Raw genomic sequence first — 72,089 nt, forward strand, 5'->3', positions numbered from 1 at the left:
GACTTCACCTTGCTTCAGGTCCTGAGGCTTCCCTTGAATGGCTGAGGAAATCTTCTGCTAAGTCAGGTGGTGGCATGACATGATTTTTTTATTTTCCTGACTTGGTGTCACATAGATCTGTTCTTATTCTTAGTTTCTTTGGTCTGCCATTTCCTCACCAGTAAGATGCAGGCCAGCATGTGTACCATTTAGGGGTGATGTCGACATTATGTGTGATTCTGATATAAACAGTTAAATCTAGGAAGTATTCAATAAATGCAGCTTTTAATATCTTTCTTTCTTTCTTTCTTTCTTTCTTTCTTTCTTTCTTTCTTTCTTCCTTAAAACTGGGAAAGTAGGAGTTAAACACTTTAAAGGATAATGGAGAGAACAGTGTTCTGGTAAAGGGAACGACGTATGGAAAGTCATGATGGGCTCCAGAAGTAGGAAGCTTATGATGAGGGTGATGATATATGGAAGCTAGAGAAAAGCACAGAATGAATTGTGAAGGACCTGGTAAGCAGGGTTTATTGGTTTGGTTGTTAATCAGGGTCATGAACAAGGTGGCTTATTTTTAAAGGGTCACTGCTGCATTAATATAGAAGCAGAGGGAGGAAAATCAGTGACAAGGGTATAGCCCAGGAAAGAGATGAGACGGACTGAACATGGGGGAAGTGAGGGGCAAAGAGGAGGTAAGAGTTGAGGATGTTGCCCAGGTTGCTACCTTGGACTCCAGAGAGATGGTGACAACTGTCACTAAGATGGGGAGCACAGGAAAAAGAACAGGTTTATGGGGGAAGATGATGAGCTCAGATTCAAAACATTACATCTAAAAGATTTTAATGTCTTTATTTTCGATGAAAACCTTTGGCTTTCATCTCTTTACTCTTACATTCATTCATTCATTTATTTGTTTATTCATTTATTCATCATTTATGGAGCTCTTTGTATGTTACAGGCAGTATAACTATACTCATTTTTTATAGCTGTGTAAAAAACTATCCTCTAAATTTCATAGCTTGAAACAACAAACATTTATTATCTAATACTTCCTATGGGCCAGGAATTCAAAGAATTATTTCAGTGGTTTTGGCTCAGGATCCCTACGGAGGTTGCTACGAGACATGGACTAGAGTTACAATCATCTGAAGGCTTGACTGGTGCTGTTGGACCTGTTTCCAATATGAAATAGTCACATGGCTATTGGCAAGAGGCATTGGTTCTTGCCAAATGGGCCTCTATATAGCGCTCTCATGAGGCAAACATTGGCTTCCCCCGGAAGAAATGATCACTCAGAGAGAGAAAGTCAACAGATTTAGTTCTTCAAATAAAATATTGTCAGTTCCACCTTATTCTAAGAAACAAACACTACATCAAGCCCACACTCAAAGGAAACGTATTACATAAAAGCACGAATACCAGGGGGTAGGGTTATTGGGAACCATCTTGCAGCTACAACAGTGCCTTAGCATGAGCTCCGGGGATAAAGTGATGAGCTAAAGAGCCATCTAACATTTAGTCTAGCAGGAGAGACAGATATACATCAAATTATTATGCACATAAAATATAACAGCCTAGTAGGATAAGACAATGAAAGAAAAGATATAGTAAGTTATGAGAGGTATGTAATTGGAGCACTCAACTCAAGAGGGGATGGAGGGACAGGAATTCATTTGTGGGGAAGTGACACTTTTGTTAAAGAATGTGTAATAGTTAATGTTAGATCAAAAGATGATGGTTGCCACAAAATGTTAAGCATAGTGTTATGGTATGACCCAGTAATTCCACTCCTAGGTATATACCCAAGAGATGAAAACATACATCCCATGTGAATGTATGTATGCATGTGAATGCTCATAGTAGCATTATTCATGATAGCCAAAAAGGGGAAACACTCAGATGTTCATCAACTGATGAGTGGAAAAACAAAATGTGGTATATCCATGTGATGAAACGTTACTTGACAATAAGAAAGAACAAAATGCTGATACATGATACAACATGGATGGACCTTAAAAACATTATGATAAGTAAAAGAAGTTAGACACAAAGACCACAGATTGTATGATTCCATCTGTATGAAACATCCACAATAGGAGACAGAATAGAACCACAAAGTAAATCAGTGATTGCCTAAGGCTGGAGGTGGAGAGAGGTTGGGGGGAAATGGGAAGCAACTCTTAGTGGGCAGGGGATTTCTTTTTGGGGTGATAAACTTGTTGTAAAATAGGGATCCCTGGGTGGTTCAGTGGGTTAAGCATCTGCCTTTGGCTCAGATCATGATCCCAGGGTCCTGGGACCCAGCCCCACATTGGGCTCCCTGCTCAGTGGGGAGTCTGCTTCTCCCTCTGCCTCCCCCACCCTGTGCTTATGCTCGCTCTCTCTTTTGCTCTCTCTCTCTCTCTCTCAAATAAATAAATAAAATCTTCAAAAAAAAGTTGTAAAATACATTGTGACGATGTTTGCACAACCCCATGACTATATTAGAAACCACTGAATTGTACACTTTAAATGGGTGAATCTATGATATATGAATTATTTTTCAATAAAGATGTTTAAAAAGAAAGGAGGGGGGTCCAAAAAGGCACTACAGCAGAGAGAATAACAAGTAGTGGAAGAAAACAGTAGGTGGGAGAAACTCAGTGTGTCTGGAGCATGGAAAGGAAGGGGAGAGGTATCAGATGAGTCAGGGATCAGACCCTATAAGGACTTAGTGACTCAAGAAAGGATATTGGTTTTTATCATTAGGGCAGTGGGAAGCCACCGAAAACTTTTAAGCAGGGAGTCACATGATCATATTAAAGATTTTCAAATTTTATATAAGTGCTTAATAAATTAAAGCTAATATTTACATTGTGAATAGATAAACAGGGCAGGCAGAGGTATTGAAAGCCTATTTTTTCATCATTCTCCCCTGGGGAACGCATGTCCCAAAGCTTTAGAGTAGTGCTTGAGCCCTTTGTCATTATGAGCCCTATGTCATTATAAAGCTTGTTCTCACGTGCTTTTCATCCAGTCCTCGCTTCTTAAATGGCTCCATATCGCTCAACGTGGGGGACAGGTAGCTGTGGCCACCCTCCGGTGCTGACCCCATGTTCCCACGTTGCAGAGTCCCTCGGATCCAGGGCTTCGTTGAGCTCTTTATCCTCCTCCAGATGGCAGAGTGAAAGAAATATCTGGTAAAATGTTAATTCCACCTCATTTAGGTGTGGTGCAGTTGAGGCCTCTACAGGAAAAGCTGATTTCAAGTTCTGGCACAATGATTAGCTGATTCACAAAAGATGTGAGTCTCCGTTTCTTCCCTGCACATCTGTCCTGTCTGCTTTTAATTTGGAAGCACCAGTTTTAATTTAGCGGCAGGACTGTAAACTCCATTTCTGTGAACACAGAATGACATACTTTGTGGAACGGGGGCCCCTCGCCAAGATCTGACTCTTAAGTAATTGATGGCTAGTGACTCGCTGAGAAACGCTCCAGTGCGAACACTTTCCATGGCAAAAACCCTGTCATATCAGCTGGATTGCAACTGAGCCTTCTGGGCCACTGCCCGTCTAAATACAGGCCATGTCTTTAACCATGGCCTCTGGAGCCCAAAGGGAGCCTCCAGTTCATTCTAAACATCGAAGCTCTATCCAACCCATTGCTTCCCTGAGTCCCTCGCACTTTTTTAGAAGCTGTGGCCCGATGCACAGATTTCCTCATCTTTGGAAGTCAACCGTATCCGGAAGGAGGCTTCAGTGTTAGGGGTTGTTTTGTTCTGGTGAAAAGGACACTCTTTTCATCACATTTGAAAACCAATTTTTAAAAATCTCACTCATATCCAATATTTTGTGTGTGTGACAGAGAAAAAACAGGCCTGGAGTTACATCACCCCTGTGGTTTAAGAAATCTTTTTCACAATATGTACACTGTTTTAGGGCTGGGATTTTTGGAAAGGGAGGAAAGGGATATAGAGAAAGGGACAGAGAAACAAGACAGAAACATAAATCGCCCTCCAAGTGACATGGAATGGATAAGCAAAGGGAATAAAATGGGCAAAACTTCCCTGAGTTTGGAACCCTCTAAACAGAGAGATAGCTGGTACAAAACTCAATGCTGCTTGGTTTTTTTTTTAATTAAAAAACTTTATTTAAATCCAACTTTCTTAGATCACCATTAAATACCTACCGCTTACCATGGCATCAAATAGATTTAAATACCTATTTCTGAACACATAAGTGAAGAAATGAGTACTAGGTCAGTGCTTGCCATGTGCCCAGCACTGTTGTGGGTCACAAGGCTGGGGAGCCGTAGCTAATGAGCCTTATGTCTGCAGTCAGGTGTAGGATAATGGTAAGGGGCCAGGCCTTGGAGTTGGCTGGTCCTAAGTCTGAGTTTAAGTCCTCTGCCACTTACTAGCTGTGTGGACTTGGAGAAAATTATTGGAGCTGCCTAATTCTGAGTTTCCTGAAATTGAAGTAGGGACAATAATAGGACCATCTCATGTGGTTGCTGGGAGGATTAACTGAGGTAAAGGGTAGAAGGTACTTACAAAAATGCCGGGAACATAGGAAATGCTCAGTAATAGTCATATATTACCCAGCTATTATATAGTTTGGAAATGGCACATGGCAGCCTCACACAATAATTCTTGCCTTGGCTCTCCCCAAAATGTTCTTGAATTGCTACCTTTGTTTCACATGCAGTTGGTTGCCAACTCCTTTCCAAAGCCATAGTGAGATGGGTCGTGCACACTCCCATTGGTTTTACTTAAGTGTGAAGAGCCGCATTGTCCTGAAACTAATGAGGGGTTTTGTGAAAATCGTTCCTCCATGGAGGACAGTGGCACTCAGCTCCAGAACAAATAAGAGAACATCCCAGATGGTTTACAAAGTGTTTCAGGTTTCGCCAAACATGTTTTCCTCTAATTTTAAATTCCCTGTGTATTCGAAGTGAAATGTAATCAACAAGTCCCAGGTGAAGTAAGTTTGGGGGGAAGGAAGTGCAGAGAGAATATGGGAGAATGCCAACATCAGCAATGAGAGAGAATGCAGTATCTCAGGGGTGTGAGGACATGTGTGCACCAACAGAGCAGGTCTGGACTAAGAGGAGGGGAGAACACTCCTGACCCCCTTCTCCCAATCATCACTCACATATCACTTCACCACTCCATGGTTACTGAGCCCTCACCAACCCCACACGGTAGTAGGTGCTATAGGTCAAATGTGATCCTTGTTCTATTTGAGTCAGGCTGGAGGTCGACAAACTTCCTTTGTAAAGGCCCAGGCCATATATGTTTTCGGCTTTGTGGGATGCATGGTCGGTGTCGCAATTTCTGAACTCAGCTACTGTGGCTTGAAACGACCCATAGATAATACATAAACAAAAGAGCAGGGTTGTGTTGTCCTAATGAAACTTTATCAAACAATTAACAACGAGAACAAAAACCATTAGGGCCAAATTTGCCCTGTGGGCCATAGTAAGCTGATCCCTGGACTAGCTAATTTGAGATAGACTCTCAAGGACTGGATCACTCAGGGCTCACCAATGAAGAGGTTGGCCCAACTAAAGAGCAATTCAGTGGCAATATATTAAGGGGCCTACAGGAGTACCTTTCAGGAGGAAGTGGATTCAAATACCAGTCCCATCAATTATCAGCTGTGTGATTTAAGACAAGTTACTGACTAAGTCTCTATAAGCCTTGGTTTGCTCATCTGTAACATGGATATAATAATATTACTAATCTTATGTAATATTATAATAGCATTATTAGTAAACATTATTAATTTATATTATTTAATCTTGGCATCAAACGAGGTGTGCTGTATAAAGATTCCACGCAATGTCTGGCATCTAGTAAAAGCTGCTATCTGCCGTGGATACAGCACAGATTTCTGGTCCTTGAGGCCTGTTCTGTCACTTAGTCATCTAGACCAGGGCTCAGCAACCTTTCTCTGTAAAGGGCTAATAATAAATATTTAAGGCTTTGCAGGCCACATACAGTTTCTATCACATATTGTTTTTGTTCTTGTTTTAATTTTATAATTAATTAAAAAATGTAAAAATCATTCTATCCTTCTTGGCTTATACATTGTACAAAACCAGGCTGTGGGCCACATTTGGCCTGAGGGCCATAGTTTGGTGACCTCTGCTCTAGACCACAGCTGTCCAACAGAAATAGACCACGAGCCATATTTGTGAGGCACATATGTCATTTTAAATTTTCCAGTAGCCACATTAGAAAAAGTAAAAAAAAAACACAAAAAAGGAAATTTAATAATACATTTTGTTTGTCCCATTTAAAATATCATTTCAATAAGTAATTAAAAACTATCAATATGATATTTTGCTTTTTTTCCCTTTTTTCTTTTTGTACTAAGTCTTTGGAATCTGTGTGTACGTCACATTGACAGGATATCTCAGGTGCTCAGAAGTCCATGTGGCTGGTGACTCCTGGGTTGTCGCAGGCAGCCCTGGATCTCAATAATTCTTTCCAAAATGAGCATGTACTAGTATTTGCCTTTTAGAGTCACCAGGAATATTTAATGAGATAATACATGGAAGGCACGGAGAGCACTGCCTGGCACAGGGTGATCTTTAAATGCCAGCTGATCATGGCTAATAAGAATCATTGTGCATTGCAATCATGGTAATGATTATAAGGGGGGAAAGTCTGTATCTATTTCTTCCTTCTGAAAAAAAAAATGTCAATCCTGGTGAACAGAGACCTTTCTTTCATAGGACCCTTCTCCCCAGGTTTGTCTTTCATTTCTTCCAGGGGCCCAAAAAGATTCTGGCTGTTCCTCTGAAATGGTAGCTTTCCTGAGACTCAGGCCATAGGCAAGAGACTTGGGCATCAAACATGGAGCTTAAGGAATGCGCCACAGACCACAATTTCTCTGGGATGCTGTGATAGTGAGCATGGTCCAGTCTTTCTGAACATATGCTCCTAGGCCAGCGCTCCAGGCGAGCGCCCTGGCTCCATCTAATAACATGTGGTGTGTGTCTCTGTTTCCCCTCTATCCTATACCATTTCTTATTCTAATTCCCTTTTCGCCATGTCGATGCTCTGCCAGCATTCCCTACAAGTTGGCCTGAGGGGCAGACCCATAGGTTTTTAGGGAGAGGTTTTTCGAGAAGCTTGGGAAGTCTTGCATTTGAGCCAGACACTCTGGGGCTGCTGCTCTTGCCCCTGAAAAGCTGAGAATTGCTGAACATCTTCATCAAATCTGATGCTTGTATAGTCAAAATCAGGGCAATCCAGCTCATGCTTCTCATGTTAGGATGTACATCTGACTCTTAGTGGGAAAGGATCTCCTTATACCAAAGAGTGACCCAGGTTTCTGGGAAAAACCAAATCAGACAGATGGGGGAGAATGTTCCTAGACTTAATACAGCAAAAATTCTTTCTGCTTGAGGTCGTCTAGTATAACTTCCTTGAAGAGGTGGTTTTTATATTGAACAACTCCAGGTCAGGGGTGGAATGACATCACCCACTCATGAAACCCAATCCTCTGCAAAAAGTCCCTCACTTAGCATTTTAAAGAATAAGATCTTTGGAACCTAATCCTTGCTCTGCCACTAACCAGCTGTGTGACCTTGAGCTAATTACTTAACCTCTCTGAGCCTCAGTTTCCTTATCTTTAAATGTGGATAACCATATCCGGGATTGGTTTACAACCATATAATGGATTGTGGGTGGGATTCAATTAGCTGCCGTTAATTATGGGGCAGATTTAATTAGCTCAGAGCATGGCAATATAATAGACACAAATAAAGTGGTAATTAATTATTACTCTCTTTTCTCAGGTGAGGTGACTGGCTACTTTGACCAAACTACTTTCTTTTCTCTCCAATGCTGTGCCTAGGGCTCCCTCCTACACCCAGCAAAGTTCAAAACGCTGCCTGGTGATTACAGGCTCACTGGCCCAGAGTCTTCACCCAGGGTGAATGGTAAATAGAGACAAATATCCCAAGAAGCTTGGCGGGGAAGTAGTGGAGAAAACCAAATGCATCCTCCTTTGTCATATGACTTGTTTTCTGAACAGCAGAGCCCCTCCCCTTCCCTCCCTGCATGCCCCAAGTAAACCCCCAGGTCTCTGACAGAGGCATTCACAAGTTTAGGTACCAAAGTTCGCAACTGCTCTCATGAAATACCTTAGCACTTAAGCAGGTGTGGTAGTACTGATCTCCAAGAAACAAGAGGATTTCTGAACCTCTCTGAGATTCACTGATACTGTTATTTGAAACTGAACTACTCGGGGAAAGGAATGTACACATTGACTTCCTTTGTGACATTCATACATTTGGTCTACTCTTGATACAAAAGATTGCAGCTGATTTATATGAATGCAAATTTTACCTCACCAATCCTCTTACTCTATCAAAAAGGGCAGAATTTGTTACAATTATCATTACTTTCATTACTATTAAAAATGAGAGTAAAAGCTTCATATTAATGAACTGATGTATTGCCTTCCATGCTATATCAAGACTTTTATAAAGGCAAGCTCAGAGAGGTATGGTTAAGCATCCATCTTGTGATTTTGGCTCAGGTCATGATTTCATGGGTTGTGGGATAGTGCCCTGTGTCAGGCTCCACACTCAGTGGGGAGTCTGCTTGAGATTTTCCCTCTCTCTCCTATTCCCCGACTCTTCCCCCACTCTCTCACATGTTATCTCTCTCTAAAAAAAATAAACAAATACATCTTTAAAAAAAAAAAGACAAGCCCATATATGTTTGAGCCAATAGGAAGCCAACCTTTGAATTAACAAGTACTTTCAGTAGAATTTGAGGAATATAATACTGTTCAGACACCTCTCTATTTCTAAAACCCCTTTACTCTAGTCAAAGGGTTGTCAATTTTTTACTGTAAAATACCAGATAGTAATTATTTTAGGCTTGGCAGGTTATCTGGTCATCATCGTGAAGACAAAGCTGTCTTAGATGACACATAAACTAATGGGCGTGGTTGTGTTCCAATAAAACTTTATTTATAAAAACACGGAACAGGCTGGATCTGGCATGTGGGGCCATAGCTGGCTGACCCCTGTTCTAGTCAAACAAACAAATCATGAAAAAATAAAATCTCTGAAAATGTCTCAACAAACTTATTCCCATTATTTCAATGTAAGGTAAACTCATAATAATAATAATGTGGGAAGAGCACTGACTTAGATGTGAAAAGATTACATAGCCCTCCTATGAATGAGCTGCTATTTCATTTTTTTTTCAGGTAACATCAATATGAATGTTCCAAAATCAGAGTGGGAGAAATTGGGAAGGCTATAATTGAACTGAATAAAAAACAGAAAGTGGCGTTAGTTTATTTATCTAATTAATCCATTCAATACAAATTTATTGGAAATCTATGGTATGACAGACATTAAAAAAAAAAAGTACTTTTAGTCATCAGTAACCAGACGATAAGAGAGGTTTTGGTTTTGTTTTGGTCTTGTTCATTTTAAGACATTTCCAATACTCCTAAAATCATATTATGAAAAAAATTCTCTGTCCTGTTTAGGCAAAAAACATAATAGCAATTCTAATCCTGGCTTTCCATAATGAGAGCCCTGAAGTATACATGGGGATAATTAAAACCAAAAAAAAATTAAAAATAATAAAAAAAGCTGGTTATATTAGTGTTGTAACTTGGGCACTGACACCATATGACATAATTGGTGCTCGCCTCCAAGCTTCATCTGAATCCAGCATTCTAAAGCCCTTTCGTAACAGCCAAGAACATCTGCTCTAAGAGGAGCTCTACACCCAGGCAGGCAGGAAGAATAGTACAGAAGGGTGTGTTTTCCTTAAAGTGCAATAATATGTAACGAAAGCATCAAATATCTACAGTCGCGATAATAATGATATAAACACAGGCTAAAAGATTGGAGGAATAAAGATACATCAATTAAAAAAACTTACAGGAGAAGCCCCATTAGCTTTTGGGTACAGGTTCAGTTACTTTTCTTTCTTTTTTTTTTTTAATGATTTTTTATTATATTATGTTAGTCACCATACAGTACATTTACTTTTCTAAGGTTGGAGTTGAACATATTTGAAAGGAATGAAGATGGTCTTAGTGATGTTTTTATGATTATTTCTTTTCCTTCAAGACTTTCTCACTTCAAGCAAGAATTATTTATTAACAAGTGGAAATCATTACTCTGGGATTTTATTCATCACAACATTATACGGAAAAAAAAAAAAAAAGTCTCCCAAAGCTGACTGAATGTCATGATGTGCTTTCCCCACTTTTTCTAAATTGAGCTCATCTATAAATTTTTAGAAATAGCATCTTTAAAACCCACCAACAAATTCTCCATGGCAGAGAATGCCCTTCTTATTCTGACACAACTGTTTGAAGATTTTTCTACACCCTTCCCATCGAGAGAGAGAGAGAGACAGAGAGAGAGAGAGAGAAAGAGAGAAAAGAAAACGGTGAGAAAACACTCTGAAACACGGAATTAGTTTACCCACAACTTCTTCAAAATTGCATTTGTTTGTGGATTCATATGGTCTCTAGAGGATGGAGCAAGAAGTATTTCATCAAAGTGTTGAAGCCGTTCTGAATGAGGTTGATATACTGCATATGTGTGTCTGAATGTGCCAGGTCAATCACTGTGTGCCTGGCTCCCTCTCCAAGGTTAATGAGACAAACTGAACTCTTGGGGAGGGGGCTGCCTCTTTAGCACTAGTCAACACGGCCAATTTTTAATGTTGAAAAGTTCAGAAGATGTAAGTGGGTTTGCAGTGCCTGGATTCTCTCAATGGAAGGGCTTATCAGTGGAAGTTAAAATGGCAGCTGAAAGTTCCAATTTCCTTCCTTTTTTTTCCCCAGCGTTATTTTGTAAGGACTGTGCAAGGATGCTGAGGGACGAGTCACAGCAACATAAAAAGTGTTTACTATCTCGAAGACAAATGCGTTAGGTCTTGGCTTATGCATCACATTTACTAGTGCATACCTTCCCAAATTTCAAACATGTTCCTCTCACTTTAACAATTTTTGTCAAATTCCAGTATCACTTGACTATTATTTACTTAATATTTTTCTTTAAAATGCTTATTTTTCCCCCACCTAGATAAAGTTGCATAGAAATAAAACTTTATATTACTGCTACTAACGGAAAAACATTACCACTTGCCATTAAGGAGTTTACCACAAAAACACACGAGCAAAGAAAACTAAACCATGCTATTAAATTCTAGCTAAATACATTTGCCTGTTCAAAGCTCCATGCCTCAACTCTCTCTTTAAGGGAGATTAGCAAGTGTTAAAGAAACCCTGAGACATGCTAGCACCTACGAGTTGCTTCTTGTAGGAATCAGAAAGAGTGCCTGAGAATTGAGAAAGGATTAACTGTCTTACTATGTTGTTCAACATCGCTTAATGTCCATTTCCTAAAGCAAACCCCTGAACACCTCTAGGCATGGCTCTCATCTCATCAGCTATGCATCCCACAATTTGGGAATCTTGTTAGCAGTCTCAATGCTTTTAAACACCTTTTTTAGATTTCAGAAAGTGATTCCGTATATGATGTTCTATTTAGTTTTCACCATAACTCAGGTGATATAGACAGAACCATAATTATGACTTTTATTCTATTGGAAACAGAAGTACAAAACACGATATTTTCAGTTTCACATAACAAGTCAGTGGCAAAGCCCTCTCTAGAAATTGGAATTTATTTTCTTGAAAAATACATTTTGAAGGTTACTGATAAAGTCTCCATTATATCTTTTACAATGAATTGTGGAGCTCCTATCAAGTTCTGATTTTTTTTTAAATCACCTTTTCCCCTCAAACAAAAGATATTTTAAAACAAACTCACTTATTGACTCAACAGTCAATCTGCTGTGTTCATCAATGCAAAGGTTGTGATGGCCCTCCAAATTCTTCCTATATCAGCATTTTACACAGAATTGGAAATAGAAAAATGAGCAGCTATTAACCTTCGGGAGCAGCAGCATTTAGGCCTCTGGACTCCTCCCTGAGTCTAGTGGTTTTCAAAGCCAACTTTCGCAAATGGTGGTATTTCTCATCCATGTACCACAGAAAACTAGCTTTTGCCACCGGGAGAGACTGAAATGTATGGGTCTTGGATATCCAGTATACATTACAGGGCAATCATCTGGTTGCAGGGTTGGATTTTATGAAATTCCCTGAGGTCTCCAAGCTTTGATTCACATTATGTCTCTACTGCAAGAGCAATTCAACCATTTGGAGCCTGGTTGGTTTTTATTTACTGGAACAAGTGCTGAACAAACTGATCGATCACCAATCCAATTTGGTTATCTTGTATTACTGAAATAATTCTGCCAAGTAAAATAACCAGTCCTAGTTATGATGATGGTAGAATTGGAGTGCTTACAGAGAAGAGGAGATGAACCGTTAACTTGATCAGCTGTATAAACAAAGTTTCTGACCAGTGGAAAATGTTAGTCAATATCCAAGGCAAGGGAAGGGCTTTAGATGAAAAATCAGAGAGGCTGCTAATTGAATATAACATGTCTCTAGACCCAGAGGGGAAAATAGACAGAAGGCTCCTTCTCACGGTTAGTTTAAGGATCAGTAAAAGCCTTTGAGTTTGATGTGGCATCAGGCTGAAACACGATGGAGGGCATGCATCAGGGTGAGGTATTTTCTCATCTGCCTGTCCAGCTCCTGAAATTGTGTTGATTCGGAGTCTGAGTCATTATGTTAGGAAGATGTGTTCCTCATTGCTGGAGCCATATCAGATTTAGCAACAAAAGTACAAAATGTAATAAACATGTAATAAACATCTTTCTGAATCCTGTTATTTTAGAGATGTCCAAAAATTGTGAAGACTTGAGTAGTTCTAACAAAGTTATTCACATTATATACACCAATCTAATTCAGTTGGGAAATTCTACAAATCTGAATGATTCTACAGAATGCTATGTACAATTTCAGAGTAAGTTCTGTTGTTATGAAACTACCAGGTTTATTTGACAATACACATTTAGCTTATATATGGGTTACTATATACATTTATAACAAATTATTTATAGGCAAGACTGTAATGTCTTTGAGAGTAGGGGCTCTGTCTCCCTCTTCTTTCTGTCACCAAACCTCACACAGTCCCATCACATGATAGTCAATTTAATGAATTTGTATTTAATGAATTTGTATGTAATGAATGGTATGGTGGATTACATATTAGCTGACAAATCTTTCCTTAGCCCTCTTATCCAAAGAACAAAATTAAGGGATGAATTAGATGTAAAATAGTGGTCTCACAGTAGGTGTGAAGATTAGTCTGATGGGAAAGTTACTACAATCAATCAGTTCCAAGTTGAGCCCATGAATTAGCCTTGAGCCCACGTAGTTCAAACTTGGCATTGTGTTATTCAAGTTTTTTAAAAAACTCAATTTTGCAGCTAAGATTTAATTCAAAGAAGTTCTATTATTTACTCCAAGAGTCTGAATATGTGATGAAACATCTACAAAAATTAAAAACTTAAATTAAGAAAAATAAAAATAATAAATTCAAAAATATTTTTTAATTAAAAATATTTTTGACCATCAATAGCACACATGTATGACAACTATCCCCCAAATCCTTCTCTCCTGCCTTTTCTTTTCCAAGCATTCTTACAGACACACAGTCAATGTAGCTCTTCTGTCCCTTAACCCACTCTTACTCTTTATGATATAGTTTAAATTAGTTCCTTCTTTCATTTTACTAACTAGCTGCTCAATGACAGAAAAAGATTCTGGAAGCTAACATGGCAATAATAATCCTTTCCTGCTCAGAAAAAGTGGGGAAAAGGCAAAATTGTGTCTCTTGCATAAATAATTTTTGTCCTTATAACACAAGTAATATGCCTAATTGCATCCTGGGGGTTTCTGGGACCCAAAATCACATGAATAGCCATGCAGCCTGAAACTTAATGATGTTCTGGTTTCAGCAAATCATGACGGGCACACATGTGCATACCACTACGTCACTGAGTCACAGCTTTCTGTTTTGACATAGGAAGTAGCAGAGACAGGAGGATTGGCAGTAGGAAAAAGACCTCAAGAATGGACAATGGAAATGGGGAGCTCTCTCTGGACCACAGAGCCCTTTCCTGAATCTCCCAAAAGAGCTCACATAAGGCTAGAGCAGACTTGCTTTTGGCATATGCCTTCCCGTCCTATGTTTATCTCATTCTAGGTTTGGGATTTTAACACATCCACTCTGGCTCATTCCCTAGAACTGAAACAACAACAACAACAACAACAACAACAACAACAACAACAACAAAAAACCCAAGAACAGAAATTACTAAAGCTCTTGCTGTAAGATATTTAAACATTATTACTCTCCATTCTCATTTTTCAGCTTAAAATCCCCATTTGCTATATGATCTTCAAGACTGATGAAACAAAGCAAGCTGCAACATTATTTTAGCTTTCCCTGACTCTTGATTTCTTCTGACAATAAATCTGGGTGCTGTGAGTTCTGCTTTGTGTTCACTCTGGCTGGGTGCCGATGATGCCGATCTATCTAGAATCAGTTCCTTTAAGAAAAGTGGTTCTTAACCAGGGGTGGTTTTGCCCATCCAGAGGACATGTGTCAACACCTGAAAACACTTTTGCTTGTTATGACTGGGAGGCAATGTTACTGGCATCTGGTGGGTAAAAGCTCAGGAGGCTGAGCATCCTGTGATGCCCAGGACTGTCCCCCTGCCCCCCAACAAAGAAGGATCCTACCTCGAATGTCAATAGTGACGATAGGTACAGAAATCCTGCTTTAATGATACTTGATTCAGTAACATCATGCATGTACTTTCTGGGCTCTGGGTGCCGCCATGCATTCTTTATGGGCAGATACAGGTTCCATTTTCAGCAATTATAGAGGGGTTACCTCTAATAAGCAGGTTCTTCTCATCTGTTATTAGTGCCTGAAATTTCTACCATTTGTCATTCCTTTCATATAGGAAACCCTTTATAAAATTTCAGTAGGCCACTCATTTATTCACAGATGATGTATTTATTAAATTCTTACCTTGTGCTGGTCAGTGCTATTCAGGAGGGATCACCTATCTTAATGTGACCTCATTTGCCTCATTAGCTATTACAAAAACAACCATTTCTGAAGTTAAACAACTTAGAGCATCCTACCTAGAGTTGCCCATATGAAAAGCAGCTCCATTCCGAGTACAGGCACAGAACAGGGAATATCTGCCCTTTAGGTTAGTGTTATCCTAAGATTTGGGGAAGCAGAATCATACCTTGAGCTCTGAGCTTTAGAAGGTGCCCCCTGGATCTTGTCCATTGGGCCAAGGGAATGTGTCCATCTGAAGCCTATGCCATGTCTCCTTCTAGAACATACTCTGGATATCGAGGACCGTGGAATTATCTGTCCAAGTGACTCTGAACCCACCCTTAGTATGAATAGGCTTGTTCTAGCCGGTTCACTTGTAGGAACAAATGTACAGACATATGCATCACAAGGCCCGAGCAGGGGCAGCTGTTGGGGTAATGGACTCAGACCAGGGTATCTATAATGGACATGAGGCCCCTCACAGTGTGGGACAGCACTGGGTGTGTGAAGACAAGAGAGGAAAATGGGAGACCAGGCATCAAGGGTCAAGTCTTGCTTTTCCATGGTCTGATGCTAATTCTAAGGAGTCCAAGAATGCTAAGCTAGAACATAGATGTTATAAAGATCTATGTGTCAAATTGGGAGGGGAAAGGATTTTATTCGATAGTTAGCTGTGGTTATAACTTATATATTTGGTCATATGGTACATGGATCTTCATTTTAACACTTGCTGCAAGTCAAGGATAGACTTGATTTGAGGGGGAAAAAAGCACTATCTATTTTCTCTGTGCAGAATTCCTCAGGATTCAGGGCATACCTCTGTCAGGCGGAATCACTAAGACTGCTCTAGAAACCTCAGTTTCAGCTGCTCCCCCAAAAGACTGCCAATCTTTTGTGGGCTTCATTTTATGCAGCCTCAATGACAGGTCAGCCCATCTTAAACATACTGGCATCTTCGTGTGATGGGGCAACAGATAAACAAGTAGAAAATTTTGTTTCCATAATTACTTTGCTGAGTCAGAGCTAACAGAAAGAAAGAACCAGAGGACAGGTAAAATCCTTGTACCTGACAGAAGAATAGGGGGAGGAGAGAGGTCCAGAGAAAAGATGCTACTTTGAGAAGGGTATGCTCTGAACAGCTAGGGTGACAAAGCTGGACACTTAACGAAAGGGGACAAGAAGTAGGGAGAAGGGTTTGAAGGAAGGATGGGCACCAAAAGCAAAGAAAAAAGAGGGGGAAAAAAGGAAAAAAGCCAAACTACCTTTCTTTCCCTCCCATTCTGTGCATTGTTTCAGAGGGTTGTAAAAAGAGAACATTTAACTTCCGGTTCCATTTAGCAGCACTTTTGACATTGTGCAGGCTCCTGAACGTCATGTCTGAGAAATGGGGTCCTCCTCCTTGTCCCAATTCTCTCCCGAGATCCTGAAAAAGGGGTAGAACATAGGAGGACACTTTGCTTGCATCCTATATGGCAAAAATCCCCAGGACATCTCTCCTGTCTTCCCTTGCAGGAAGAGGCACTGACTTAGTTCCAAGGAGAGGGTTACAAACCCTAGTTCCCACAGACCCTGCTCTTTGTCAGTCGGGTGGAAGGACCTGGCCAGAGGACCAAGGGAGGAGAGGCCAGCGTGAGGGCCTCTGTTTAAAATGAACAAAGGCCTAGTTTTCAGATAGTTGGGGACCTCTTCTCTAGGAGCAAGACAACGCCCAGAGGCTGGCAATTACTGGAGCGGTCTTGAACCACACGCACTCCATGGAGTCTCTCACTAGGGCTCCCAGCCCCCAGCAAGGTCCTGAGAGCCAATACCACAGCCAGCCAAAGGCAAGACTTGGCTGCCTGTGTGATTAATTGCCTTTGTTTCCTCACAAAGGGAGTGCACCCACTACAATTGGGCAGTAGGAGGGGAGGGGAGTGACCTCCACAGGGAGGTTCCCCTTCCTCCCTCAAGTCCAGGGTGTGCCTGGGAAGGAGCTTCTGTGCTTAGCTCCAAAAAAAAGGTATCTTTCCAAGAGAAAATTATACAGCTCAGAAAGTTAGTCATTAATGTAATGGTCTGAATCTACAATGAGAAAAAGATTGAAGCTGACATGATTTTTATCTTTGATATTATAGCTTTTGAAGTTGAGAAGTAATTACGTATGTTAATATTACATCCATTCGATATTCAGTGATTTTTTTTTTTTTTTACAACTCTTTCTTAATTAATCTTCCCTTTTCCCCCCTCTCTGCTCACAGTGCTGGCAAACAGTCTTGAAATTGATCAGGGCTGATGCAAAAAGAACACAGTGAGGAATCAGAAAGACCTAGGTTTGGATTTAGACCGATGTTTGACTTTAGGCATTCAGTAAATAAATGATACAAATAATAACAGGTGCCTTTGGAAAATGCGATGTTGTACCAGGCACTGTGTGAAGGTTTCATACACACATTATTTCATGGACTCCTCGCAAAACCTTATGGGATATGAATTATTCTTATGTCTATTTTGGAGATGAGGAAGCAGGTTTGTCAGTGTAGAGGCTGAGATCCTGGCTGCAGGTGCTTGTGCAGGGCAGACATGCCTCTGAGGATACCGTCACCTTTCTGCCCGGTACTTAGGGAGCTGGTGGTGAAGACAGAGGTGGGTGGGGGTGTGGTGAACAGGGGGTGGAAAGAGTAACTTTCACTGCCTCGAATCATACTCCATCACACACCTTCTCTCTTAACAGGCTAGGGCTGTCGCATATTCCAGGCTTCTTCCCTACCTATAACCCCCCAAGGACCGAGTAACCGAAAGCATCAGAAAAGCAATAACGAATCTCTCTCTGCTCTTCCCTCCTCAGCAGAGGCCAGGAGTCCCAGAGTGCTGGAGAGAATTACAAAAGCAAGGAAGCCGCAGCCACTGCCCTTCAGCTTAAAATACAGACGCATTAAAGAGACACCATGTGCAAGTCACAAAGAACCAGGCCACTGTCCTTACTGTTTCAATTCTGCAGCTGACCTGGGGCCCCCGAGATGCTGGTGGCTGAATCTCACATTCCTGGAGGATCTTTGAGTGTCTGCCTTTTGATATTTGACAATAAGAACAGAGTTACGAATCACATGTATATGTGATTATGTGTATATGTGATTATGAATCACGTGTATATGTGATTCCCAGTACAGGGTCCAGAAGTAATTTAAGATCGTCATTATCCCTGTCATTGTTATTGGGTCTTGAAGAGGATTTGGATAAATGGAGAAAAGGAACTTCAGGGAGGTGGAGCAGAGGAAGTAAAGGCTTATAAGCGTAAGTATTTGTTATAGGATACCTATGGCAACTGCCTGATTCAATTATTTAGTTAATTTATCATTTCATCCAATGAATGTTTATTGAACACCTACTATACTCCAGACCCTGTGCTAAGCTATGAACAGGGAGATACAACAAGAGTCCACACTCAAAAGGCATAATAATCCTGGGAAGATAGACATTACATAAATTCAACAAACAAATTAATGTGTGGTTACAAATTGTGAGTGATAAGTTCCATGAAGGGACATAACGGGTTTATGAGAAAATAACAAGGGAGCAATTTATAATGGGTGTGCATTCAGGTAGGTCAAGGATGACATTCCTGAGCAGAAGTCTCAGGAGCTGAAACCTGAAGGGAGGACGGCAAGAGTCAGTGAGGTGATGAATTGGGGGAAGAGTGTTTGAGGCCCAGGGAACAGCCTGTGCAAAGCTGCTAGGTCAGGAAAGTCAGGCCACTGGAGGGTGGGGAAGGGACAGGAGGACCTCTGCTTGACCCTAAGCAGGCTCAGGCACCAAACAAAGTCTATCACCTTATCCTTACCTTTCTTAGTTCGGCTTCTCACCCCTAGCACCCCCTTATGTCACACACCATGGCTCTGTGAATTTGGTCTTCTCTTCCCTGCAGACAACAAGCACTTAAAAGGCTTACCGTCTTTCACATACTTAGGGGGCCAGACAGAACACAAACGCCCTAAGACAGATGTTGATTTCTCTACTCACTTTGTATGTATAATTGCAAACTGCAAAAAAGCACAGTGCAGGGGGAGTTCCCTTCAGATTTCTGCAGACCCATTGCTGGTTCTGACTGACTTGGCCTCTCACTGGAGAAGGCTTATCTGCATTTGGTATTGATCTTTAATTGCCAGCACTTGTCATTACTGCCTCTTGCTCTCCTTTCGGTGGCGTATTAGAAGGAAGCAGACATGTCCGGTGGATAAGGGAGGCAAATAATTAAAATGTTTCCATACGTTCTCAACAGCCCATACAAAGGCAATAGTCACTTTCCAAATCATCTATTTGTAAACCTGGATTTTCTTTATAAACAATTCGGAGACAATCTCTCTCCCTCTTTCTCTCTTGCTTTTTGGAAAATGCTTTAAATGATTAGATAACTCCCAAATCCTTCCAATCAATGGGTAGAGGGTCAGACGCCTAAGTGACAGAGTCTCTTGTGAATAGTCAAGAGAGGAGTTGTAGCACGTGGTAGAGTGGTGAAGCGTGGCTGTTTTACTTTGCAGGAGCTGGGTGAGGAGTGGCACAATGGGGAGGCCCTGCAGTGGATGGGGAACCATTAGAACCCCAAACAACAGCAGCAGCATGACATGTAAATTTTGACCATTCAAATACGCCTTTAGCATTTTTATTTTTATTACACAAGAAAAGCTTGAATATATATAATTTTAAAAGATTTGGATGACCCAGGAGTAGTCAGAGTAAAATGTGAAATTATCTCCCTTCCTGCTCCACTCCCATGATGCCCACTCCTCGCCTGGGAGAATCATGGTCAGTGCCTATTTATGCATGTTCATACCTATGTATGTACATATACATGTATGTCATGAATACAAATGTCCCTTTTTCAGTTGAAATAGCTGGGAGAGTTTACCAGGTCCATGGAGATTTATCACACACTTTGTAACAGCAACCTAGAATAGAGGTGTACCCACAATACTGAGTACATTACTGGGATCAGACCCGGGCAGAGACAAGGACAGAACCACGGGAGGGGGCAGGACTTTGTCAGCAAGTGACAAGAATTTGTGTTTTTTATATCTATTTCTATCTTTATTAGACCCAGCTACATTAGAATAATAACAGCTCTATTTTAGTCAGTAAGCTAAGAGCCTTGCATGTGCTATTCTTTAAACTTTTACAATCACCCTACAAAGTGGGGACTATTATTATTCCCATCTCGTAGATGGTGAAACTGAGGTTTGTTTCAGAAATTAAGGAACCTCCCAGAAGTCGTGCAGCTAGTAAGCGATGGGGACCTTAGTCTCAGGTAAGTCTTTCTAACTCTGATGTCCAAGCCTTCACCATTACACTTTATCCCTACTCTATAATCATATCCAGGTCATGGGAGCTTTGGTCAAAAAAGTGGCTTTTCATTTTGGTCCCAAAAGACGATTTCAAGAAGGTGATCCATGTCTGTCTAGAGCCACAAACCTGACTGGTTTATTCCCTTGCCCGCAATGCCCACAGTCCTTTGCTTTCTGCAAACCCTGAGTACTAGCACAGCTAGCCTGATGGCCCCCTGACCCTGGTGACTCCGCAGGGAGGTGTCCAGCTGGCTAGCAAGCACCAGGCTGGCAACTTCCTCGTTGGAAAAGGTGATCTGAGATGAGGCAGTGGCGGTCAGCATGCAGACGAGGAGGTAACTTGCCCGCCAAATGCAGTTATTGGAAACTGCACTCATTAGAATACTGTAATTGGTTCCCGCAGGGCATTTGAGGTTAGTGACACAGAGGAGACAAAAGAGGAGGGGCTGAAAGGGAGTGTACTATATGGATTTTGTTTTCTCTTTTAGCTTTTCTCCTCCAGGAGGAAGTTTCAACCAGCTTGCCTCGCAGTCAGGCTCCGGGAGGGCAGACATGAAGTCTGCACTCACCGTCCCTTGCCTTGCTCCCCTTCCCTCTTGCTCTCACCCACCCTTCATCAGGAGCCTGCCTGTGGGCCTCATCCCACCTCCCTGCCAGAGAAGAAAGCGACTGATTAGCAAATTGACAGAAAGCTGTTGGAACTTGATGTGACACCCCTCACGGACTGAATGAGGCAAATATGATTTTTCAAAGAACCTCGCGTAAAGAGTAGTGCTTAAGCCCTAAGTCGGAGGGACCAAATGGGGGGATCTGCGGGTCTCAGTGAGATGGCAAGTCATCGTCTAGATAATGGATAACACTTTCTGCCACCCACACATAAAGCTGGACATTGCTGTCAGGGTGCCAGAATGTTCCCACTTACTTGTTGGGGGTAAAGAAAGGAGGGGAGGTGTCTCCCTACCCTGAGGATTGGATTTTTTTTTTGAATAGCCGTACTACTCGCAGGTCAACATAAAAGGTGATCTCCTGATACTAAATTTAGCACTCCCAGGATATCCAACCCTGTCTTTCTGAAAAATTTGAGGGAGGGAATTATGGCTTTTATACTCAGAAGCCAGGAAATTTCTAAGGAGCTGAAAAATTTTACCTCTTGATCTGAGTGTGGTTCCATGGTTTTAGGCACAGTAAAAATTCACCAAGTCATACACTTAAGATTAGTGCATGTTACATTTCACATACATCTCAATTTTACAAAGTAAAAAAATAAGTATTTATCCATTGCCAAAAACAGTAATTCTCAAAATTTTATCTGTACAACAATATTTTCCTGAAACTCTATTCGCTGATGATGGTCTATCTCTTCTCTGTACTAGCTAAACCCTGGGTTTTATTAAGGGCTGGGTGGAGACGAGCTTTCTAAAGAAAATCTAGCCATGATCACCCAAACCACATTGTTCCATGCTTTCTGAACTCCTGACTCGACCTACTATCAGAACTGGGGGCAGGTCCAGGGTTATTGGATCTGTGCTTTACAAAATATGAGGAACTCTTTATAAAATAAAGAATACAAAATCACGAATACAAATCAGATTACGAAATCAGATTACAAAAAAAGAGATTAGACATTTCAGGCCCCTTTTTTCTTGGGAGTTCTTCAAGCAATTTACCAGCAGCGCTCATATGAAAAAGCTACATGTTTGCAACCCAGCTTCAGATCTGTATCTAGAACTCTCATCAGCTCCCCACCACCCTCAGAATGCATATGGGTCAGGCAAGGGAAGCTCCGACCTCATCACTCTGCAGGCAATCTGGTCCAGGGCAGCATTTACATGTGGGCATTTCACTTCAGCCCCATCTGAGTAGAAACTTCTCTGTTTCGTGCACACACAGTCAGCCAGTCTGGGTGACTGTAAAATCCTGCAGGGCAAAACCACAGTTTCGCGTTGCTTTCAAGACTTTCAGAGTGCATATGCCAGTGTCTTTTTGGGAAGGGCTCTCCTTACTATTGAAATAAGTGTCTGGGAGGAGGGAAAGGGACTCCCAAAGACAGGTGGTGGTGATAAAGTGGAATGATAAGTCAGTAGTTGGATTAAGTGGATTCTTTCCATGCTCCCGCTATCCAGGTCCTGACTATTTGCCCAGCCGTACACTGAGCCAAACATATTTTAAAAATCAGTTTGACTGAAAATTAACCTCAGGCCATATGGAAAGTAAGAGATGGTCTGGCTTGGCTCAGACAGGTAAAGTCATTTCCCTAGGCCGCCTGCCCTTCTGCAGGACATGAAGGATTCCACAAAGGAGAAGGAAGGAAAGAGGAAATAATGGAGAGAGAGAGAAGGAAGAGGAAGAGCGAGAAAGAAGATGAGGAAGAAAGGAAGGGTCTTGTAAAAACAAAAAAGTCGGAGACTAATGGAAAAAGAATACTTAATAAAGCTCTCTTGGGCTCACACTCTGTCTTTTTTTCTTTCTTCCTTTTTTTTTTTTCTTTTTTGAGGCTGCTGTATTAAATTAAAGTCATACATAGGTTTCAAAGGAAATCACATTTCTGCAGTCTGGTGAGCCCACCTGACAATGCACGCTAACAGAATTGTAAATGTAAAGGGTAATGCTTGTCAGTGCCTGACAGTTCTAAATGGCCTTTTAGTTCAGTACGCAGAGCTGTCATAAAAAAACATGAAAATGCATATGCAGACAGCTGAAACTGCTATGCACATCATTATCTGCAAATGGTATAAGTATCCTGAACAAAAGGCCTTCCAGTTTAAGGACATGCATAAGACATTTCTCTGCCTCCAGCTTTAAAACAAAGTGCTGTCAAGAAAACAAGATTCCCAGTGCCAGAACTGAGGTTTTTCTGTCAATCAGTGAGGTGCTACATTTGTACATATTTTTCTGACCCTGCATATGAGAAGAGCATTCTTAACAGATGTGTATTTAACTTCTGGCAGCTACCTCTGTTTCTTCTGCCCCTTCCTTCTTATTTCTTTATCGTTGTTCTAACAGACCGCTGAGAGGGGTGTCTTATTGGGTACCTACCCACCCTACCCTGTCTTTGCTTCTTTCTTCTCATTGCCTTTATGTCTTCTTTTCTTTAAAGCATTTCTTTCTTTCTCTCTTTCTTTTTTCTTCCCCTTTGTCATTCGGAAAAGCCAAAGGAGTTCCAAGCTTGGGACTGTGGTAATCGAATTGGTGGAGGTATTTGTCTTTCCTTCCCTAAGCAGGGATATCATCTGCCTTGAAGACTGCAAGTTGCTTGAGGGCAAAGACGATTTGGTACATAATCATTCTGAAACCCAGGTGCATGTCGGAATCACATGAAGAACTTTGCAAAATTCTTATTTCCTGAATCCCCCGCAAAGGATCATCTGAATCAGAATCTCTACAGTTAGGGCCAGGGCATTTGTATTTTTTAACAAACATCCTGGTGGTTACCATTTTTCATTCATTCAAGCGCGCATGAGACCAACATTTATTGGCCATCTACCCTGTAGCAGTCAGTGTTCTAAGCACTGGACATGTCCTCGTGGACAGAAAGACAAACTCTCCGACCCCTAACAGCTTGCATTCTATTCAGTGAGACAGGCCAATAAGCACATAAAGAAATATATAAATATGTTTGGTACAGAAAGTGACGAGTATCTGAAGAACATGCAATGGGCAATGGAGGAGAGAGTGGCATGAACCAGGGTACGTGACTCATGTGTGGAGATCGGGTAGCTCTTCTTAAGAGGAATTGACAGAAGATCTGAGAATTGTGTGGTAAGGAGTCAGCCATGAGAAGATCTGAGGAAGAACATTAACTCATTTTATTCTTTCAACAGTAAAGTATTACTGAAGTAGGCAAACTGAGATTTATACCTCTGTGCCAAGTGGGATGTAGGCAGATCAAGCCCAAACCTCACCCCTGTTTTTACACCCCTATCTAAATCTATCTAAATCCTGCCCAAACTTTGGGGTCACCCTGAAATATAAACTTTCTCTCCGTCATCTAAGAGGCATCCGTCAGGGCATCTGTCCAATGTCTGTCCATCCAATGTATATGAAGGCTGTATTCCAATACAGGTGTGTAGGGCATTCCACAATAAATTCCCGAATTGAGTTCAATTTAACTCCATTACTTCTGAATTCTTAGAATGTGGACCACAAAAACTAATTTCTAATCAGGTCGCGTATGTGGATAAGCCTAAATAAGACTTTAGTCTTAGGCTAGGGGCCGTATTTTACAACTTCATTGTTTCTGGCCCACTGAGGACACTCTTCAATCTTTTTCATGAGTTTTGAGTGTTAAGTTGAAGACTTAAAAATCTCCAGATGAATTTCAAGGACAGATAATGACCTTTAATAATGATTTTCCCCCAATGACCAATGGCCACTCCATTGCTGGAGATCAACTGAAGTGCAGGGCTTGGAAGACAATATAGCTGACTGTCTGAAAAAGTGCACCTTGGAGTAAGAGATCCACCAGCTACAATAGCAGACAAACCAGGAAGCCTTGGTTCACTCAACTTAAAAATGGTGATAATGATAGGACTTACATGAGACTATTATCATAAAGACTAAATAAAGTATGTATGATGCTCAATACACTGTGGCATCCAGTAGGCACTTAATAAATGCTATCAGTTATATTTATTATGATTAATACTTTCCATTGCACTATTAGGGTAAGACACTGCCATGTAACGAACTGGAACAATCGTCAGAGTTCTGAACATTGCTGTTTTCCCTTACCTTGAAAGATATAGAAAGTCCAATCTCTCCCAGAGCCAACATGCCCAGTTACCCTCTGGAGCCCTCTTTAAGAAGGCATCATTTTTTATACTATGCTTTCCTACTGTATTTTCTTCTAATAGAACTTAGGTCTTCTAGCTATTATAAAAAATAATGCTTTCCTCTTCCATCTCCTGGGGTTTCACTCTTGCTAAGAGCAATTGCTTTTTATTGAATGTGCAATTTTGTTGCTATGGAAAATATAGTGATTAATGAGACCCTGTGACCAAGGTTAGTTGGGACAGTCTTGGACTGGTTAGCATCATGTCCTTACTTTTCACAGTACCTAAGTTGGCTACAGTAGGAACTGCGTTACCAATCCCATTAGTGACTTTTTAAGGGGATATAGTTACTAAAAAAAATCTACTTTGTTGTGTACAATTATAAAAAGATTCTGAAATGAAGTAAACTAAGAGGTCTAAGTTGGTGGAATAAATACAAAATACAATTTTTATTTTTTTATTTTTTTTTAAAGATTTTATTTATTTATTCGACAGAGATAGAGACAGCCAGTGAGAGAGGGAACACAAGCAGGGAGAGTGGGAGAGGAAGAAGCAGGCTCCCAGTGGAGGAGCCTGATGTAGGGCTCGATCCCACAATGCCGGGATCACACCCTGAGCCGAAGGCAGACGCTTAACCGCTGTGCCAACCAGCACAATAATTTTTTTAAAAATTATTCATTTATTTTAGAGAGAGAGAGAGAGTGAAAGCACAAATTGGAGGGGCAGAGGGAGAGCGAGAGAGAATGTCAAGCAGACTCTGCACTGAGCGCAGAGCTGGACACAGGGCTCAATCTCACAACCCTGAGATCACGATCTGAGCCAAAACCAAAAGTCAAATTCTTAACCGACTGGGCCACCCAGGTACCCCTATAGTAAATATAATTTTTAATTGCAGAAAGGGAAGAAAAATTAACAAAATAAATAGGAATTTATAAAATTTACCATATAGGTGGGATGAGTTCATATGAGAAATTTTCATACTTATAACAGTGTGAAGAAATGCTTAAATTATATATAACTTAAATTATATATATAACATGTGTATGAACATATACATATTTTACATACAAATAAAATCTATATTATTTATGTGTATATACACACATATATATAATATTTTGAGTGAAAAAGGACATCAAGAGTCATCAATATAATCTTTGTAGGCAGAAATCCATCCCACAGTAGTCTCATAGTTGGTCTGAATTAATTACCTCACTATCTACAGAGGCAGTCCTATTGGAAAAGTTCTACACTTTAATTTGACATCTAAATCTACCTCCTGGCAATTTTACCTTGGGCTTTTTAGAACAATGAGGAACAAGACTATCCAATTTTTTCATAAAATGTTAGAGTTGAAAAGAGCCTGAGAGAGATCTCATTACTGAGGCTTCCCATTTTGCAGTTAAGAAAACTGAGTGCTGCTTCTTTCTACAGCCTTCCCCTCTGGGTGTGTGAAGAGTCATCATTTTCCTTATGGCATGAGTGGAGCTTGAACTGTTTGTGAATTCCAACTGGAATTCCAAGCTGGATCTCAGAGATAGGTTTGGGATACAGCAATAAAGCTAACAGTCATTGGTATGTTTCTTGGTAGCTAGGCTCATGGAAATTAAGGAGATTATTCAAGAAAAAGAGATAAGATGAGAAAACAAGAGGGGAGAATGAAATCCTGAGGTTCTTCCATTTTTATATCATGGTGAAAGTTAGTTTTGCTACCTGCAATAATAATTTAAACCAGCTATAACTGAGACCCTACATGGCCCAGTCATGTTCTGTGTGCATTCAAAAATATAACTGTTTAATTCCAAAAATCTTGAGAAATAATATAAACGTTTTAACTGTGAGTTTCTTCTTTAAAGAGAGTAGCATTTAAAATGTTTCTCAAAAGTTCTGTTCAGCTGGGGCACATGGGTGGTTCAGTGGGTTAAGCGTCTCCTTCCAGCTCAGGTCATTGAGTCCCATGTCGGGCTCCCCACTCACTGGGGAGTCTGCTTCTCCTTCTGCCCCTCCACCTGATTGTGCTTGCTCTCTCTCTCTCTCTCAAATAAATAAATACAATCTTACAAAGGAAGAAAAAAAAGGATAGTGAGATCAAGCCCTGCCCCGGGCTCCACAATGAACATGGAGTGTGCTCATGATTCTCTCTCTCCTTCTCCCTCAGCCCGCCCCCACAACGTGCTCTCACTCTCTCATTTGCACCCTCTCTCGAAAAAAAAAAAAAAGTTCTATGCAGTTAATCTCTTCCTTTTTGAAGTGTTTGACTCAGGACACCTGCTAAAGTCTGTTCTTCTCTCCGACTTCCTATACTCTCCTTCTTCACAGCTTTTTTTCACCACAATGTGGCTTTCTCCCCAAACATCTCTTCTCCCAAAGTCATGCTGATGCTCTTAAGCTGAATGTGCCTGCTGAGTGTTCTGCTCTAAGGCACCTTGGGCCACCTGAGGATGGCTGGATCACTTGAATGATTGGATGACCACAACACCTATCTTCCCTTACTCCGCACAGAGGGAAAGCATGGGGAGAGTCTTATTTCTTCCACCTTCCCCGAGACATGTATTTCTTTTCATTTTCTCATTTATTTTCTTATTTATAATTCTTATGAATGATTTTTGATAAATCAGTTCTTTATAACATCATATCAATAGTCTCCTTAAGTTTTCTGCATCTGAAAATTTCATAAGCATGTACTTAGGGAAGGACTTGCTAACATGTTCAATGGAACCAAATCAATGGTAGACTCAAAGTGGCATGCCAACAGAGACCCTGCACATATTGTGACCGCACATATTGGGCTTCACAATTGACGTGGTGTAGTGACTTGTCCAAAGCCCAAAGTACAATGGAATTCAAATTCATGGCCATTAATTCAAACCCACTAATTATTCAACAGGTTTAAAACATATCAGAATTAATATTTGGTACGCAGTCCACCAATTTTTCCAAAAGGAAATTCTGACATAACTTGACTAAAATTCAGGTCAACTTCATTTGTGTCCCATGGTCTCTTAACGTGGTAATATCATTTGTTTTTAAAGGAAATAAGTTAGTCTTGTCTGCTTCCTTCTTAGTGAACCCAGGTTTGCTCTTATAATTCACCACATTCTTCGCTCAGGCTCCAAAGCTCTTCTAGTCAATAGCCTGTCCTAGAATTTTGGTCAAGTGTGGTTAAAATTAAGTTCCTATCTATAGTTCCCAGAATTTGCTGTTTAAAAAAAAAATCATTAAAATGTTTATTTGCCTTTAGCATTCTGACATGGATCTCATTCCTAAAACAGTCTCAAAGATTATAAACAGTTTTGCTTAACAACATAATACGGGAGCCATGTCCACAGTCCATACCCACACCCACAGTGATATCCTGCCCCCTCCTCCCTTCCCTAGCAGTCTGTGGAGAAAGAAATTTCTCTGTTCACACAGAAAACTTCAGGCAACTGTCATTTTCCTTTTCACCTGCCGATTTCCTTTTCACCTTCCTCCTTCTCTTGGTACCCCAAAGGTGAGCTTGTGAGACAAGTCCTTCTGTTTATTGAAGAGTCTGAAGCCAGATGGACTCCACCACAAGGACAGTCTCCATCCAGTTTTGAAATAGGAAGTATGAGATGCAGAGACGAGAACTATGTACAGAGTCGTGAGTTCTGGTCTCAGATGCAGTATTAATGTTGTATTCGGGCAGTTTATTGAACCATTTTCTGCTGCTGCTAATCTCGACATTAGAGCCAAGACTACCTTCCCCACTGAATATACAAGATGGCTGAGAAAATCAACAGAAGAAAATGCTAAAGAAAAAAATATGAAATGCCTCTTTGATGTATAAGGTTAAAATAATTCAGCTTCAGAGTTCAGGCTGGGGCCTGGGCAGTGCCCACTGGCCTTGCCCATTTTCTGCCTTGATTTTGGCATCCTTGCCTTCATTTGGCTCCCCTTCTTATTTCTAACCTCAGTCTGCTCCCACCTTCTCAACCCCAGAACTTCCCCAATTACTGGTCCCTCATCCCAACGCACTGCCCTGTGCATTCTCAGCAAGATGATTACTGACTAATTGGGTAAACAATCCAAACTTATGAGGAAATGGGTCATAATATGTTCCCTCTCCAGGCAACAAAATAGCAATCCCTGGACCACCATGGAAGTTATGTTTCTAAAAATTACCAGGATTGGCAAAGCCATGCTTTGCAATGTCAGGGTCTGCTAACAAAGGAGATTGGAAGGCAGTGGCATTACAAATAAGAATGTTTTAATACATATTTTTGAAACACAAAAAAGGAAAGATTCTAGAAGGTGTCCACTTCAGACCACACTTATCTATGTTTATAACCTGCTTCCGATATCTTCTTATCTGAGTGTTTGAGAAATACTGCTGCTAAATTCTAAGGCAGATTCTTCCTCTAGTTTTCTATTATACAAAATCTAGATTTTCTAAAATTATGGTCACCAATTGAAAGCCTGCCTATTGAATCTGGCCCAAGATTTTTTTTTTTCTCACAGTGTTTTAAACATTTTCATTTTTGCACGCATTTAGACAGAGCTAATTGCCACAGTCTCTACCACTTTCTCTTTACCGATGCTGACTGACATTTGTGTATTTTCATAAAGAACATAGACTAGAAATCACAAAACCTAGGTGCTAGTTCAACTGAGGCATAAATTTGAAGTACGATGTTTTTCCAGTTCTCCCATATCCTAGCATTATGAACTTGGTCTCATCACCTCTCTCTCGGCCTCAGTTTCTTCTGAGTGATGGAGATACCATCATCTTCTTTCCAAGATTGAGGTGAGGGTCACATAAAATAATGTATATGAATGCAATTCATGTATTGCAAACTATACTATACACGTATGGTGTTTTTAAGTAACAGCCCCAGTCCAATACAAGACAACTGTCCCTCCATACACACTAACTCAGATACCCTGCAACCTTCCACCATCTGCCAACCAAACTTCGTAAGTTGAAGAAATACAGAAGAAGACAAAGGGTCATTTACCTTGGTAGTTAATGCCCTATATGGATTCTATTTATATAGGATTGTCTACAATTTTTCAGTCTAAAAATTACTCTGCACAGTTGCTTAATGGCCCTTTTATCTTCTCTTTAATCACATCTAGGACTTCTCACCATTCCTCCATTAAAGTTCCCATTTGTCTCTTTGATCATCCTCTTGATCCTTATTTGTATGCAGAACTGTACATGACACATACTATGTTTCTGGGCTACCTGGTAGCAATTGAGGCCAAAAGTACCAACGAGTCAAGCAAAAAGCAGAAAAATCTTATTATTCCAACTACATAAAACATACATGGTATGTGTGTACATACATACATGTATGTGCTCGAATACTTAATGCATATATTTAGATACTCAGGGATAGAACAACAATAAAAATGGCACATGCATTGCTAGGTTGAAGGCACTATCACTAGAGCAATGGCTCCCAATCTGGCTTAAGGAGCTTTAAAAAATACATACAGATACCTGGACTCTAACACTGAAGATTCTGATGTAATTTGTCAGGGTGGCGGCTAAAGGTTGGTTGTTTCAAAAACTCTTCTCGCCCAAGTGAATCTAGTAAGTTGCCAGTACTGAGAACACTGCCATAGGGAACAAATCTTGGGACGAGCCTTGTTTTGTATGCAGCTGAATCTCACCGTGTGTTGCTCAATGAAAATTTTTTCTTTGTTTAAATATAGAAATTTCCCCAGCATTACAGGTATCCATAGTCTGCTCCCTCTAAAAATTCTGCTCCCAGAAATCAGCCTTAGAGAAATACAACCCTAAATTATAAAGACAAAGAGTCAAGGAGACATTGTGAGTAACAGTGAACAACTGGAAACAATCCAAATGCTCATCAATGTAGGATCAGTTAAATAATAATAATAATAATAATAATAAGGCACAATCAATACAACGAAACGTTATATATGCCTTGGAAAGAGTGGCGTAAGTTTAGAAGTCTACTCTGACAGAAAAAAATACCCAGAATACATCTTTTTAAATGAAAAAAGCAAGTTGTAGTATAGTATGCATAAAGATACATTTTTGTACCAAATTCTCACCCTCGAATGAGATAACTAAGACAAACTGTAGAATCTCAGTACAGAGATCTTGAATTAATAGAGAAAAATTCTGCTCAGACAAACATCAAACTATTTAATGGTTACATGTGGGAGTGAGATGAGATGGGTGGGGGGAAAGGGAGGCTTCTACTTTTCACTTTATATTCCCTTTATTATTTAAATGCTTATAAACAGACTACATTGTGTTTATAATTTTTAAAAGAGAGGAAAATTATTTGCCAGTGACACCCACTCCTTCACACACATTGCCTTCCAAATGTTAATCTGGCTGTTTAAAAAAAAAAAAATGATGGACACTATACTGGCCGCATTTCTCTGCAGATCAAAAACACCCTGCATCTTTTCCATTCAGCATTCCATTAACGTGTAACAGAGCCAAGTCCTATGTGTGGGAAAGTGTGTCTTTGTGTGTGTGGATCCCGTTGTAGTTACAACGGCCCCTCCCTTTGGTAACAATTTAACACCCACATGCATCCTCAGGAAGGTCAAAAGGGAAAGGCAAGAATAAAAAAAACATGTTTTAGAAATGTTAACTAGCTCCCACTTCCAAAATTCTTTCCCCCACATTAAAAAACGACATCATGCGTGTTTCCATGAGTGTCTGGTGGCTTTAATAAAACGAGTGGTGATATCGTCCACAGAAGAAGTGGGAAACTGGCAGCATGCTTTTCATCGGAAATGAGGCACTGCGCTGGGAATAACACTGGATTTTACAACATAAATTTAAAAGTCATCATGCTTAATTCTGTGTCCTTTTCATAATTCATACAGGAGCCTTGTGGCCATTTTGAAATGTTAGAGTCCTAGGGAAAGAAAAATCATGGAATTTCCATATTCATGGAAAATCAGGACCTTCTCAGATGACTAAAAGAAATCAAAATTCCATTCACAAAACAAAAGTAGGTAATTTCCTGTAATTTTATACTTGAAACTTCAACTTGAATCTTTAGTAGACTAAGTGGCAAAGCACAAATTTTATTATCATCAGTATGTTTTAAGGTGTCTCAAGCAAGAGAAACAAACTTGGGGGATTTGTGATAATATGTCAGAGGTATTTCTGAATGTGCTATGGTACCGTGCTTTTCGTTAGCCTGTTTTGATCAATCGCTTTCCCTCTGAAGGAATGAATGAGCAAGTAAAATATGATACAGTCTTATACAATATACAGCTTAGCTTCAGAATCCTTGGACAAGGTAGATCTTATACCAGCTTTACCCTCAAATCCCTCTGTGACCTCACCTGTTACTAAAACTTTCTGTGCCATAGTATCACCACCCCCTAAAACATGGATGAAAATACCTGCCCTTTTGATAGGGCTGATAAGTGAGAGGATACACAATAAAGGTTGCTTAAAAGTTAAGGGACTATTAATAGAGGCAACATAGTGTAAATAGAAATGACAGAAACTAAAACTGAACTATGTTGGGTAACTTCCACAAGCTTGTTTTTTCATCTGTAAAATGAGATGATTAATGAATAATTAATTCAATAAATATTTAGTGCACCCACATGACAGGCACTGTTTTAGTGGCTTGGAAGGATAATTTCTGCCTACTCGCAGGGATGCCATGGTATCAATAAAGCAACATCCATCAAATACCATGAAGTGTGGTATTCTCTCATGAGATTGTTATTCACATATTTTTCTTTTGTTTAGAAATACGTTTATGGAGCACCTGCAATGTTAAAAGCAATGAATCAGATGAATCGTGCCTCCAAGAGCTTCAAGTCTACTGTGGCTGCTGAGTATACGGATAGCATTAGAAGTGTCTTTAAAAAGCAAAACGACACAAGCAATATGACAACCCAGCTTCCTGAGTGACTCTAGAGGCTGTGCGGCTCAGGAAGGATTCCTGTGGGGACTGGCTTGGGTTGACGTGATGTTGCTGCAGAGGTGACCCTCAGCCCACAGGACTGCGTCTTTTCAACAGGTGTTTACTGAGCCCTGACTACGTGCCAGGCCCTATGCCATACACTGTCCTGGGATATATTCTCCAAGAAAACACACATGGCTCTTGCTCACATGGAATTTAGCCTTCATACAGTTTCTCCCAGGCCTTCCAAGTACAGGCTTTTTACTTGGATATCAGAATATTACTCCTCAAGATGGGCTAGACCCAGTGGTGTGCTGATAAACCAGCTTTGAGAGGGAAGGGAGGGAAGGGGCCCTGATTTGTAACATTTGCCAATTCCCATGGTGTAAATACTCCCACTGGATGATTTTAAGCTACCAATGGCTTGACAAAGGCTTGAACAATTTCTGAATACTCGATCATTAGTTTTCATAGGCTGCTATGAGCCTGCTCTGGCATACTGTTGGAGACCAGAGGGTTTTTGTTTCCTCCTTAGCCTAAGAAATGGCAACATTTGTTAGATTCCTGATGAGTGTCCACCAAATAGCCCTTAATTCCAGTCTAAATTCTTCCTCAGGAATCTAGAAAGTCCTTCCAGGATTTCTTCCAAAACCCACAGGGCAATAACCAGGGTGATTACAGACTGGCTCCTCACCCTGCAATCAGAAACTCCCAGCTAGGTTAGAGTGTTCTTTGGAATGCTGAAATACCATCTTATGAAACAAAAGCTTAAGATTCAAATACAAAACAAAAACAAACAAACAAACAGATTTAGGGGCGCCTGGGTGGCTCAGTTTGGTAGAGCATGTGACTCTTGATCTGGGTGGGGGCGTGGCTTTTGATCATGTTGGGTGTAGAGCTTACTTAGACAAACAAACAAACAAACAAATTCGTATTTGACCCTTTCAACCTTATGGTATGATTTCTAAGTTAAAACAAAAACAAAACCAACACAACTGGCTAGAAAATAATTAATGTCATAGTAGGAAAGAAAAAAAAAAAAAGTCAAAAAAGAGAAAGACCCTGTCCATAAGTCCTTCACTTTGTAAACACCTCTCCCCACACAGAACACGTGTTAGTTCAAGGCAACAAACTTTCCATAGATGTTGGGTGGAGCCCAGAGGTCCTTACTTAAATAGAAAGCTATTTACTATTTGATAAAGCACTCCATGCAAAAGTACACGCTCAATTAAACTGTGCTTAACACCAAGGACGATGGACAAGTATTTGTGGAGAAGTGTCACAGGCAAGACAGTGCCCCTTGAGGAGTACAAAATACATTCTCCACCCTCCGGAAGCTTGCGTCTGGTTGGATTCAGGTTATGTATACTTACAAAAGGAAGAAAATTAGGCATGCCACAGACTAGTGGTTTTCAAGTGACGTGCTGAGGAAGGCAGATGAATTCCAAACACCTCTGTTTCCCAGGCTGTTCACTTTCTGGTCTACCTACACCATTTCCCAGTCCCTTCCTCACACTCTCCACAGCAGTCATAGTAAACTTCTTTCAGTTCCTCAAGCAAGGCATGTTCCTTCCTCTCTATGGACCTTCACATATTCTATTTCTTTCTTTTCTTTTTTAAAGATTTTGTTTATTTATTTGACAGAGAGACAGCCAGTGAGAGAAGGAACACAAGCAAGGGGAGTGGGAGAGGAAAAAGCAGGCTCCCAGTGGACGAGCCTAATGTGGGGCTTGATCCCAGAATGCCAGGATCACGCCCTGAGCCGAAAGCAGACGCTTAACGACTGAGCCACCCAGGCGCCCCTCTGTTTCTTCTTCTTAAAAGAGACCTAGCTGCACACCATTCCTCCCTCCCCATACCATCTGCATGTGGCTATCTTGGAATCATACTTTAGATCTCAACCTAAGCATTGCTTTTTTGTTTCACTTCTTCCAAAAAGCCTTTTCTGACCAGACAATCTGTGTTTGGTGTTTCTCCTTTGGACTTCAAGGTTCTGTGTGAGTTCTACTATCCCAAGCTATGTATCATGCCTAATTCTAACTTCTTATTTACTTGCTTATCCTCTGTGAGAGTTCATTTGTCCCATATACTGGGATAAATATTTTGAATGAATGATTACATTTGAGGCAGTCCTTTTAATATTACTATTTTGCAGAAGAGGGAACTGAGGCTCAAAGATGTGAAGTAATTATCAGTGATAACACTTCTAGCGTATCAGTCAAGATTCTTGGTTGCGGAACACAGAAACCATTAGAGCAGGTTCAAGCAGGAAAGTTTGTAAAAAGACACTTTGTCGCTTCTAGAAGCTACTAGAGGACCAGAGCTTTGGTATGGAGGGTACAGAGAATCTGCATACTACTAACCAGGTATAGACACAGCCAGGAGAAAGGCCCACTTACACCATTGCCTGCATTGCCCCTCAATCAGTATATCTGACACTAGAGACTGGATACTGGAAATGGTACCACAGCTGTCTGAGAAAGAAAGAAGCTTCTTCTACAATGAAGAGCTGCTCTCCCTGAACATAGTCACTACCTCCCATCGCTCAGGGCTGCCTCCAAGTCTTGTGTGGATGCAACAGAGTCTGGGCAATGCCATTTTTAGCTTCTCAGCCTCTGTAATAAGAATGTCAAACTAGCAGGGCAGTGAAATGGGCACTGAGTGCACCATCTTACCGTAACAGCTATTTGCTTTACCCAGGGCATGGAGGAGCTGGAATTTAAACCTTGTCTTCAAAGTCCATGAATGGAATTGCTACCCTTCTCCCTATGGGTAGATGTCTGTGTGGGACTCAGTGTCTCTCGGTCCCCTCAGGCCCACAGGTCTTGGGATGTGTGGTTTTTCCAGGCTTATTAGCAGAGGAACACCTAAGATTTAGATCTTTGGACTCCCCACAACTCCTTTTTGTCTGTCCGGTGGATAAACATAAAACCTCTACCGAATAATACAAAGTCAAGAGGAAGGAGCCATCACCCTGGGCTCAGGTAGCCAGAAATGGCTCTGAGGAGACAACAGAGCACAATCTCCGGAAATGCCTAGGAGGAAAATGAATCAAGGCCAGTGATAGTGGTTATCATTCATTGGTTAGGCATCTGACATTTATTAACTCTGGTTCTCTCAGCAATCCTGCAAGGAAAACAGTATTTACCCTACTTTGTAAATGAGGGAGACTTGGCTTTAAGGTGAAGACACCTGATCAAGGTGACACAGACAGTAAATGCCAGAGACAGAACTCAAAGGCAGGTCTCTCTGCTGCCAGAACTGTGCTTCTCTAGGTGTTGATGATGACAAAGAGCACAGGTCCTAGAGTCAGACTCAAGGATTCATATCCCAAACTACTAGCTGTATGGCCTTGGTTAATTCACTGATGTTTGCCGGGCCTTGATTGCCTCATCTGTAAAATGAAGATATTTGTACCTACCCATTGGGGTTATTGAGACAATCAAAAGAGGAAATCTTACGTGAAGTGTTTGGCCTATAGCCAAGCTAAATAAGACATTAGCTGCTCATATTATTATTGTTGCAATGCTACCATTACTTTATTATTATTGTTCTGTGCCATTGCCTCTCTGAAGAATGATATCCTAGGAGGGAAAAGTGTACGTTGACTAAGAATGCTAGACATGTGCATTTGCATGGCACATTCACGGGGCCATGAGATCCTCCCTCTTCCTGGAGTGAAGAGTTCCTGCAAGGGAGTAGTGGGTGATAAGGCTGCAGATGGATGCAGAGCTGCATTGCGCTGAAAGCTTTGAATTCCCTAGGAGATGGGCTCAATTGGGCCCTGGCAGAGACCTGCCTTGGGGGTGGTAGTCACAGAACTATTCCCAGCTGCTGTGCTTCACATCCTCACCCCAACACAAAAGGGAAGGATGAGTGACACCTCAAACAACTTTGGAGAGTCTAACAACAATTTTCAACTTCAAACAGGCCACACATAAAAGTTGAAGACTTTTGCTACAAACCCAACCACTGGGAAATCACTGCCTGGCTGACATTAATTCCCCAGTTACTGTGAAGCTGTTATTGAAAATGCAACTTTTTTTTTTATTCCAAGTCCTTTAACATTTCAATCTAGGGCATGGGCAATATGGAGCAAATCCAGGTCAGGTCCTGCTTTAACCCCCAAAGTGAGTATCCGTGTTAACTCTACAAGGAATTAAGGCCCAGAGGTGAGGGCAGGGAGAGATGCAGGGCAATAGGAAATCATTCAGATCCTACTAGAATTGGCTTTCTCTATGTCAGCCTCAATACACAATGGGTCACTATGATCATCGCTGGTATTGTTTGTTTGTTTTTTAAATTTTTAATCCCACGTTACATTTTTATAACATTCTGGAGACTGTAAAGCTGATCTAGGTATGTTGTCTTCTTTGATTTCACTTGATTTATGAGGATTGGCCAAGTACGGTTTCAGAATCACAAGGTTAGGAATAGCAGGAACCTCAGTGATCATTCCAGTTTTGTTTTAGGATGAGCCATTTCAGGAGAAAGTGTCGATCATGGCCTCACTGCCAGGCAGTGTCAGAATTTGGGATAGCTTCCAGATCACCGGACTTCTAGATTTAAAAATTGAAAACATTCATTGAGTATTATTGCAATAGTATGTGGCCTTGGGACTGGGGTAAAGGTAAAACCCTGGTTTTAGAGATTCCAGTCTAGTGGGAAAACAATCATCTACTTAGGCAATTATATAAGTAGAGAGATGTACAGATGAGGAACAGATAAGTGGAGGTTGAGATAGAAATAGCTATGCTCAGGGTTTTAAACTAGCGCAGACATTTTCAGGGACCACCTAGTTTTAGTGTTTTGGATTAAACATGGCATAGGCCCATTGTTTAAAAATAATTCACACAAAGAAGAAAAGTACAAAGAAAAAAGTAGAATTTACTTAGATGCCACTACTCAAAGATAATACAACGTTAAAATCCTGTAATATCCTTCCAGGATACGTAGCCGTCTGATTCTGCATAGCTATAAATATGGTTACAGCCATAGATATATATATATTCATATATGCAATCATACATTGCATACTGATTTGTAAACTCATTTTTTACTTTACAGTGTGACATGGACAAATGTTAATAGCAATAAAAATAGAATTACTACATCATTTTTAAAAGTTCAATACTATTTCACTATAGGGATCTACCATGTTTAACCAGTACCCTATGATGTTCATTTAGGTGGTTTGTAATATTTTGTCATTATAAACAATGACATGATATGAGACCTTGTGCGTGCATCTTGCAAATTTTGGTGAATATCTCTTTAGGATACATTCTCAGAAATGGGATTGCTCTGCAACCTACACTGCTGATTTGATACAAACTGCCAAGTTGCATGAGGAGTTACTTTCCAAATTTTAGGTCCTAGACATCCAGTTGTGGTAAAGCCCTCCCTACCCTTAAGCTCACTGTTAGCTCCCCAGATTCTGCAAGAAAGGCCAGGGTAGGGGAAATGTTGGGCAAGAAACACAACTAACCTGTGCCCGGCTCTGCGAGGTTCTCTATGCGCATTAATTATCATGTGCAAGCCACACATCATTCTTAAGAAGTTGGTATCATCCTGTCTACTTTATGTATGAAGACTTGGAAGCTCAGAAGCTGAGTGAATTTCTCAAAAAGAGAAGTTCAGCATTGGAACTTGAGCAATTGTGGGGCCACAAATGCCCTGGGCACCTGGAGGATTAGTAATAAAAGTAGGGTGAAGAGGCCAAGCTTTATCTACTTTGAATATTGCCCTCAATGCCACTGGTCCTTTGTCCTGTTCCTAACACTCTATAGAAACCAGTGCTAAGGTTGGATGCGGTGCCAACCCTTCCTCCATAAATGTCAGCACCTGCTCAGGGCTCCTAAGATTGGCCTTTATCTTTCCCACAGGGCTGAGTTGAAGTCTGAGAAACAAGTGAGTTTCCCACTTCTCTAAGATCTTAAAATAGGAAACATCAGCCAGAAGCTATGAGAGGAAGCCAGCCAAGGTGTATGTTTGCTGGAAATAAAACTGGTAGGCCCTTCAGGGCAAGAGGGAGTGGACTCAGGGGCAATTCTTTACCATCTGTTTCAGCCTCCAATGTGTCTTGATAGATGCGTTTTGCTTATTACTCATTACTCACCTCATCTTTCTCCCTGAGCTCTGTTCCTTGAAATATGGTTCTCTCATTTGAATAGCAATGACTAAGTGCATTGGAACTTACTTAAATACATTCTAAAAACATTAAATTGGGAACACACAATTCAGCAATGTACCAATTGCCAAACTCTAGTAAAAGTTGAAGTGATTAAAACAATTTAATGCATGAAACACGCGTTCAGGAAGGCAAAGAGAAAGAGTAAGTTTTTCCAGTGCAACGTCAGCCCGGTGATATTTCGGAAGAAGTGGGTGGAGGCCATTGCCAAGAGAAAGTGAAATAATTGATGAAGACCCGAAGGAAAATGCCCTTGATCTTGAAGTTATTACTTCATTTCATGAAATACCTTAAAAGTCAATGGCAGACTGTAGAGTCAGAAAGTCAATTGTTTTTCCCCCCTTGGATACAATTCCAATATGTGCATATAAACATGTCAGGCAGTCCTCTAGAAAAAAACCCCACAAAAACAACAACTATAGCTTGGGGTCTGGGTCATGTTTTCAAATAGCCTTATTATTCCTGCTATGAAGTGGACACTCAGGTATTTGGCCCAGGATTTTTATCCACACCCAAGTGACTGGGTGATTTATAACTTGCTATCCACATTCTCATAGCTGTTTGGTCAATTTTAAAGCCTCAGACTAGGCTTGATGTTTACTCTATCAGGAAAAGAAACACACACACATACACAGAACAAATTCAGGTCATAGAGTAACCACTATCTCAAGTGACTTTGCCCTGGAAGCAAATTCTAGTTAAAGCTTCCTCCCTCCCTTCTTTCCATCTTTCCTTCCTCTCTCTCTCCCTTCCTCCTTCCCTTTCTCCCTCCTTCTTTCTTCCTTTCTTCTTTGCTTCTTTCCTTTTCTTATTTTTTGTCTTTTCCTTTTTTCCTTCCCCTCTCCCCTTCCCTTTTCTTTCTCCTCCCCTCTCTCCTTTTTGATATCCATGATTGGGGAAATAAATGATTGACTTCATCTTGCCTTATTCCAACTGATTTCATCCTCTTTGGTCTTGAAAATAGTGCTTAGCATCTTAGGAGAAAATATTTCCTGTGTGACAACTGATTCTGATACTTCCTGCTTCTTATTAAGCTAGAACAAGCAACCAGGGAGCATCAAGAAGTAGAAAAATGAAATTGAAATCTTGTGCATTTCTCTAAACAGAAAAAAATTCATTTGTTTATTCTTAAATAAGTAAATATTATTAAGCTCCTCTGGCAATGGGCCTTGTTCCTCATGTTGGGCTATAGAAATGGACAAGAGAGGGATGATTCCTGACTTCACTGAGCTTAGAGCCCTGTTGATCAATATTTACCTTGAGAAACAATGCTGTGGATATGGTCTGTTACCATTGCAGGCATTTATTTCTCTTTGTATGTCACTATGGGGCCCATGGAAATTAACATCATCTCTAGGTGAAGAGGTAGACCTTGAATGGCCTATATCAATTCATATAATCTCATCTCTATGGTTACAACTATTGTATCAGGGATGGGTGCACAAACTGTTGTTCCAATCAAACTGAGGACTCTTTTAATGATGAAGGAAAGAGAACTAACTCCTCTCTCTTTCCCTTCACTGCTCTCAACCTTATGCTTGCTGCACATGGATAAGGAAGCAATCCACTATTTTGTGGCCATTAAGTGGGCCAGACCTATGGGAACATGGAAAGCAAACTGGAGAACAGAAGAAAATCAGATCCTTGGTAATATCAGTAAGCTACTAGATCAAACCCTACCTGAAACTTCTTGAGTTTCAGCTATACCCTTTATCTATATACCAGTTTCAGGTGGATATTCTACTACTCAGAGATGAAAGAATACTAATGTACACAGCAATGTCTTATTTATTCAACAACTTTAAGAAATAAATTGTTCGACTCACACAAATGTTCCACCTAACTGAAGCTGGATACACTATATGTCAAATCTAGTTGATTTAAGCTGTTTTTGATGGGAATTGTTATAAATTATATTATACACTTCAGTACCTTAAGAATTATACTGAATAGAGAATGTGAAAAGTGCTCTTAAAATCCTAAATATCTCCTCCATGTTCCCAAAGTACTCCAACACCCTCACAAACTATTAGTTGGATTGGATCATTGTCCACATGCCAAATTTATCTGAATATTGTCCCTTTTTTTAAAGGCTGTTTTTTGTAGTTTTGCAGTTATAATTCTAGCTTCCAGCTTCTTCTCTATGTAAAGATCACCATGCCAGCCTTTAATAGCTATTTTTTTCCATGTAACTTATTGCTGATAAACCTGTTTATAAGTTAGGAAACCAAATTACCAAATCTGCTAGAATTGTTTCTAGAATAAGAGTGAAAGCACGCTAAGTAAATGCCTTGGGGGTGGGAGGAGCAAGTCTCCTGTGGATCACACGTTCCTCATCTTGTTGGTGGAACTCTTAAGTTTCCCTATGAAAAACCTCAGAAACCCCACAGAAGGGATAAGGGGTCAGTATAACTCTGGGGTCCTGGAACCTCCAAATCCTGCTTCATCTCCAGTTTTGTCTCCATTTGGTCCATTTTTGTCTCTTATAATAAACAGATTATTAGGGTTCTGGAAAAGTTTTTACTTGAAAAACAGGAATCAATTCTTTAGGAATAAAAAAGAAAACTCTTCCTCTATACCAGTTTATATGATAGAATACCATTTTACCATTCTACTTGTTCTTTTCAGGTAAAATATTTTCCACTAGTGGATAAATTCTCGGATATGGAAACCTATCTGTATGGTGCCAATGAATGCAAGAGATAGAAGGATTGCAATCACTGCCTTATAGACTCCAATGGCTTAATTTCATTCTACGAATGTTATTTATTCAAATCTCACTTCAACAAAATTCATCTTTGCAAGGTCAACACTTTACCAGGTTCCATTAAATCTAAGATGGCATCAATTTTAAGAGACACTATTACTGTATGTAGCACGAACAAAGAAAGAACTGCAATGAGATCATAAACTACACAGGCCTTTCAGGCACCACTTCACATGCAACAGCTCTGTGCAGTCTTTGGCTCACTTCTGTCTTGTTTCATGCCCCAGAATTCCTCTGATACAGCAGTGTGGGATGCGTGCACTTGGTACTGGAATACCTGCAACAAAAGATGTGGACAGATCATGCCCTATGGGCCAACCTGCAACCAGCTAGACACAATATCCTCAGGCAGATGGTCCTGAGCCAAATTTTATAAGGCTCTTCACAGAAGGTCCAGGGTGAATTGCTAATTGCCTACAGCCACGGCCATGCAATAACACTGCCTTGCATTGACATTCCCTCCTACCCTGTTCACACACTCACTGCTGGACTGGAAACCCATTCCCAAATTAAACGACCTGCATGAAGTTGCTACAAACAGTAAGTCTCAGGCAGGTTCTATGAATAGTAAGACACATCTCGATTTAAGTTCTGAAAATATTTGTGCTTTAGAATCATGAAATGTGGTGATTTATGAGAATAAGACACAGATTTGTTAAGTAAACAAATTGATATAAAAAGCAAGCACCTCACTCCAAAATAAATATATAAATTTAATAAGCCTGCAATTATTATTATTATTATTATTATTATTATTATTTTTGCATATGGTTCTGCTTTAGTGCCTACTGCTCTGTGTCTCTATCTACAGCCCTGGGCAATATTCCCTGCTGAGCCCAATAAGGATGCTTTGCTCCCGTAAACTCCTCAGCCATCCAAGAGAGATTGAATTATGTTTACTTCACTCTCTACAGAAAAGCAGAAAAGTACATTAGGGAATTTCACAATATTTCTTCAAACCTACTCCTATATGGTTTAATAAATGGCACCTCCATCCACCCAGGTATTCATAATAGAAACTGGAAATCATCATTAATACCTCTTTCCAACCATGATACTCAATTCATTAACAAGTTATGTTGAACCTGTCTCCTTAAAATTTCTCAAATCTGTACATTTCACCCTATCTTTGCTGCTACCACCTATTTCTCCTATTCCATGCCACCATTATCTTTTACCTGGACATTCATTGTATCTGAACTGATTCCCACTTCCACTTTATCTGCTTCAATCCATTTCCCATACTATTCCATCCATCCATCCATCCATCCATCCATCCATCCATCCATCCTCCACATTTTATCAACTATTTATTGAATATCTATGTGCTAGGCACTGTGTTAGGGTTTGAGAATTCAATGTAATACAAGAAAAATATCATCTTTGTCCTCATCAGTCTTATAGACAAGTTTGAAAATCGAGTATTCATCACATCACATGCCTTTCTTAATGCCCATCACCCACACTGGGTGTTATACACAACAAATGGATCATTCAACACTACATCAAAAACTAATGATGTACCATATGTTGGCTATTGAATTTAAATAAGAAATAAGAAAGAAAGAAAGAAAGAAAGAAAGAAAGAAAGAAAGAAAGAAGAAAGAAAGAAAGAAAGAAAGAAAGAAAGAAAGAAAGAAAGAAGAAAGAAAGAACACACGCTTTAAAAAAAAAATCAGTATATTAAAAAAAAAAAACCAAACACTAAAAGTCTGAACATTTTTCTCCCTTTCTTTGGTGATACCTAATTGTTCTCCAAATATGCTCCAAAATCCTTTGCAAGCTTTAAAGATTCCTCAAGATCTGGCCTATGATTTCTATGCCTTTAATCTCAAGTCTTGCTATACCTCCCACCCTGAATGTCCCTACCACATGCACACATTCTCTGGACTCTAGATACATTGGCTTTCTATCAGGTCCTATGGCACCACACTCCTTCCTATCTCAGGTCATCACACTCCCTCCTATCCCCCTGGAATATCACCTTCCTCTTTGCCTAGTTAACTCTAATTTCCTTCATTGGGAAAGTCTTCCATGCAAACTGCACTAGGCTGAATTCTACTCTTTTAAGAGCTCACTATATGCTACTGTACTCATTAAATATTTAATAAAATAATAATTTTTAAAGATGTAATGTCTATGTTCTTTATTAGACTGTAAGCCTATGGATAGCAGGGCCTTGCCCTTCATTGTATACCCAATGATTAGATAAGTGTTTTTCATACAGAAAATGCTCCAAAATACTTGTTAAGTGAGTTTTAGAAAGGTCTTCATGATACTGAGGTAAAAAGAATATTAGGCAATGATTCAGGAGGCCAAGATCTACACTTTATCCTTATCTTTGTGGGCTACATTTCTTTCACTTGCAAAGTAAGTGGATGCCTGCAGAGATCTAAACCCCTTAGATTTTTAAGCTTCAATGTCTATAACATAGAGGATTTAACAATTTAAGGATTAGGCCTCCAAATTCGGATTTTTCACAGATACCTGAATTTCAAGCATGCTGGCATGTCATAGCCCTCCCCTTAAAATGTAGCTGGTATATTCCAGGGAATCCAAATTGAAAATACTTAATATACAAACAGAATCTTGCTTTAATTGTGATAAATGACATGTCAACAAATATATAATCAGTTGAAAAATATACCTGAGCAAATAAAACCAAATTTTTTGTGGTAGATCCTGAAAAGTAGCTTGAAAGAAATAGTACAAGATTTTAAAAACCATCTCTAAGTTGAAATTATAGAATTTCAAATGATTTTATTTCAGATTTTTATAACCTTCTTCTCTTTTAATAATTTGAGCTAACAATTTATTGAGCAATTGCTATGTTCCAGTAAAATATTCTATGTAATATAAAGATGGGGATATTAACTTTGCTTTCTTAGTGTTTCATGATGCATCCTTTTCCCATCTGTTTATTTGCAATCCAGCTGCAATTTTACATTTTACCCGTATCTCTTATAAATGGCATATAGACAAGGCTTTTTCAAAACACTCAATTTTTTAAAGAGTTTTTAATTCATTTACCTTGATTGTGGTTACTGGCACTTCCTGGCTTTCTGTTTTCTCCTTTTCACATTTATTCTTTATTTCTTTATTCCCGCTTTCCTCCTTCTTTTGGATTCCTCAAGTGTTTTTTATTTAATATTTTCTCTTTTATCAGCTTTCTAGTTATATATTCTTGTATTTTATTTTTAGCAATTATCCTAGAAATTTCAATATGCAACCTTGACTTTAAAAGTCTATGTTAATACTTTTACCACTTCCGAAGTAACAATAGCTTCACAACATTTTTTTTGCTCTTCTGCCCTTTGTGCTATTGTTGATCTATTTTTTTACTTCTATAATGTTATAAACTTCACAAGACTGTTTTAAACAGTTAATATTTATTTACATTCACTCATCTATTTATCCTATCTGGTGTTTTTTATTTCTTCTTGCTTCCATTAGGGGTTTTTACCTACAGCCTGAAGATTTTCCTACAATATTTCTTGGAATGTCTCTTTGCTTACAGTGGATTCTCTCTTATTTGTTTTATCTAAAAAGGTCTTTCTTTCTCATTCACTATTGAAGAATATTTTTGCTGGGTATAGAGCTATAGATTGGCAATTCCCCCCCCATCACTTTAATAATGTGATTCCATTGTCTTCTGACCCCAATAACAATAATTAAAAGTTACTTATTTGTCTTATTATTTCTTTTTTGAAGGTAATGGGTCTTTTCCTTCTGGTTGTCTTTAAGACATTTTCTTTGTCTTTCAATTTTTAATTGCTTGAATAAAATGTGACTATGTAGTTCATTGCTTTTATCTTAGTTGAAGTTTATTGAGCTTCTTGAATCTGTGTTTCATCAGGTTTTGGATATTCTTGACTGTTATCTATTCAAACATTTCCTTCTGCCTCACTGTTTTCTCTCTTTCTGGATCTTTAACTACAGGCTTTATATCTTTTGATTGCCTTCCATATCCCTCTTGTTCATTCATTCTTTTTTTTTTCTTTATCCCTTAATTTGGATATTGTCCATTGACCAGTTGTGAATTTGCTAATTATATCTTTTACTATCTCAGACAGCTGTTTGAATATTTGTGTTTTGCAGTTCTAGGATGTCGATTTGATTCTTTCTATATACTGTAACTATTGGCTGAAATTCTAAAATTTCCCATCTTTTGATCTATTTTGTCAGTATCCCTCACTATTTTCCTTAGCATGCTAATCATAGTCATTTTAAACTCCTTATATATACACTCCAATATCAAGATTTCTGCAGGTCTGTTTCTATTGTTTGTTTTGTTTTTTTCCCTGATTATTGCTCACATTTTCCTGATCCTCTTGTGTCTAGTAATTTTTATTCTATACTGAACATTGAGATAAAAGAACTGTAAGGTCTCCATATAATACTTTCTAACAGTAGGAGCTTCCCCTTTCCTGTTAGACAGATACAGTGAGGAACCGATCACTATAATCCCATCAAGTATTGGTTGGGTAGTGATTGGATTTCAGTTTTAGTAAGATTCATTCCATCTTGGTTCTTAGGCTCGGCCCTCCCTGGCTTTTGATTGTCTTAATTTCCTCAACTCTGAAAGTATAAGCTTAGTGTATTTTGAATTCAGTTCTCTAGTTCCATACCTTTTGCAAGTTAAATATTTGGCAGATGTCTTGAGGAGGAGATCGGTTGTGTATTTAGGCTTCCTCACCCTAGTGGGACTTTTTTTTCACTAAACACTTTGGGGTGACCAATTCATTCTGGTTTTCCTGGAACTCTCTTAGTTTAAAATGTCAAGGTCCACATTCTGGGAGCCTCTTAAGTCCCAGATAAATTAAGACAATTTGCCACACTTACGTGCACAGCAAGATTGTAGGTTTTTTCGCTTTTCTTTTCTCACCCAGGCACTCATGTCTCCTATACCCTCATAGAACTCAGAAACTTTCCCTTATGTTTGGGGCTCTTCTATTTTCTGGATTATCATGACAGTTCTTGACTGCCAAAACCTCTGCTGATTTATCTTTTCTCTATAAAATCCCTCAATTTGGTTCAAGTCCAATTCTTAGGCTTACCCTAGAATTTGCAAATGTCTCCAATTAAGAAAACTACCAGAAACCAATGAATTCCCTACTTGGGGATCTTCCTTCTCTGGAATTTTAATTTAGTCCCCATTGCTTTGTTTATAGCTCTCTTTTGTTTTTTAAAAGTTTGTTTTTGTAAACTGGTTATTACAATGGGAGTTTTTGCCTACCATATCCTATTATAGCCAACCTTGAAGCACGAGTCCATAGATTATGCCTCTTAATATGTAAACTTTGTGAAATAGATGCTGTTATTATTGCCACTTTATAAAGAGATCAGGGAGGTTAAATGAGTTTCATAGGATCATGTAGTTTGTAAGAGTCTATCCAGAATCCAAACTAAGACTGTCAAGCTCCAGTGCTTTTATTCTATAAATTATAATAATATCCTTTTAAAAACTGGGAAACTGAGGTTTAGAAAACTTGACTTGCCCAAGGCCTCAGGGAAAGTTTGAGACAGAGCCAGGATTAAAGCCCAGAGCCCCTGACTCTTGGTCCAAAGCTCATTTTAGAGCCACATAAGAGGACATCAAGCATCACACATACATAAAGAAACTGGTACTACTCTAGATATAGGTATTATACAAAGGAAAAATACATGCAATAAAATTCATACATCATTAATTGCCAGCCTCTATGTGCATAACTTCACTCATCTATACTGTGTATACACTGTCACATTTTATCCAAGGGCTGATGTCACATAAATATAACTTCAACAAAAATTCTGTTAAAAATGTATGGTTTTTTTTAGAAATATCAATAAATAAAATATAGTTTTTCAAATATGCTAGCTGCAATGGCTTTTTAACAAGTGGAGTTGCTTTGCCGCATAAAAAAAACACAGGGGAGGTAGAGCTCTTCTAAAGCAAAGTTACTAAGAATGCTGATTTGAAATGGAGTAGGAAGTAGGCGAGAATCTAAAGGGATTCTTTAAAAATCTCATTTCTTTCAATTAGGCTGGTCTGGTTCCTTTCCTGAGAGTCTCTTTGTCCCTCCAATAAAAGAAATATCACCATAGTGACTGAGGAAATGACTCCCTTTTTGTGGAGGTAAAGAAAGACAATGCCAGAATGATGGAATTTGAGTAAGAACAAAAAATAATCACTTGCTTCCAAATAACTCTCCTGTTTTGGCTTGTTATGTTCTCTGAAGAGTCCACTATTAGGCCTTCTCCTTTGGACTAATGCCTGATATTGGTAAAGTTCCTCTTAAAGTAGAAATATTTCCTACAGTTGATACATGAACTATACTGATACCATTTACTATACAGCAGAGACTAAGTTAGGGGGTCCTTGGGAGGAGATCCGGATGAACCAAAGGGCAGTGTTTCCAACCAAGGCAATAATATTAGGATCCTAAAGAGCAAGGGTGGCTAATTCTGCCCCCCTTCCTTCCCAGCATCCATTGTCCTAGTGTGATCCCCAAAGGAACACTTAGTCTTGGGGACAATATAATTTATGGTACCCCACACCCCATCTACCCAAGAATTAAAGGAGTAGCTCACATTAGTTGCTTAGATGGGCTATAATCATGCACTGTGTTAGGAACTCAAGGTTGGAATATGATAAGGTCATCTAGTTAGTGACACAAATTCACATTTGGCCATCTATTCATTTCTTCAGCAAGTATTTATGGAATACAAACTACATGACAGGAATTGTTTTAGGAGCTTAGAATATAGTGATGAAAATGACAAGCATGAGCAATTTCCAGAAGTTCCTGTAACTAGGAATGGTAGAGAACATATGTTGGCCAGGAAAAAAAATAAAAATAAAACAAACAAAATATTATAAACAAAATAAACATATCTACTAGCTTCCAATCTGTCACAGATTTTCTCTGAATTCTATGATATCCTCAGAGCACATCTAAAACCTCAAGCAAAGAAGTGAACAGTGCTTTGCATGCCTAAGGCTACTTGTGTTCATTCAAATCAATGTGTTCTAACATCCCTGTTTCTCCAAGGAAGCCCCAAATACCTCAGCGGCTGTATTCAGGCAGCAGAAACCTGGCTGCCTATTCCCGGGTGCATGCCATTCAATCTCTATCTTAACATGGTTCCAATAACATGGTTCCAATGCAGTGCTCATTAGTAAGTCAAAAAAGGGGGGGGGGAAGCAGTATGCAGGGAGGAGCAAGTTGCAGGGGTTCAAGAGAAGAAAGACAATGCAAGCATCTGAGGCAGAACAGTGTGTAGTACTTGATGAATTATTGGGCACTCAGAAGCCTCTGTGACCTTTGAGAAAATTCACAAAATTTCTAATCTTCAGAGATATGCAACATACTGACTTCCTTTCAGAAGATATCTGTAAAGGTCAAGACGTTCTCTAAGCTCATAACAGAAGGGACCCTTCCTCCTGGTTGGTCACTTCTCATGAGAACTAACTAGCCGCCATCACAGATCAGCTCCAGCATGTCCTTCCACATCACCAAGACTGCTGGGAGGTGCTGAATTTCATTTTCTTCTGTTTTTATGCCTTCCGAGTGTGGATCTCCATTTGTGAAGAGCCGATGAGCGATAAATATCAAGTCCTTGACTTTCTCAGACCTGGACTACTATAAAAAAAAAAAAATGAAAGCGTTCTCCATAGTTTTATGCTCCTTTCTTAAGCTGGACCTCTCCTCTCTGTTTAGAGTTCTATCGCTTGGTGTACAGAGAAGTAATAAAACATGGCAGGGCACAGTACAAGGTTAAGATGTCATATCTCCACATTGGGGTGTGTTTTGAAATGGTTCCATGAGACTCAGAATCAGCCTCAAACTTCAAACCTGAGTCCCTTGCTCTTCTGCTGCTCTTAAATTATCACCCTAGCATTTTGTAAAAGGACTCAGTTTCCCCTAGGAATTTATACACAGTGTAGCAGTTTATACAGCAGCCTCCAGCATCAAATTCTTTTAGTTGAAGGCCCAACTTGACAATTTACTAAGTGTGCGATCTTGGATAAATCACCTTAGTATGCCTTAGTTTCCTCATCTCTGAAATGGAAACTAATAATAATGCCTACCTCATACGGTTGATTTAAAGATTAAATGGGAATGAGGTTTTGCACAGTGTCTAGCAAATAGTAAACACTAAGGCCTGTTTGCCACTATATTTATATATGTACATATGCACACACATAGCTCTATCCTGCAGAAGAGAAGCTCAAGAATTTTGATCAAGAACTTGAGTAATACACTGCACACAAGTAGGTATGTATATATGTGTATGTGTACATGAATACATACATATATTTTTAAACTCAAGTCCTTGACTTCATTCCCTAGCCAGAATGATGAGACATGTTTACCCTGCCTCACCTCTGTGCACCAAACATGGCATGGCCCTAGGCCAAATTAGACCACTGGCATCTCAGTCAAGGAAAGCCAGCTGAACTCGGAAGCAACAAATCTATGAATTTCTCTTCTGTTTCTAAATCTCTGAGTCTTTTGCCTGTTGAATTATTCCTTATTTTATCTAATTTATTTGATTTGCCCCTAGCTTGGGCATTTGTTTCTCTCTTCCAGAACTTGTTGTGGTGTCTCCTTAAATGATAACACATATTCTTTCCCGCTGATTCTCCACATACCCTCTCTATACCTAGCACCCAATCATACATTCTTAATAACAACCCTCCCTCAAGTCCATTGAGGTTCTGTGTCTGCTGAGTGTCTGGCAAAATGGACCCCAGTGCTCTCTTAGCTTTGCCTGGGCTCTGTTCTCCGTGCCCCCTTTGCTTCCTCCATTGGTGTTCTTCCCACAGTATCCCAGGCTTCTATGTGTACATCTGTCATCAACATTTTTGGTCTCACAATTGTTCTGTCTTTTCTCAGTAAATTTGTGGCTTATTATAAAATTAGCATTCCCTAAACCCACAAGCATGAATGTCCATGTGAACACCCACGTATCCAGACACACACAGAACTTTACTTTAGAAGACAACTAGGTACAGCCTATGTTGAACAAGGAAAGAATCGCAAACTGTTTTTTCTCTCTCCATGCTGTAGGATCCACGCATAGGTGAAGCCAAATCAGAAAGTGGTGACTTGGGGCTCCTGGGTGGCTCAGTCGTTAAGCGTCTGCCTTCAGCTCAGGGTGTGATCCCAGCGTTCTGGGATCGAGCCCCACATCAGGCTCCTCTGCTGTGAGCCTGCTTCTTCCTCTCCCACTCCCCCTGCTTGTGTTCCCTCTCTCGCTGGCTGTCTCTCTCTCTGTCAAATAAATAAATAAATAAAAATCTTTAAAAAAAATAAAAAAAGAAAGTGGTGACTTTATTTTTTTTATTTTTTATTTTTTATAATTTTTATTTTGTTATATTAGTCACCATACAGTACATCCCCAGTTTTTGATGCAATGTTCCATGATAGAAAGTGGTGACTTTAATATTTATTTTGATCATAAACCCCTTTAAGAATGTTATGAAATTTATGAATCCTTGTCTTCAGGAAAATGCACATATGCGTGAGACTTCGCATTTAATTTTAGTGGAGGTGGGTGAGTTTAGGTCTCATATGTCTTTGGACCCCAGATTAAGAATCACCTCTATAAAGAGATGCATTAGGGGCGCCTGGGTGGCTCAGTCAGTTAAGCGTCTGCCTTCAGCTCAGGTCATGATCTCAGGGTCCTGGGATCAAGCACCCCATTGGGCTCCCTGCTCAGCGGGGAGTCTGCTTCTCCTTTGGCCTCCCCCCACTTGTGCTTGTGCTCTCTCTGTGTCAAATAAATAAATAAAATCTTTTTTAAAAAAAGAGATGCATTAGGTGCTATAGTAAGTAAATAAGTGAACAAAAAAGTAAGTACATAAATAAATGGTACCATTTATCAAGTCCCCACTATATAATGTAATATTTCAGATTTTCTCAATACCCCTGCAAGTTAGCTATTACTGTTTCCATCTTGCAAATAAAGAAACTAGGGCTCAAAGAAATTAAACAATTGATCTAAAGCCATTCATCTGACAAATAACAGAACCGGGATTGGTCTAAGCCTGGAGCTTCCTTCTGGTCCGTTCTGCCCTCTAGTCTTTGGACATCATACAGGCTCCGGGTTGGCACTATCAACTACCCGAGCCCACTGTATACTGAATGGCATCACAGTGAGGTCCCTAAGCATTTATAGAGTCGATTCGAATTACAAGCCTTAGTTTAATGCCACAAGGATGACTAAAATTAGCCGCAGATGGTTCCCCTACTAGCTGTAGTCATTAGCTCTGACATGCCACTCAGATCAGAGTTTTATGTTGTCTCCAGAGCATCTTAGACAATGCAATTCCCATGCATCGAACCCTCCACATAATTTACGCAGGAACAGCCCCGCATCTTGGTTTGAGTTTTCCATAGACTTGTCTCAATAGAGTTGGAAGGCTTTGATGCAGTGCTTAATTTTCAATGCCTATTGTCTTTTTTAAAAAGAGCACGCCAAGTGTAGCCCGACACGCCTTTGAAGTTGTCATCATGTCAGCATTCTGACATGTAATGACCATAAGATTTGCCTTCCAATTTTAACTATTTCTACTTGAGGAAGGAAATTTACACAGTGGGAAAATATGTGGCCCTTTGCTTTGTTTCCTTTCCTTCTGGGGGAGAGTTATTCATGTGTGTCTTGAATACAATAAGAAATAGCACACGCTACTATCAGGATGTTCTTGGAAACATTATCTTGAGCTTTTATTCTCATAGCTGGATTCCACTGTAATTCTCACGTGGCAGGAGTAAACTATTAATAGGATTCCAACATTTTTTTTTTTTCCTACTAGACCCCGGAGAAGTCTCCTTTGCCATGTGAGTGAAGGGCAGATTGGATCTTGACATGACACGTCGATTTAGTTTCCAAAACAGTAACTTTACTAAATAAATCATTTCAGCGCTTGATTGTTATTTATACATGCAAATCTGGTTTTCATTTGTTGGACCCGGACAGGAGGAAAGCTAATAATCTCATCAAAAACTGAATATTTTCCATTTTGGAAAGGGCACAAAGTTCATAATCACATGACCTGAACTCTGCCATGGGCGGGTAAACCAAACAGCTCCCTAATATGTCCTACAGACACACAGCACCGAGATAGGAGGACTCTGGGGAGTTTGCAAGCATGAGTCTCAACTGAGGCCAATGACTACTTGACCTTCCTCCTAGCATCATGTTGTTTTTTTCTAGTGGTGATATACTGAGAGGAAGAAAGTGGGAAAAGGTGAGAACAAAAGCAGAGAGGTTAAAATCTTGGGCGTTAACTTAGTAGCATGATCTTTAAAATAAATCAGAGGAATTGAATTTGTAAATTGGGTTCCTCTCACAGTAAAAAACAAAAAAACAAAAAAAAAAACAAAAAAAAACCTGATTATATCTGGAAGAGGTTTCAACTCCATAAGCAGGGATATCAGGGTTCTGGGAAGATACCTCTATCTCCAATACTTCCCACACTGTCATGAAAGTCCACCAATAATCCCTTGTTTTAAAAACTGTCCTCTCCTTTATAATTCTCTTTTAATGTGCAAATAAAATAGCCAGGTCCATATACCTTTGGTGATAGGATGGGTTCTCTGTTCATTTCATTCCCTTTGATCCTTCTTATCTTAATTTTGGTAAGAAGGAGGTCATCTAACATAATAGTGCATCATTTGTCCTCTGAGGGAGCAAGAGAGAAGTTTGTGAGTTTACTGGTACCCAGTCACTGCTCAGATACTCTGAAGATCCAGAGCAAATGAGGCTTGCTGGCTCAAAGAAGAAAGATACTAATTTGAAATGGGACTGTCTTTAATGACAAGGTGTAGTGGGATATGGCTGGGAACCTGGGAGAGTGTAAAAGATGGAGGGATGGAGAGAGAACAAAGAAAAATACCAAAGGGCCCATGAAGGGCAACTTGAAAGAAGTAGGAAAGATACCTTTGCACCCTCCTCTGAATTCCAAACATATGTGTAATTGGCCGTACGTCATATCTTTGTGTCTTTCCTGTTGGTGGACCCATCCTACATGCTTTCCAGCTGTTGTAGGGTGTGAAAGCTGTGTTACTTTTGGTAGCATGTGACTTTTCTTCCCAAACAGTTCTCACCTCATAAGCTAAAGCTCAGAAAAGAGAGAAAAAAAGAGGAGCCATAAAGTGGGGTGTGAAGGAAGCAGACATTCCTTGTCTAAATCAAACTTTGGCCCAGGGCTGGCCTTGTTTGGATATTTGAGCGAAGACCATTCTTTTTTATTAAAAAAAAAAAAAAAAGGTTAGTTTTCTCTTCTCCTGGAGAAGTTCTTGGTGGGCCGATTTCAGGCTTTTCGGTCAATTTTCCACCTTTAGAAAATCCATCAGATATCAGACTGTGTAACTGTAGCTCCCAGGTGTTGACAAAGCTTCTAGATTTGTGAGGCAATGGTTATGTGGCCCCTGCCTGAAGAGCTTTTGGGTTTTACAGGTAACTGAAGAAGGCAGGATAAATTTTGTACCAAGACCAAAGATAGCAAATACTCGGGGACCTTCTTTGGCAGTAAGATTTGGGACTTCAGAGCACTGTCCTCTCATCTTCCTCGCATTTGTGTGGTCTTTTTTTTTTTTTTTTTGCTTGATTTTATATTGCTACTTTCAGTTTAATTTGTTCCAGTTCTAAGAGGATCATGCTTTTAGTACCATCCTTGTGATGATTAATGTGTACTAATTGCTTTACCTTTGAATCAGGACTCTTTGGAGCTGTCTAGGCAAAATCTCCCTTTTATAGGAGGCAGGCCTGATGAGCAGGTATCCCTGGGGGACCCCTGCACTGCTTCAGGTTAATGTAAGGAGAGAGATTAAAGAAAGTGCGGAAAGTAGCTTCCTTTTTGATTGCGCCCCAATGGAAATCGTGTTGTCCCACACATTGTATTAACTATTCTGGTGACTTAAAAAATAGAATCAGTCTGAGCAGTTAAAGAGGCCCTAATGAGAACTTTTACAGCTATGGGGCTTGCTTTTGTCATATTAGAGAAAGCAAGACTGTGATTTGTCACTAATTTTCATTCCTGTTGCCTGGCTGAGCCAAGAGACCAGTGGCCTAATGAGCAATGTAAATCAAATCTCCTCTGTCCACAGATTCTCAGATGGGTGAGGACTATGAAGGCATGAGGAAGAAAAGACCTGAGGAACAATGACAGTGTAAGAATAATGCAGCCTGAGATGTCCCTCGCTAGGAATAAACCCGGGGATCAACTTTTTCAAGCTTTTGTTCAAGCTTCAAGTGCCTGCAGACATTAAGTGGCAAATAGCCTGAATTTTTAGAAGGCATATGTAAATTTACTTCAAAGATCTTTAAGTGTCATTCCACAAACATTTCTTAAAATTGCCCCCAACATTCATGTGAACTGCTACCATTGAAGAAAAGAAAGAAAAGGAGGAAGAAAGGAAGGCATGGGGAGAGAAAGGAAGAAAGGCAAAAATGAGCAATTTTGCAATTTCATAAGGTTCTCTTTTAGCAGCATAATTACAATTTTAGTTGTCATTCAGATGGGTTGAATGACATATTCTAGCCAGTTGCTTTTGAAGCTGGCAGCATGTCAGGAATACCTGGGGAACTTTGTGAAAGGTAAAGGTCCCTGGGCTCCAAACCCATACCCCATTTCCTACCCACTCACCTTCCAATATAGGCACAGCACAGGGCCCAGGAACTTGTTATTTATTTTCATTTTTTAAAGGGTTCTAGGTAATTTCTAACCCAGAGTGACCTAGGGAGTAGATAACCAGTAGAAAGGCTGAATCATCTTCAAATACATTCAGCTCAACGAGTTCTAAGACCTGCTGCGATGTGCCTGTGTTGGACTTGGTAGTAGATATAAATGAAACATAAATAAAAGTTGACAAGGTCTTCCTGCATGCCTCTCTTCACAATCAAGGAAAAATATTTCTAAAATATTCCCATGGAAATCATGAATGCTGTGGAAGAAGCAAAGAATATCTCAGATGTATCTGTGGTTCTCTTAATTTAGGTATTTTTAATTGCGGAAAAAAGTGCCATTCACAAGACAAAGGTAGATGCATCGTATATTGATTTGCTGGGAAAAGCAGGGTTCTGTGAACGTAGTATGGCAAAAAATACACAAAAGCACCTTTTGAGAATAGATAGAGTAGACAGAGGCCGGAAAGTAGGGTGACCAAATTGTCCTAGCTTTCCTGGGACTTCCTCTGTTTTAAAATGAGAAACTGGGGCTGTTCTGGTTTTAAAACTGAAAGTCTCACATCCTGGGAAGTCACTTAGTCTCAAGTAAATTGAGATAGTTGGTCACCCAACAGAAGACCACCCAGCTCAACATGGTCAAAAATGGGTCATTTCTGTGACACAACCAGTCAATTCACCCCACCGATCGTCTGTGTGGACCTTTTGCCAAGATGAGCTGGCTGTGGTTTTCATGCTACTGATGACCAGCACAGAGCAAACGGTCAGACACCTCAAGAACTCACTGAAGAGTGCCGGAAGCCCCAGGCCAGAGCTGTGGTGTTGCCTCTTCTTGCTGTATGATCTCAAGCATCATCGGTGTGCTTAAATTCCACCCTCTGACATAATATTAGTTTAAACAGGTAAGCACTGACATTCAAATTTTATAATATACATGAACACATTATAAATTTTAAAGCTTCATACAAATGATTAACGGGACACGGATCATAAAACCAGAATCATAGTAGAAGGAGAACCTTCTACCAGAACAGCAGGAGTACAGTTTGTAAGTTGAACAGATCAGGACTGTAGGCCCAGAACGTAAACAGATAGCAAGGTTTCCTTAAACACATTCCTGGACCTGGCATCCTCATTGGTTTAAAAAGTCCTAATTTTGGTCAGGTGGCCCTGGGTCCAGCCTGAGGAGACAAATCATAATTGGACTAAGCCAACCATGGGATCCGTACTACACTTTCCTAGAGACTGGTGCAGTTATGTCATGTTACCCATAGTTAGAGAAACACAGGAACAGACTGCTGCTTGGGGCAAGTTTATGGTGATTAATAAAAGTGATGGTAGCCCAGGTGGAAGCCCTCTTTGCCTCTCCTTCTGCCCTCTTGCTTTGGAAGTTGTTCCATGAGAATGCAGTGACAACTGCGGCCACCACCTTGAACCAAGAAGAAAGTCGATGCTGAGGATCGCAAACTGAGGGGTAGAAAAGGTCTGGGTCCTTGATAACATGATTAGGTAGCTGACCCTGATCACCCCTAGACTTATTTCTAGGGGACGTAATAAATATCCTAATCTTTACAGCACGGCTTCTCAAAATGTCAAGCATAAAATAATGCCATTCCATGGACTGTTTGTTACTGGTTCATGTTAAGTACAGAATTTGAGAGCATTTATAAATTTCACAACAGTTTGAAGGAGTAATTTTATGTCTATTATGTCTATTGACTCTAACAAAAGACTTTTGAACATATATATATGTTCAAATATAACATATCTTTTTATTTCATATATATGTTCAAATATATCTTTTTATTTCACCTTCTGTTAATTCATTTTATCATATTTTACAAAAGTATCAATTCATGATACATGAGAAATTAGAGCAAGAAGTGAACTAGTTATTTGTCTCAGATAGTTTGAAAAGCATTGTTTAAAGCCAGGTTTCAGAAAACTGTGAGGGCCAGTTTAGCCCAATGCCCTTTTTTATACATAAAGTTTTATTGGAACGCAGCTACACCTTTGTTTTCATATTATCTATGGATTTGTCCATCCTACAAGGGTGGAGTTAGTCAATCCTGACGGAGACCTTATAGCCTATGGAGTTTAAAATATTTACTATCCGGGGTGCCTGGCTGGCTCAGTTGGAAGAGCATGCAACTCTTGATCTCAGGGTCGTGAGTTTGAGCCCCATGTTGGGTGTAGAGATTAAATAAACTTTTAAAAAGGTATGAAATATTTACTATCTGGCTCTTTACAGAAAGACTTTGCAAGTCCTTGCTTTAACATTCTCAGTTGCATATTCTCCTAGTTTCAGTTGAAGTCATTCTAACTTACATATCCAGGTGACCTGGAATAATAACATGGGCTTGGGGTGCTGGTCTTCCTCACAGTCAAAAAACTGGGTATAACTTTGACTGCCCCAAAACTTTACTAATAGCCTACTGTTGACCAGAAGCCTTACCCATAACAGAAACACTTGATTAACACATAGTTTGTATGTTATATGTATTATATACTGTATTCTTACACTAATGCTAGCTAAAGAAAAGATTTTATTGAGAAAATCATAAGAAAGAGAAAATACATTTACAGTACTATACTGTATTTATTGAAAAAAATCTACATATAAGTGGACTCATGTAGTTTAAACCCATATTGTTTGTCAACCATAGTTAATTAACTTCTCAGGTCCCAATGTGCTCATCTATAAAATGGAATAAAAATAACATTGACCTGTTGAAAGTATTGAATGAAATAATACATATAAGGTTCTCAGGAAGGTGCGTACTTTATAGTAAGCATATAACATGTAAAAGTTCTCTGTTTCCCTGGCATCACTCTTTGATTAAGAAGCCGCTGTGTCAAAGGTTGAGAGTTTCTATTTACAAGTCATGGATATAGTAACTCGTTGATATTCACGATCACTCTCTACTGCTGGTTGGGAAAACTTCATCAACAGCTAGGAAATTTGACCCAATGGTCAAGAAAAATACACGGACCATAACCAATGACTAGGTTTTAGGGATAAATTACAGGCCTTTTTAATATCATCTGGTTCAGGGTTCTGAGGACTTAGCATAATAAAAAATCTAAGCAAAGAGGAAAACGGGTTGAGAGCTCCACTTTTTCTTTTTAATATTTAATGGAGGATGATTCCCCATGTCCTCATGTGCTGTATTTCAAGGCTACACATTCTTGAACTCTTACTGGTAACAGGAAACTAATGTGATTTTTTTTTCTTTTTAGGAAAGCTAACAATGATTTCAGAAGTGTGTGTTTGTTATCAGATTTAGGGCACTTGTCACATTTTGGCCTGAAGGCAAGCCAAGGGAGGGTTTGAAAAAAATATCCAAGAAACGTCTTCATTGCTCTTTCTCTCTTCTAATTAAAATGCAGTTCGTCTTACAGATTCCAGAGCATTTTGGATTTGTGGTTGCAAGCATGAGGTCATTTTTTCTGCCTATATGACCACAGTGCATTTTTAAAGTCTTTAGTGTTTGGTAACAACAGACAAATAACTGGAAACCTGAGAGCTGAGCTGGAGTTCTTTCCAGAGTATTCCCATCATTCCTCAGCATGGGGTAAAAACGAGTCCACCTCACTGGGCTAGTGCCAGGATCCCTGGATATCCTGCACCGTGAACCTGAAGTGTTGCCCCCACCCCAAAAAGGCCAGCCAACTAGGCAAGACAAAGGTGAAGAATATGGCTCTGGGTTTTCTTGGGTCAGAGTCTGCATTCTGGTGTGTCACCCTTGCCAGTGATATACAGCAAGTGAGTACTTTAACCTCTGCTGCATGAAGAACACCTCTGTAGGGTGTTTGTGAAGATCAAGTAAGATGAAATACAAAATGCTTAAGCACAGTCCCTGGGATGTAGGAAAGTGGAGTGAACCTCTTTAGCTCTCCTTTTCTTCATTTGTAACTATTCATCCTTCTTTTAAAACTCAGCCCAAGAATCTCAGGGGAAGCTAGTACTACTATCCCCCAAGTTTCAGACATGGTTCTGGTTTGACTAATCATTGTAATTAGATGTCAGTGATTGGATCAAACCCCCAGATTTCTGAAAAACCAGCCAATCAGTACATGTTATTATTCGAGGGAAAAGGACACGACCCATGTTGGTCCAATAAGGCTGGTGAGGAGAGACATTTTTCCTCTCCTTGCTAGATGTGAGCAGAGAAGCGCCTAAGGTCAGCTACTGCAGTCATCTTGTGACCACAAAGGAGGCCACTCTGAGAAAATGGAGATACAGAGTAGGTAGAACCAAGAACAACAGGGCTGGAGCTCTGATTGCATCACTTCTACAACTCCTCCTTTCTTCGGATTTCCTGTTAAATGAGGTAATAGTTTATCATTTACACTGGTGTGAGTCAGTTTTGGTTACATGCAATAAAATCATCTAACGGATAAGACCTCAGTAAGTATTGGCTATTAATTGTCAGACTGTGCCCAGTGAACTACCCTGCTGTGGATCCCAAGAAACTTGGGAAAGAAATAGGGAATGATCCAATTTGATGACATCTATTTATTGAGCGACTAATGTAAGCTTGGCATTTCACATGCATATATTCTCTCTCTGGGCCCTCCCTATAACTTTATGAATTGTTATATTACTATGAGTAAGCTGAGACACAGAGAGATTAGGTGATTTCCCTAGGTTGAACAGCCAACATTTACCAACGTGATTTAATCCCAGGTCTGTCTGGATCCATGGTTTGTGCTTCTGCCACAACACCTCTCCTGCTACCTTCTAAGCTGCCTCCCTCTGCCAAGATCTTTGTTTCTTTGCTGCAAAATCACTCTCTTCACCAGAACGTACCCATACCTGCATGAAGGATGGGGAGAGAGGCTGCAGGCTGTTCTTCTCTCCAACGTCAGGCAAGTATTGAGTGCCTCATTAGGCATAGGGTAATACAAAGGAGCCCTGGCTTTAAAACAAAACAAAAACAAACAAAAAACCTTCCAAGATGTTCATCTACAACATCAGATAAATTAGAAGATGTATTCAAATGCTCCCAGAAGTCTCTACCCAAAAGAGAAAAAATAATAATAATAAGATAAACGCTAACAATGATTTCAGGAAAGAGCCTTCTAATTAAAGGCTCCCTGCCAGGAAAGCAACCCTGTTGTCCCCTAGCTGAGCACACTTAAGACTCACCCCTTTGGCCTGAAGCAGTAGTTTGCAGACTTTAGCATGTACCAGAGTCATCTGGAAGACTTCTTATAACACAGATTGCTGAGCCCTGCCCCGGAGTTTCCGGTATAGTAGGTAGGAGGTGGGGTCAGAGAATTCGCTTCTCTAACAAGTTCCCAGATGATACTGCCGCTGGTGGTCTGGGGACTGCACTTGGAGAACTGCTGGCCTAGGCCAGCTATGCTGTGTGTATAGAAACCCATACCTAGTCAGCCTTTCTTCTGCATTGACATTCAAAGTCTGCAGAACTTCCACCCTCATTCCTGGTGGCCAATTGCCTGCCAATTGCCAATCTTTCTGTTCATTCCCCTCATGCCTCAGGCTCTGACTAAATATCAGCCTAATAGACTATTCACTCTGAAACTTGGATGTTCCTTGGCTCTCATGAGTCCTCCCAGGTCAGAGACAGTATCCTTGATTCCCAGTCTCTGCCACCAACAGTTTGACTCTGCTGATGCCAGGAAGAAGCTGGCACCTTTATTTAAAAATGATAACACCAACATCAACAATTTTAAGAGCTTCTGCTTGTTGAATACTAATTAAGAGTCTTCTGTGGCTGCTGTCAGGCTCCACTCCACCTCCGTTAGTGGTCACCCACCACCCCATCCACCCCAGACTCCATGACCCCTGGTCTTCCCGACTTCGGCAAGGTCCTCTCTGAGGTCACTCTCTCTGGCTGATCCCCATAGTCTCACGGTCCACCTGGGCCAAGTCCTGGTCCAGATAAAGATGCCCATCTCTTATTTTTGTCTATAAAAAAATGCCTAATTTATCAAAGTGTCTACTTCATTTCCAAAAAGCAGAGTGCACATTCACTGCCATGGCAAGGGCTGGCCTGCCTTCCTTCAATGAATTAAGACTGTACACTTTTAGCTTACATTTATCTAGGAAATAACTTTGTTTCCCAAAGTGTGGGCCATGTGCCACCAGTGGTTTGTGGATGTTTTTATGTAGCACGATGACACGACATTACTTACACTGTATTACACAGTGAGAAAATTGCTTCCTTTTCAATTCTCTTTGAAACCAATAGACAGAGTCAGGGGAAAAGTCTCAGTTTGGTATTTGAGCATCTTTTTTATTCCATCTCTTGCTAATCTCTCTTTTTAGATAATGGAGAGGAGGCCTCAAGCTAAGAACTCCAGTAGACCACAATGATTATCAAGTATGTAGTAATACTGTTTTGTTACCACTCTATTTTTATATATGCCTTCAACTTATGGCAGGTAATACTGACATTCCATTTACAGTGGTGACTTAAAATTCCATTTACAAATAAACGTGTCTAAGAAAAAGAGGATTTTGTTTAAACAAAAATATTATATAAACTAGTATATGGTGTCACATGAGTGTGGCAAAAATTATTAGGGTTGAGTGATAGTGAATTTTACTTGTCTACTTGACTGTGCCCCAAGGTACCCAGACATTTGATCAAGCATTACTTTGGGTGTGTCTGTGAGGATGTTTCTGGATTAGATTAACATTTGAATTGGTGGATTTAGTAAGTAGATTTCTCTCCCAAATGTGGGCGGGGCCCATGTAGTCAACTGAAGGTCTGAATGGAACAAAAGGGCTGAGTAAGAGGGAACTCCTCCGGCCTGACTCTTGAGCTTGGGAACCAAGGTCTTTTCTGGCCTTCAGCCTCACACTGAGTCATCCGCTCTTCCTGGGTCCCCAGCCCGCCAGCTTTCAGACTAGAACTTACATGGCTGGAAATCTTGGTTCTCAGGCTTCAGACTGGGACTGGAACACTGGCCCTCCTGCATCTCCAGCCTGCCAACTGCAGATCCTGTGACTTCCTGGCCCTCATATTCACCCCCAATTCTTCACAATAAGTCAGAGATGTATACACTGTTTCTTTGGAGAACCCTGCCTAATCCATGAATGGCAGAAACTCAGGAATCATTGATAACAGAAATGCGTCGCGCTTTGTACCAACCCTCAATGAGTAGGACAGATCTTGAATTATGTTACTTTTCTCTTTCACCAGTACTGGGAACAAATTGTGAGGAGAAATTATACATTAGATAAATATTTTTTGAGAGCCTAATCAACAAAATTTACTTTTGGGAAGAACCTGCTTCTCTATTAAATGGTACCTTTGCAAACAAGATTGTTGTCCTCAGCACGGACATGCTACCCCCCCTTCTCATCTTCTGCCAAGCTCCCTGCAGCTCTCCATACTCCCACCATATTGGCCTTCCTCTAGTTTCTCAATATATCTTATCGCTTCTGCTTCTGGGCTTTTGCAAACTCTGGTCCCTCTCTCTGAATGTACTTCTCCTCTCCCACCTCTTCGCTTTTCTCTTGACCAAGGCAGCCATTGCTTTAGATGTCTTCAATGTTGCCTTTCTCAGAGAAGTCTTGCCTGCCCTCCAGACCAAGTGAGAATCCACCCTAATGGCACCCTATCCTTCTCCTCTGAATCATTCTTCGCAACTGTAATTAAATAACCATTTAGGTGTCAATTTATCTAATGTCTGTCTCCCCTGCTGGACTGGAAGCTTGTGAGAGCAGGGAACTTGTGTCATCGTTGGTTCTCAATAAATATTTTTGTAAATGACTTAATCATGACCCGTCATAGAGTATTATGTAGGTACCAGGGACCTAAAATACACTTAAGTGACTAATTGGAAAGACTACAACCATTTTTATTCTTACAGATTGAAATCAGGTACCTCTGACTACTAGCTATAACAAGTGGCCAAAATTATCTGTGCATCAAGTGAATCAAATGACCCTAGCATGCAAACCTGGCCCTCCAAATATATTGCTTATTAAAAGAAGAGATTGGGAACATTGGTTGAAGCCAGATGTTCTGTGGGCTGGAGCTCATTGTCCTAACAGTGCAGATTCCCATAACTAGAACTGTGTGTATTTGAGATGCTGGGACATAAGATCCAACTCAGAAAATATTTTGAAATAATGTTATTCAATTACATAATCCTGGTTATGTTATTGAATTAAACACTCTCTTATATACACTATTATAAAAACATTATGCCTGGTCTCAAGTTCTGGAATATCCAATTACAATAGCTCTTTTCCACATTTGTATTCTCTTCGTTTTATTTAATTGCCTTAACATTTTCAGCAGATTTATTATATATGACAGTAAGCAACCTGAGCCTGTGTAAGAGCTAGCCATGCTATTTCCTGCACCCCACCCACCATCTTCCTAATATCACTCTGTCCTTCCTTTTCAAATCCTTGCTAGCATAGGCGCTATCCTCTGCTTGGAGTGTGGACTGTCAGAAAGGCATGGGGTTAGAGGATACTGCCTACTTGTGGACCCCATTTCTCCATCTCTGAACTGACTTGAACTTTGGCTGATATCAGTCTACCATCCCGACCTAAATCAATCAGTAACATGGAAAACACAAAATGATCTCCATTTCCAAGATGCTCCATCAATGGATAATAAGTGGATAGTCACTGAGTGTTTAGGTTTGAGAACATGTATCCTTGTAACAGGATGACTCTGGTTTAACGTGTGTATGTGTGTATGTCTGTGTTTCCTGCTCCATTTTTGTCATCTGACTAATACCTTGAAGCCACATGGGATAAAGAACCTTGATAAATAAGTGTGATTTTATGAGTCATCTGCAGCTCCCTATATTCCATTGTAGACATCTTACCCAAGACAGGAAATTCAGGATTGAAGGCATGACTACATCAAAGATGTAAGTGGTAGAAACTAAGTGGCAAAGAGATCTGGGTAATATGGAGACACACAGACCATCAGGAGTCCGTGCTAATGCACTGTGAGCATATCATAAGGGTTCCGGAGCTCCAGACACTCCTTCCTCTTTGCCTACTTTAATTGGTCACCTGCTTGGGAGTCTTGTCCAAGATGCACGGTGTTCATAATAACTCTCACCATTTACTTAGCATTTTCTATGTGACAAATACTACACCCAGTGCTTTAACCCTCATTTCAATGAATCTTCCCAATAACCATGTGAGGTAGGCATTATTATTCTTTCTATTTTACAAATTTGGAAACTGAGACCCGAAGAAATGAATTAACTAGTAATTTCAGAATTGAAATAAAAATCTTTTTAATCCCAGAGTCAAGGCACTTAACCATTGTGTTATATGGAACATTTAGCTGCATTCTGTTCTCATTTACGGTACTGAATTTGTACAATGACCCTGAGATGGGTCTGCCCCTCTACAACTGGGCACAGTGATTTTCTTAGAAACTTTTAAATGTGCACTTTGAGAAGAAAGTATTTTGATAGAGAAACTCAGAAGTGTGTTTTGGGGAAAAAACAATGGAGTGATCAAATGTTGAATGGAAAAGTTTGTATTAAAAGGCAAAGTCACCTAAAGTTGCCTCTTTTCAAGGGAAAGGGGACATTAAGAGGAGTGCAGGCAGAGAGCTTTCTGCTGGGGCTAATTGGCAGTCTCTCTGGAAGGATGCCAGAAGTGTCATCTTGATTCCAGGCAGGGGTATTGATTTTAATACTAATGGAGATTTGAACTGGACCTTGAGCAGTTCACAAAAGTTCCCCTCTCTGGTCAGGAAGCCATGAAGCTGGCATTCAGGAGAGTTTGGGATGCACTCAGTAGTTGTGTAGCAAGCCCTCGTTCTGTTAGCCTGTCACCATGGTGCTTCTCAACATCTTTTCGCTCTCCACTCTTGCACATGGAAGCATCATCCTGTTATAGAGAAGTGCATTTATAGCTGAAATTACCGAAGTGGCCCATTATGTTTATCAAGACAGGGGGGAAAAAAAAGAAAAAAAAGGCTGCAGTTTGTCCCAGCTGCCTGAAGAACAGCTTTCCTGCAAATGGATGGGTACTAAGCCATGTTTTTATTTTTTTTTTCCTCTCCTCTTAAAAATTAAGTTCATGTAGGAATACCCTTCATGACATGATTTCAGAAAAAAAAAATGGCACTTGGCAGGACAAAAGGTCAGAGCATTCCAGAACACTGAGATTTCCACATAGCTGCATTTTGAGGTTGTATTTCAAAGCTCCCGCCACATGTGCTCCTTTCTCACAGCCGAGGGTATGGGGGAGATCAATAATCCCAAAGGAAGGCTTTTCAGAGATGAATTCACACCAAACAGGAATGGGATTGGAAAAAGGGAAAAACAGGCTGATTCCACCGACAACAGCTAATTGTTGTGACTAATTCAGGTTTTGGAAGGTAGAACTCCATGGAGTGTGTGAGCTGCAACATGGTTCCTGTTTTAATTAGTGGCACCACGGGGAGAAGATGGGCTTATAATTGAGTAGTTTGCTGATCGGTCAACTTCAACCTGTAATCAGACATGCTGAGAAGTGGACATTAACCGGGAGTTTTGACTAGCAGGAAGTCTGCCCCATTAACATGGCTGGTGTCAAATCAGGTTGTTGTCTTTTTTCTAAATTCTTTTGGATGCCAAACAAAATATTTTCTAGATTCTTCTTCACTCATTCTCCATCTACTTACCTTTCTGTTCCAATTTTCCTTAGCGAATCTTTGCTATGCATACTAATGGAAGACAGTTGATCAACACTTTCACTACGCACTGACTTTCCCTCCAAGCTACAATGCTAAACATTTGTTGTTGGGCTCTCTCTTCCAAGCCAACACCGCAATTATCACAATACCCAATCTCCTCCCTTCCTGAGTGCACTTTAGGATTTGTTTTGAGAAATTATCTCTCGCCCACTCTTTGGAATCTTGATGAGACTCTAAGTTAAGCGCTATGCTTTCCCTTCTTTTCCTCTCACGCCTGTCCCACCAAGAGAGAATTAGGTTTATGATCCAAATTAGGCCATTTGGATTCTCTTTCCCAAGATTTTAAATCTTGAGAAAAATGACAGAAAAGTGAAATAGTTGAAACTAAATATTCCAGGGACAAACTATGATGAGACCGTTCGTGTTTTTGTTGTTACCTAGACCCCTAAGCTGTTAGATTCGTGTTTCTTATTCTGATTCTCAAGCCTTTCCCAAAAATCCATGAGCCCTCCACTCTCCTATGGTACATTCCTTTCTGCTTAAATTAAGCAAAGTGAGTTTCTGTTGCCTGCAATGGAGTAACTTCAAATGGGAAGATATCCAAGAGAAAGCATCCTAACATACAGCTTGATATTCTTTCTCCACCTTCCTTTTCCCGCTCCCAGTAGGAAAAGTTGTAGAAGGAAAAACAAATCATACTCGCGGTATATGAGAGGATAAATAAATAAATGAGAAAAAAATGAAGCATTATTACTAACGAGTCTGGTTTGGGGCCTGGCGTGAGTATCTTCATCCCAGATGTTCTCATGGGATCTACTTGGAAGCTGCATTCCCATGGGATTCTCACTGAAGTTTGGAACATGAGAGTGATTTGTCTGCGTCCTCTTCCTGCTCAATTTTCTGACAGGGGCCCCCACACTCCCTCATGGCCTCAACCACTTGGGGCTGACGGCTGATACGTACATAACTGTCATACAGCATCTCGTGCAGGAAGGAGAAGTGCTACCTACCCTCCGTTTCCTGGCCATATTCTGGGCATGGTTTGTATTAGCTTGCCCTCAAGAAGGCGAGCCTTGGCACGCCTTCAGATGGGTGTGTTGTACATGTGTGTGTACTCTGTTGCCAAGCTACCCCAGGAACAACACATCCTTGCTGCACTCATCTCCTGCCCAGTGTGTCCTTGGTGCCTCTGTTGGGGAAAAAATAGCCACCTAGCCTTGTGGACACTCTAATGGTTTTTCACCTTCTGGGACAAATCAGGCCTCTGTCTTCAATGCGAATCTAAGATTTAGAGGGGCCGTCAGCCACGATTTCCACCCTAGAGATCCCAAACTGTGTGCTCAGTTCTAAGCAGTGAGCAGAAGCATTTCCCTAGCTGACTAGGATTTATACCTCTCACTGGTGATGAACATAAAAGTGCAAAAACTGTACATAAGGAGGGAGTTCACCCTAGCTAGATAGGGGCTGGGGGGAGGAAATCTGCAAAATCAGGTCAGCTTAAAGTGGACCAGGTTGGCCAACACACTTTCACAACCACATCAATTCAGGGTTTTCACGGGGCTGCTTTTCTTTCAGCCCAATCCACTAAGGAGTTGCTTGTGAGTTCTGTGGATTTTCTGCACAATTACAGATTATTGCCATGGCAACAACAGAAACATGTGACAATTTTGCTACCTCAGAGACCAGGAACAGCTACTCACAGGCACCACACATCATCTTGTAATGGGACTCTGTGCCGTTGGCCTCACATTGTTTTAAGGCTAATCACTGCTTTTTCACAGATGGAGTTTTTCCCCCACCCACTCTATTTTCATGATCTCTTAAAACAGTTTGGATTTGCTCTAAAGCAGTTCCACATTTGCCTGTGTTTATTTGGTCATAAAAAAGGTATTATTCGGGGGGTTGGCGGAAGGAAAAAGAGGGGTAAAACTTGATGAGTGGAGGCAGATGGGAGGCAATCGACAGAGGAGAAACGACTTTGCTAGCAGATGGTTTCCTTGCCACCGTGTCACTGAGTTGAAACCCATGACAGTCCTGTGATCTTGGGTCAACCATGTACAAGGCCACCCTGGGAATGAACAAAACCTGCTTTCTTTCAAATGAGCTCAACTCCTCTGTCCACTTTGCAGGCACAATGAGAAATGGGCCATTGATAATTAAGTTAGAGATGTGATTGAGAAGGGGGACCAGGTAATACTTTCTCTCTAGCAAAACAATCAATTTATGTTTCAGAAACTTGTGCACATAGCCAAACCCCAGCCTCCTTCTGCCAAGCAGTCCCCCCTTAATTTTTTAACCTCTGGGCATTTCAAGGAAAATTGAATCCACATGTTTTCAGATTCATTTGCAAATGCAGTTTGCTCAGAGCTGTTTGATGACCAGTATGCCCTTTGAGTGTTTTTATAAGCTTAAACTTATTTTCCCCCCAAGCCTCTTGCTTCTGAACCAGGAAGTGGTATTTGGAGTTTGAAGCAGAATTCAGAAACGACCACTTTCTAAAGCAGTCACCAGGTTCTCCTGTCTCTTTCTGGACCCTGGTAAAGCTAAGAAAAGGTTTTCACATAGTACATGAGGATAATTGAGGGTAACTTACTGTTTTTACAACCAAAAAGCAGATCTGATATGGATGCAATCCAAATCCTCAATCACATGGCTTCCCCATCTTTCTTTATTACTGATGACATTTGTATGGACACAGATGCTTTCTTTCCCAGGGACGTGTCTCCACCTGCAACATAATTCCCTGATTGAAATAATGCTTCAGAGGCAGGGTTGGAAGTTTAGACTCACCACCCCTGCCCTCAACCAAATTGCAGAAAACAATCCTTGTTTATTATAAGTGAATTGTAGCTGTTAAGTTGAAGGGGCCCTTTCACTATGGAGCCTGAGATTTGGGAATGATGTGGGTATTCTTTTCTGACTTAACCATACGACCCAAAGCAAAATTCTGACTTCCAGAAAGGTGGGAGTGTTATATCTGTGTGTTCTAGATATTATGAAAAAATACTTAATAAGGAAGAAGGGTAGTTGGGAAAGATCTACAGAGCAGGGAAAATGTCTAAGCCTGGGATTTTTCTGAGCTATCCAGTTTCCTTTGAGGTTGTTCGGATGGATTCCACCTACATTCCAGGACACTTTCGTTAATGAGGAATTAGTCTGAGGAGATCTCTGTATAAATATTTGTGAGCAAATAACATTCTTCCAGGAAGCTCATTTAATATAGTGTCTATTTTTTCTTCCTTCTTTATTTCCCTTCACCAGACTTATGATCCCAGAGAAAGTTGCATTAAATTCACATGCCCTATTTTTAACTTTCATCTGGACTTCCTTTTTTTTTTTTTTCCTTTAAGCATGAGAATCAAGCAAATAACAACCCTTTGTATTGCATCCAATGGAAGGTCACAAGCTCAGGGAATTTTCTTAAGTTCCCGGGAGAAGTAAGGCCATAAAAAATTCGTGTGCGTGGCCTTCATTCTGTGCCATTTTGGCTGTCAGTTCTGCTAAGTATTTTCACTCCCATTCTACAGACAAAAGCAGATACAGCGATTGTTTCAGTTTTTGTAGAGAAACTGCCTGTAAATTCACAGTTTTGCTTCATCCTTGGCCCACCCAAATCAAAAGGCTTAAGTGAACAATAGAGTTTGCTGGTCTTGCTGTGGTCAGCCACAGCCTACAGCAGAGAGCATCAACAGACACAACATCAGATTGCTCTTTGTTGATCATCAAAAGACACAACATCAAATTGCATTCCACCTTCCCCACACCAGGACATGTTCCTTGGAGTTTATCGCAGAGAAAAGGAGAAGAAGGAGAGGAAAATGTAAGTTTGTTGGTAGCTTACCATCAGTCATAGCAGGGGTCTCAAACTCTAATGTCCACAGGGGAGGATACCTGTCCTTTCTCAGCTCAACTCATGGACAGTAGCTACACAACTCAAGTTAATTTTTGCCGTATCAGATAACAGGCTTGGGGCAGACAGATCTTTTTGTTTAATGGAAAGCCATAAATTTATATTTTAGATGAAATGTCCTGATTTTAAAATATTGGGACTATCTTCAAAACTATAAAAATGTATGGTGGACTAAAGACACTAGATATGTGGGAGGGTTTATTCCTCTTCTAGGTGCCAGACAAGCTCAATGGAGCAGCCAAATAGGTGGAAATGCAGTGAACACCATTGATTTCCTGGCCATTTTTGAAACTCCTAGTCTCTATTTCCAAATGTGATGGAAGGTTGTAAGTCAGAGGAAACTGTAGCCACAGTGTTCAAGATGTGGGGACAAGAATGGGAAATGAGTAGGGAAAAGGGACAGGATGTAACAAGCATCCTTTCATGACCGTCATCTTAACTTGGACAATTCATTCCTATATTCAGTCAATAATATTCACTGAGTACCCTCCATGAATCAACACCATACTGGACATTAGCTGTGTGGTGGTGTACAAAATAGTTGTCACAGCTATCTTCACAGAGCAATGCCTAGGGGGGACAGAGACATCAATCAAATAATCACACAGATGAATGTAAGCTGCCCAATTCAATACATTTTCCAAAGAAGATGTGTAGGCTATGAGAATATATAATTAGAGGATTTGATCTGCTCAGGGTAGTGGAGAAGAGAGTAGGTTGACTAAAGGCCATACATAGGAGTTACCCAGGCCCAGGCGGAGGGAGCCAGCTATCCCACCAAAACAACAGCCCTGTTGCAATCAGCCAACAAAGACCCCATGGCAGAAGGGGTGGACACAAGATAATGAAAGGCTAGTGTGGCTTAAATGCAGAAAGCATGCAGAAGTTGGCAGAACCCAACCTTGCAGGGCTTCCTAGGTGGTGTTAAAGAGTTGTGACTGATCCTAGATCCAAGCAAAGGCAATCGAGGGCTTTTAAGCAGAGGGGTACAGGATCAGGTTTACATTTTGAAAAGATCATTCTGGTTACAGAGTGGAGGGATAAGTGTAGGCAAGGAGACAAATTAGGAAATTGCACTGGTCCAGGAGAGATGACAGCAGTTTGGATTAGGGTGGTGAGTTGAATTCTAGAGGGAGATGGATGAATTAGAGAGAGAGTATTAAATATAAATGAGAGGACTTAGTGGTGCATGTGATGGTTAATTTTATGTGTCAAGTTTGCTAGGCTTAGAACCCAGTGAAATAAGCAAGCACTAACCTAGATGTTGCTGTGAGGGTATTTTGTAGATGTGGTTACCATCTACAATCAGTTGAGTTTACTACCAGATAATGTGGGTGAGCATTACCTAATCAGTTGGAGGCCTTAAGAGGAAAACTGTGATATCCCAGAGAAGAAAAACGTGTGCCTGAAGACTGTACCATCAATTCCTGCCTGAGTTTCTAATCTGCTGACCTGCCTTACAGATTTCAGACTTGCTGATCCCATCATCATGTGAGCCAGCTCCTAGTTCTATTTCTCTGGAGAACCCTATTAGAGACTCTCCATGCCATTCCTGAGATATTCTTGTTCCTTCCAGAAAATAGCCTGATGCAAATTAAATCAAATCCACCTCCACAAAGAAATGGCATGCTCTTGCACACACACTTGTGCAATATGAATAACGGTGGAATATGGAAATATTTCTTCAGATGAAGTCCAGGAGTCTGACTGAGGGATGAGGAAGAACCAATCCTTTAAAAGGAAATTTGGAAAGACCGTGAATCTTACAAAAGATGAAAAAAAGTTTTTCTTTGACAAACAGATTCTTCCATCCCAAAGCTTTCTGGGTCTTTAAGGAGAAGGGGAAACACTGGTAAAAGCAAATGCTGTTTCATATGGACAACTGCTTGAGCCTCCCAATTGGCTGAGCCTGGCACTGGC

The sequence above is a fragment of the Ailuropoda melanoleuca genome, chromosome 3 (assembly GCF_002007445.2).
Source record: "Ailuropoda melanoleuca isolate Jingjing chromosome 3, ASM200744v2, whole genome shotgun sequence".
In the NCBI taxonomy this organism is placed as follows: Eukaryota; Metazoa; Chordata; class Mammalia; order Carnivora; family Ursidae; genus Ailuropoda; species Ailuropoda melanoleuca.